Source organism: Squalius cephalus (genome assembly GCF_949319135.1).
Source record: "Squalius cephalus genome assembly, chromosome: 10".
NCBI classification, from domain to species: domain Eukaryota; kingdom Metazoa; phylum Chordata; class Actinopteri; order Cypriniformes; family Leuciscidae; genus Squalius; species Squalius cephalus.
Window position 1 is genome coordinate 11481213 of NC_137131.1, and position 72089 is coordinate 11553301.

At 37.2% G+C, this 72089-nt stretch overlaps 1 protein-coding gene across 1 annotated transcript; it reads right to left on the minus strand.

The window, feature by feature from the left end:
* Positions 1-2195: 2195 nt before the first annotated feature.
* atp10a (ATPase phospholipid transporting 10A) lies at positions 2196-58181 on the minus strand. The gene is made up of 21 exons (XM_079883859.1): positions 57530-58181; positions 45347-45551; positions 42103-42188; positions 38162-38268; positions 35341-35472; positions 33593-33723; positions 33122-33374; positions 32036-32253; positions 31744-31938; positions 29796-30357; positions 24516-24619; positions 23190-23316; positions 22869-23053; positions 20454-20805; positions 15493-15569; positions 13149-13274; positions 12079-12279; positions 11429-11509; positions 10690-10794; positions 7794-7981; positions 2196-6450 (listed from the first exon to the last, which is right to left on the minus strand). Exons 1-21 carry the CDS (start codon positions 57955-57957, stop codon positions 5715-5717), a joined length of 4599 nt encoding a protein of 1532 aa, XP_079739985.1. The 5' UTR covers positions 57958-58181; the 3' UTR covers positions 2196-5714.
* Between the last annotated feature and the right edge of the window lie 13908 nt (positions 58182-72089).

The following is a 72089-nucleotide window of genomic DNA, read 5'->3' on the forward strand; positions in this document are numbered from 1 at the left end:
GTTCTAACACGCCCTTCTTTAAAAGGGGTACTTAATGTATCAAATAATGAGACTAAGTCCGATACTTGCATGTCTCGCCCATTTGAATTAAAATGTTCTGATGCAATTTCTTGAGGCTCCAGTTGATCTGATGTGGTCTTGATGAGAGAGAACCAGTGGGAGTCAGAGGATCTTTGGTGAATGGAAAGACAAGGCCGCAGCCTGGCACAAGCTTGGGGGTCCTTAGGAAACTTCTAGTTCAGCATCATCTTCACATCAGGATTTCCGAAGAGGCGTGATCTTGTGATCAGCGTGAAGATGTCACACCCTCTGGAGGTGTGTGAGCCAATAAGAAGTTGTTCCCATTGGAGGGAATTTCTTTATGACCTTTTGCTCAAGCAGGCCTTTGAACATATAATTTGATTGGGTGTTTAACAAAAGAATATTCAAGATTCTTAATACTAATGCGTCACAAAGTTAGCAAAATGAAATGTAAATTAACAAATGGGGGACGAGAATTGGAGTTTATAGAGACTAAACATGCCACACATATGATTTTAGTTTACCATAATATTCAAGTCTGAAACATTAATACAAAAGAGTTTAAAAGAGAGAATGAATACATAGGCCAAACCACATAAAAGGACAATCATGAGATGGGAAAATTAGATACATGTTTATACATTTCTCAAGTGGTTATATATAGAATATATAGGATTAAAAGGGTTTATTTCTCCTTCTCAGCAAGAATTAAGTGAGAGTCACAACTCTCTGCAAATTCCTTTTAGGGTCGTAAAAAGTCTTAATATGTCCTATAACAGGACATCGGGTTCTGCAAGTGTGTTAGCTTCATTTGGGATGTTAGATTTGGGGGAAGTTTCACTGACCTTTGTTGGGAGAGCGAGTTTGCTGGATTACTCATTAAATATAATTAATAATGTTTGTGTGTCTGATTGGTCCAGATGCTAGATTCATACAAAAATTTTAGTTACATCTATTCAATTAAGAGTACACTGTAAAATATTATATGAGCAATACGCTGACAGCATGTTTTTACATTGCTTTTACTCGTCAAAATAAGTAAAGCAATTTTCAAAAAAAGAAAATTGTATTATACAAGAATTCAACTAATTTAAGTCAGTTTAATGTAATTAATCCAAGTTGATGGTACTTAAAGGCAGCCATTTTTTTTTTTTTTTAACAGTCCAAACACATCCAATGTTCATTATATTTAAATGAAATGCATACACAAGGCTAAATTAATTCAAAATTTGTCAATTAATTGACTATCTGTATTTTGGACAACATGAAATGTATTAAAGCCACTTATTTATAAATACAAACAAATTTGATTAACTTTATTAAATTTTTATTAATCTTAGACAATGTAAAAGTTTGGCCCAAAATTCACTGTTTAAAATTTCTTTAATAATTTATACAACAGTGGCGGCTGATATTAATTAATTATGCTGGAAAAATCACACACAAACCCAAACAAAAGCCTTGATAAGCTGGATGAACATCAAGTATCAACCCAGCTATTATGTAACACCAGTAAAAAGACATAACACAAAAAAACAAAATACAAAACACCATCATGCCTTTGGGTGACCAAGCACTTATTGAGGTGACAGATGCTTCCAGCCACTGCTAGTTGTGTATATTATTCCAGAGGGAAATGTCTCCAGCTGTGCCCTGAGGTGAGTGCATCCACTCAGCTGTCATGTGCAATAGCCGTTCAAAAGATCCTGTTGAGAGGGAGCAATTACAATGGGCTGGAATACTTCTGCCATCCTGTAGAGTTGAGAAAAAGGAAAAGTCTCTGAGGTGTATTACAGGGATAGTCATGGCTTAGAGGAATCGCTCAACTAAAACGAATAAAAACCCCATCATCATTTACCCTAATATCTTTACAAACCCATGACTTATTTTGCAGAATCGATCACCAAAAAAAGATCAATTAACATGATAATATTCTATTCAACACCAAGTTTGATGTCAATGAGCCTCACGAGAATCATAAATCTGCCTTGACACGCCATTTGAACGAATGTATGCACATACATACGCATGACCAAAACTTTTCTGGGAATAATGACTTTAAATTGAGCCTGTTCCTCAAACAAGACTTTGAATATAGTCATACAGACCTCTTTTATAACGCTTTTGGAGTGTTTAAAGAAGAGAATAAAACAGAATGAGAGCGCAAGAAACATCGGCTTACCATTTATTTTAGTTTTATGACAAAGAGTTGTTCTTGTCAAAGAAACAAACACAGAACTAGAGAACAATTTAACAAAAAAAACCCCCCAAAATGTCACAGAAACACTTGAAACAGGTGTTTTTAAAAAGGGCTGTCAATGTAGTGAGTCTAAAGTGAGAACATGCCAAACCTTTGTGTGACTTTAACAAACACCAATTACAGTACAATGAGCCAGAAACAGTCATGGCAGAAACGACAGTGACAAAAGTCATGCTGAGTATTAAAAAGTCGATGGTTAAATGTGTGATATGAAAAACTCTGAAGGACGGCATTCCTGCTGGTGTTTTGCCCTGAAGTTAGGGAAGGCTCTGGAATGCAACTGTGAATGGATTCTATTACAGCATGTGATGCTTGGCCAAGAACTTGACAGACCTGAAACCTGGGATCCAAGTACTGGCACATTCCAATCAAAAAACAAACAAACCCCAAAACAAAGAGTACACACAAAAAACAACAAAAAAAAGCATAATCTCTTAAATTCCTTAAAAACCAAGTGTTTTTCTTTTATTAAACCGCATTCATTAATAGAACTCCAAATAACTTTACATATACTGCACGTCTATACAATTCACTATGTATTGCCGTCTACATGTGTTCTCCAGTGTTAAGGCACATAACATATATTCCACATCGTATAAAACCGTTTTTCTCGCATATGCTAAAGCACTTCAGCACATACAAAAGTTGCTATTATCAGACTACGAAAATAAAGTCCAGGATGCTATAAACATTACAATTTTGACGAGACACAAAAAATATTGCTCAAAGCAGCAAATGCTGAACCTGAGCAGTGCAGAAGAAAAACTGAGGGGACAAAGTACTTGTGTGCTTCATATTAGCTTTTTAGGCTTTTACTGTCGTATGCAGACACAGTCAGTCATTTTCTCCCGATCACGGCCAGCTTAATACTGCATCGCCCACTTTATATACAACCCTAGGTTTTAGCGTTTAAGAAGCACAAGAAAGTAGAATTGGAGGAGCTTGCAAAATATAACACCCTTGCTTTTTGGTCCGAGCACATTCTGTTCGCACCATTCATTGTGTAATGAGCACAATAGATCTCATAATCCTCCTGGTAGGCTGTTCATAAATCAGCGCTTTTGATAACGACTGCCCAAATGAGATCTCGAACGAACAGATTGGTGAGGCCTTGAGGTTATGCGAGCACAGCATGACAAATCATCTCATAAAAACTATTTCAGCATCTCTCTAGGGGACTATGATACGCCACACCCCTGACATTTGCAGAATCGTGGAATATTCTATTGCGGAACAAGAGGATAACCACTCATGTGCTCGCCCGATTCGTCCATTACACATATTACAGCTTTAAAATAACGAGTCACAGCCTAGTCCATTAGTTCCCTTAGAATAGACTGATCAAAACGGAATGTTTTCATGAACGTGCGCTTGCGGTTCCTGAGGGCGAGCGTGTCACGAATGCTTACAATAGATAGAGCTTCCTGTAATGAAACAATAGGACCAGTTTGGATACAGCATCTGGGGCCGTTAGGGCACAAAGACACATATAGGAATAGTTCCACCATAAAAGACAATCCTGTTATCATTCACTCACTCTCATGCGGTTCCAAACCCATTATGACTTACTTTCTTCTGTGGAATCCATGCAGTGTGTGGTCCAATGTTGTTTTGGACACCATTGACTTTCATTGCATGGAGAAAAAAACAAAACAAAACAGACAGTCAATCAGGTTTGGAACAAAATGAGGATGAATAATTGATGACAGAATTTGTCATTTTGGCTGAAATGTAATGGAGGAGGAGCAGCAACCCTGAGCCGATTAAATCGCTAAACGATAAATCGATCAGCAAGAGCTTCCGGTTACAGTACAAAAACAGCAGTCATGTGCTTCTTGCATCTTTGGTCAAGGATCTTGTAAAGAGTAAACAGCAGAACAATACAATCATAGCAGAAGATGCATATATGAACCAATAAGGCCGAAAATGACTAAAGCAAACAGTAAAGTGGCATTATCAGCACGTCCTTCTGTTCGCGCACGCACTGAATCATATCTTCTAAGGCCGTCTGCCAAGATCCTTAGCTGTCAATAAACACTAAGTAGCTTTATGCATCGGCCTCTATTTCCTAAAGCACTCTGCACTATGACTGAATGAATATAACTATATGTAAAAAAAGGCAAAAGTGAAATCCTATTCTGCAGGAATGTGTGTACAAACAAAAAGCAGCAGCAAAAAAATTGAACAGAAAGACATAAAAACAAACCTTCCACAAGCAATTTATATGCATGTTCAACTGTGCTAGACTAGAGGACAGTTCCATTTTTACAAAGCAATGTTTGACTCCTTGAAGTCAGTGTGCGAGCTAACATTTTAACGTTGCGTAGATGTCTAAGAGCTTCAATAATGGAATGCAATAGAGTAAAAGTGTTATGCATTGTCCGTCTAACAGCAAAAACAAAACTATTGACGAATGAACCAATCGAGAACTAATTAAACGCTAGCATGAGCTACGACTGGAGTCAGAAGGAGTCATGTGAATAATGGCCACCTTAACTACACGTTTGAACAAGTTTGATAGTTAATGCATTAGATTGGCTGTATAACAAAGTACTTAAAGTGGCAAAAAAAACCTTAATCTGACTTTAATAAATGTGTTTTAATTACATTTTTAAATGGGATTATTCATGTAAATGAAAAAGTATAGCAGATATGAATGTGAAGCAAATGTTATGAAGGCATTATGATGAATTAAAATCATGCATGATTAATTTATTAAAAGTCAGAGTAAAAAAAAGTTGAGTTCTTTGTAATAGAAATCACCGGATTTCGGAAAGTGTTAAAACAATTACTAACATACTACAACACGGTTGTTAAGGCTGTCATTAATGCAAATGACTCCAGTCCAGTCACAGCTAAGCACATTACTAGTTTTTTAATTAGACCATACCTTTATCTAAAAGTAAGCATTAGTTCAGGTATTAGTAAATGACTTCTCATGTGCACTTTTGGCAAAGTTTTAGCGGAATTTCTGTAGCTACTGACAGTGAAGGGTACCGTGAATGTCTAGGACTGGGATGGGGAAATACGAGCGTAGTGCTATCAGCAGTGTCTGATGGTAGAAGAGGAAGGTTCTTTAAAGTGCGCCAGAACATCCAGGTTCAAATAAACAGATAAAGGAATGTGTCTGGTATGCTTCTGCCTCGAGAAACAAACCCCCTCCGCTTTTGAGATGGTTTACAAAGAAAAAAAAATAAAATCCAAAAAGTCAGTCATTGTAAAAAATAAGACCATCCAGTTTGCATATGCTGGCCACTCGCTCTCTTTCTCTCTCAAAAAACAAACAAACAAACTTTATTCTAAACTTTATACATCTAAACATATATATATATATGTAGTACCAACCTATATCTTCATAAAATAATCATGAATATATAATAACATTTATTAAAGCTAACGTGCAAATTTGAATCAGCGTAACGGGTAGAAAGCATCATAGAAATGTTGTTTTGAGTGAATGTTCTTGAAGGCAGCTAGATGACTGGGTGTGATCCACATCCCCGGCCCGTTTCAGAAGGGATCTTTGGTTTGAGTGCTCCTCATTGTCTAGCTTTTGTCCCAAAAAACAACTTCTGGGTGGCGACATGAGCTGCATAGTCTCGGTTTGAGAAAGCAACGGAGTGGAGGTGAGCAACCCGACCTGACAGAGGTCTATTGGGCTCAGCGGGGCCTCCAAGCCCGTGCTATCCAAAATAGTCCTGGAGCCTGGAGCGTCTTTGGAGTACGGCAAAGTGCCTGTATTGGGACTCGAAGGTTCCTTCACGCAGTGTAAGTTCTCAGATAGGGGGCCGTCTGAGCCCTGTTTGCAGGACTGAACTTTTTCCTGCATTCTGAAGTTGAGTGTGATATGGTTGTCAGAGTTCTTTGAGCTTAATGGTGTGTCCGGCATCTCCATGCTCTTTGATGGGATGGGGCTGGCTATAGCTTTCTCCTTCTGTTTGGTGCCACTCACGTGGGCTTGCTTTACCCTGGGCCCGTAATCTTTCTGGAAAGGCCTGCAGAGAGGGAAAAATGGGGCGCGGGGGGCAAACAGTGACCCGAGCGAACCCAGCTTCATCTGGCTCTGGCTCAGGAAGAGCCTGCGCATGTCCACTGGCAGTTTGTCCAGTTGTCTTCCCACGTGGACAGGGTTTGGGAATAAAGTTCCCTGACAAGCTCTATAACAGTATCTGAGAAATGAACACAGTAAAGAGTTAGCAAAGAGGAAACAACAAAACCGTGATTAGAAATTATGGCAACAAGTCTACAGTAACAAAGCTCTTATAAATCATTTGCAAACTATTAGTTTATAGCTAATTAATAGTTTATAAACAGTTATAAACGGCCTCTATACATTAATAGACAATATACAAATAGTGAGCTCTTTATTCATTGTCACTGTAATTAACAAAGTGTTATTGGTTTAGTTAGCTCATATGTAAAGAGTTATACTGTATAATGTTAACAACTTAACCATAAATAGTTCTCACTTTATATTAGATCACGGAAAATGTCATTAAGTGTTTTGAACCAACATTTATTGCATTCACATTCAGTGTTCCTTAAAATGTTTACAAACCATAAGAGCACACACACACACACACACACACACACACACACACACACACACACACACACACACACACACACACACACACACACACACACACACACACACACACACACACACACACACACACACACACACACACGTTTTCATGTTTTATAGACATAATGATTACACACTAACATTACCCCTAAACCTACCCATTACAGAAAATGTTCTACATTTTTACATAAAATAAAATAAATAAATTCACTTAGTATGACTTATAAGATGTTTATCTCATGGGGACCAAAAAGTGTCGCCACAAGGACATTTTTCCCCCATAATGTAGGGTTTACCGAGACACAAACAAACATGTCCATGTCTTATGAGGGCTTTCCATTGAAATAATGATTTTTTTATACTGTACAAACTGTATATTCTGTCCTCTAACCCCAAGTGATTTTAACAATGTGATATAATGAGTATTTGTATTTCATATTGACAGTATGAGTTGCCTCTCATATTGACATTTTTTGTCACACTTTAGATTAGGGTCCAATTCTCTCTATTAACTAGCTATTAACTTTGACTTTTTCCTCAATAAACTCCTAATTCCTGCTTGTTAATAGTTAGTAAGGTAGTTGTTAAGTTCAGGCATTGGGTAGGATTAAGGATGTTGAATATGGTCATGCAGAATAAGGCATTAATATGTGCATTTTAAGTACTAATAAACAGCCAATATCCTAGTAATATGCATGCTAATAAGCAACAAGTTAATTGTGAGAACTGGATCCTAAACTAAAAAGTGTTACCATATGCATTTTAAACTATTAAATGTAATAGAAATGTGTAATATTGTATTTGTCACTGGCATAAAATTCCCTTATCTAAACAACATGGAATTAAATTTAAATAAATGGTTAGGTCAAATAATTTGAATTAGGCCAAATAGTTACAACAGGGCATAATCATATTTAGAAATACCTGGGAAGAAGAGCGGTAACAGGTGTGACAACACACATCAGGTAGAATGTAGGATCTACCAGCAGCTTCTGCATGGTCCAGTACGTGTTGGAGGGAGAGAAACAAGTTGGGCAGGAGGCGTTGTAGCACAGCGCCACAGTAAAGAAGAGAGCCATACTGAAGCCAATCGATATCCAGTTCATCCATGTCTGTGAAATAATTAAAGACAATCAAGGCAGAGTTAACCAAGAATTGCTAAATTGCCCGAATTAGATATTGTACCATGACTCAAAATGAGAACAAATTTGAAAACGCTTCATACATTATTCACATTGTTATTAGTGAGAATTAAAAAATGCAAGAACACTGGATCAAATGAGTTTCTGGTTATATCTATGATGTGATTCAGTCTCTACACTATGTACAGCAGAAAATGGAAAACCTAATGTCAAAATTCAACCATTCTCTGGTGAGCATGTAGTTTGCACTTGGTGTAGCAAGAGTAAAGCTTGTTGTTTCAATGCTAAAATACATCAAATTGTGGAACTGAAAAGGGTTGCGCATAAAAATGTACGAGCAACGACCTTCTGATGCATACTTGGCCTCTACACTGACCTCACCTCAAATGACCTAAAAGGAGTTTCACTCGCTCTCTCTAGTACATGTGTTCATTTTCCCAGGCAGCATGTGGAACGATGAACCTGCCAGCCCAACTATCGGAAACGTTTACTCTCTACTTGAGCCATTTACTGTGAAGAACGGCCTCTTTCACACCAGAAGCCATCATCATGTCCGGAAAGACAGTGAGGCTGCAGAGGAAATTTTTCACGCACCGAAACTTGTCAGCTGAAAATTTACAGTGCCGGTGTAATGGAAAAAGCTCTAATCCAATTCGCCCTCATAAATCTAAACCAGCGGCTCATGAATAGAGGGGAAAAATAGAGGAGAAGCAGGTACGGGCTGCACACATACATAAAAGTAGTTCGCGATACACCAGAGGACATGCATCGGTAAAATCAACTATTAGCTTTGGCCACCCTGTGCGTGTGGGCCATGTATACGCCACCGTGGTGAGCGAGAGAGACGAGCACATTGGCCCGGATTCAGGCTTCCTGCATGGGCTGTCAGGCTGATGTATGGCCCCTGATGGTGCACTATCTCCCGGTTCAAACCAATCATGGAGGCTCCCTGCATAAAATGTCTCTGGCCGTGTCAGCATCATCCTTGTCTTCCTCGCTACAGTGTTCGGCCTCATTTCATACTTGGAGAAAGTAAGGAAAGGCTTGCTTTCTCTTCCCCCTCATATACATGTGTGGGATGGGTTTCTGATTTCAGCAAAGCTAAAGCACTTTATCATTTCCAAACCTCAGGTGGATCGTACAACAAGACGTATATTTATATTCATACATATTGCGGCACCATAATGGATTGTTTTAGAGGAAGTTTAAGCAACAGTGATAATGTAGCAGTACAAAGTAAGTTTCAGGGCATCAATGAAACGTCCTGTCTGAAAGCCATACGGAACGCAGTTTGTCCCGTATTTTCAGGCACACGCTCTAAATTGAGAATGAACCATTTCTTTGAGACAAATCTTTGTTTGATTTGCGAACATAGCCATTAGAAGAAGGCTTTAAGACCCAGCAGAATCCTCTACCGGCTGTCGCTCCCGCTTCACAGCCATCGGGACACGCGCTAACGACAAATCTATTCTTTCAATGGCCGCGTTTTAATTCCGGCTAATCAGTTTGGGCGACTACAAACAATGTGATTATTGTTCATGAGTCCCAACATTCAGCAAAGCAAGAAAACATGCAATCTACCTGGGGGAAGACGTTATCAAAAATCTTTCACTATTGTAAGTTAAATAGAGAGAAACATTTTACATTAAAGTAACTTACCGTAGGCTAACATTACTTGGTTGGACCTCATTATTGAAACACAAAATAACCAATAAAATCTCAAGCACCAAAAGCAGCCCATACTAATCATCTAAGTTCTCTTTATCTCAGTAATGTTCAATTGTGTTGATAGAAAAAAACAAAAACAAGATACATGTGCGAAAATGTGCGACCATTGAAAATGTGTAGTAATTTACTCATGGAGCCACATTAACATCCCTATATATTGGGACTATATATTTAATCATATTCAGCCTTAAAAATTAAGAAACCAAAAGAAAAGTTTGCTAAGAATTAGAATCTAAAAGGATTTTAAGATATTTTTGCAAACTTTGGGCAAAAAACAAAAGTAGTGCTTTTCCCCATTTTTAAAATGTCACCGTTAGCATAGCTATAATGAAACAAAAATGGCTAAAGTCAACCGATTTAGCTAATAGACCTAACAATCTCTGTGTAAAAGTAAAATAATGATGCAGTACTAAAGTCATTTTAACCCCCCTGTAATCTGACTCCAAATCTCAGGTGAAAATTGTCATTTTGACCCATTTTACAAAACTGTAAATTTCTCAGTAAATATACATCCATCACATGTAGCCTAATATTTTGGCTTTCTTCTTCATTTACGTTAGTCTTTCTTCAGAATATATTTTTTAACAAAATCAAAAATTTGAGCCAGGAAAGTTTCAGATATTTGGTTGATTTTTCACGAAATGACCCAAATGTGTTTGTCCGAGAACCTTTTATACATCTTTTGTACACATATTTAACTACAGATGCTGAATGATATGCACTGTGTGGTACAGTACATTTTGAGTGTCCCTTATTCTGTCCCTTATTTTCCTATAAAGAACCACGATTGTCCCTTATTTTCCTTTCCACAAGTTGGCAACCCTAGCCTTTACACTGCCAAAATGTATACAGAAGAACCATGAAGACTGAGTGAGTTTGGCCCTGAGTTTTAGCCACAACATCACACCATCCTATTACATTTCGCATTTGATAAAACAAGACTTACTCACCCAGGTTTTGGTTTCAATTCCCAAGTGCAGCAAAATGGTGAAGAGTGCCAAGGTGGTGATGGGAGTTCCCCACGTAAACAAATCCACATCAGAGTCAACGTAAGCCTGCAAAAATATGACATTCAGACTTGATTTTAAGTATTTTAACATCACACTCTGCAAAAATCCTATTCTTAATTAGTATTTTTGTATAAAGTTGCAGTTAAAATATCTGAAAATCCTTGAAACAAGATCAATTGTAATTATTAAAAAGATGATGGTTTAAAGAAAAAAATCTGCCAGTGCAATAACACAAAATACACAATTAGTGAAAATCTATGAAAAAAAGTTAACTCTTTCGCCGACAAACACAGAATTTTCTGTTTCCACTTGATGGAAACTTGATTTTCTCAACGTTTTTCTCAAAATGTTGCTTTAATGAAACTTACCCAAATTCAAGTGTTCATAAAAAAAGAGAATAATACTTAATTTTTTTTTAAAGCAGACGTTCTGTTGTTTCGTTTGATATTTTGTAATATAATGTATTATAACTGTGATTACAATTATTCATGCATCCATACAATGCATTACAAAGTGCATTGCAAGGAATAATTAATGCTTTAAAAATACTTTCATAACGCATTATTAATAATGGCTTTAGTGTTTATACTTGGTATAAACCAAGGTATACTTGAGCAGCCAAGTCATGGATTTGGCATGGAAATTTCAGCAAATGCACTAAAAATCAAATCAAACTTACAAAGTAGGGGATGAAGAAACAGATGAGACTTTGGTAAAAGGCATCAATCATGTTCATCCAGAACATGTAGGGTTTATATTCCTGTAAAAGAAATTGAGACAATCAGGGGCAGTTAAAACTATTCCACGATTCCAGACGAGCCCAGTTTTATTATAATGTCATTAGATGTTCCACTAATGGAGTCATAGAATGTGAAGAAATGGTTTGTGAATAAATCAAAATAAAGCAAGACCTCTGCAGAGGCATATTGTTAGCAAAGCAGAGGCAACCACAGCAGTTTAATTATCCCAGGTTGCACAATTTCAGCACTCTCAGGATGATTAGTGGTTTTTATAAAATGTTTGCTCTTGTTCGTGCTGTTTTCCCCCTCATGAAACTCAGCACAGAATAAAAGACCCATTTTGAAACGGGTCAGCAAAAAACAATCAAAGCAATATCTGCAGCAACCGTTGCATGGGTAATACTTCATCTGCTTATAGAGGATCTGCTGATGCTGCAAACTGGGGGCAACTCATGTGTGAATACATGTGGCAAAACGCTGTTCATGGGTTTTATTTACCATTTACATTACACTTTCAATAGTCTTTTCCATCGCAATTATAATTCGATTTATGCTATTCACGGACGGTGCGATTATGTTCTGGCGGTACCTCTGAGTTCTGTCCATTCATGTAGAGCTGCGGCAACTCCTGCAGGGTTTCTGCTGACACATCTTTGTCCAGGATGCCTGTGATGAGCTGAGGGAAGGCGGAGAACATCAGGTTGAAGAAGATCAGATACCACTGATCAACCATGGCTGACCCAGAGAACCCACAGTAGAACTGATACCAGAAGATGAGGGCAACAAACATCTAGAGTGAGAGAGACAATAGAGGGGAAAAAGGGTAAGACAAAGACAAAAAAAAGGTCTACAATGAGGTCTGCAGCTGTTGCCTCATTACAAGCCATGCATCTTCATTACGTCCGAGACGTTTCTAGGACCTCCCTAAGAATAGATCTTCATTAATCAAAGAGTATATGAAGAACAGACAACAACGTTTAAGAGCTTCTAGCTATAAACTAGTCATATACTATAAACTTCAACCTGTTAAACTGAATGCATTATTACATGACTCTCTGGAATACTCTATTCTAATTGGTCAATCCTAAAGTCAATTTATTTAGTATAATGGCTGAAGTACAGGTTATGGATGTTTACAGAAACTAATTTCAAAGCATAAAAACATTTTAGTGCAAATTTAATCATTTAGGTTTCATTAATAATCATTAAGGCCAATTCATTAAACCAAATATACAAAATATCGCTGTTTAATCATTAAATGTAAAATGACTAAACAGCGATATTTTAAGGCATCAAGATGTTCAGTTGAACTTCATGAAATGTGATTAGGGCTGAATGGTATAGGGGAAAAGATTTAATAATTTTACAGGATCCGTGAACACCCTGCAAACTAATTTCTTCCTTCCATATCACTTGTATCACTCATTTTCCTTCTCACAATAAAACTATTTCCAACATAAAATCAGCATTTAATTCGTATTTATGTGTTTATTTGGTAATTAGCCATGTAATAAACAGGATCATTTAGGATCATTATCGCAAAATAAACCTCTTATATATTATCCCTGCCATATAGTTCTTCAAATTTCCTTTGCAGTAGATCAACCTATATATTAAAGCAAATTATAATCATGAAATGAGGAAACTTCAGGGTCTCACAGCGTTTTTGTAGAAGAAGTAGAGGATCATGTTGGCGAGACGAGAGTAACACCAATGGCCATGAACCAAGAGCAGCTTCTGCAGGTATCGAAACCGTGGCAGGGCAAAGTCACTGGCCATTACCGCCTATGAATGAACACAATGTGAACAGAACAGTCAAAGACAGTAAATGTGGTCACAATATAAATGTCGTCACACCTTTATTAACAATGTCAAATACTCAGAAAGGTAGAATAGCTTTTAAAAAAATGAGAGTATATTTTTAGCATTATTACAAAGTGGGGATTTTTTTTTCCCCCTATGCTTCTGTTGTCCCAATGAGTTCAAGTGTTCAAACATATTCATATAAAATGGATTTTGATGACATCTGCCTTGAGGCCCAAAAGATCCATCATGTGAGACACAAAAATAGTGGCATGGCATCCATATACATTCAGAAGACAAAAGATTAACATCAGCCTGGTGACAAAACACTTGTAAGGACATTTTTGCATAAAAGAACTATGAAAAGCCTCCCTGCCTGTGGATTCTGGTGAAAACGATCCTCCGTCCATCACCCATCTATTCTTTATGATATGTTTCCGACAGCTGCACGCGTCAGGCAGTTAACATGTCATCTATCAGCGTGACAGATACTGCCTTGTCGTCTCTAATAGCATTTGGGGATTTTAATCAGTTACAATTGGCCTGACAGAACCATCAGCCATGTTCACCACCCTCACTGTCATTCTCTCAACGTCAAGCAAAAAAAAAAGGTATAAAAAACCCCAGGTGAGATTAGTTATTACCTTGCAGTGTTTGGTACATTATGTCAACGGGACAGAGCCACTAGCAGATTCTCATTATGGTTGTTTATACTGAATGCTGGCCTCAACGAGATCTGAGATAAGAGCAGCCCTTTAGCACACAGCGGAGAGTGGCGCCTCATTGCGTCCAGATCTTTCTCTGAATTAATTAATGAGACAGAGCGTCAAACAGATGAGCTCATGGCGCTTCCAGTCTCTCTTCTCACCTCAGAAGATTCTGTACGCTTGCCACTGAGAACGGGGCTGAGGGGGGTGGGTAAGTGTTTTGTGGGCAACGTAGAGATTTTCTGAGAAACCAGAATGAGATTTGCTGTTCCCAGAGACGAACAAGTGGAGGGCGCTTTATAAATGAAGCGCTGAAGCAGCCATATGCTGCAAGTCACCTAAAAGTCAGACTGCTGCCACTGCAATACAGTGCATTTAGGTTAACTGCCGTTAAGAAAAGGCATGGGTCAATATATCAGTGGAAGAGTCCATTTAACAGAAAGGTTGTATAAGGCAGTGCTTCTCTACCGGTTCTGCTTCAGGACCCAGATTTTAAATCAAGTGGCAAGTTAATACAGTACTATTAACTCGAGGAAAATATCCTAAAATAAAGCATGGAAACGGATGAACTTTATACTTCACATTCTTGCTGAACTCTTTATCAACTAGCATTTTATAGCACACACACACAAAATGTATTATATAACAAAACTACATACTGTTCAAAACTTTGAGGTCAATTCAATTCAATTTATCAAAAGATCCTAAAAGAAATGCCTCACAATTTTCACAAAAATAGTTAGCAGCACAATTTTTTTCAACACTGATCTTAAGAAATGTTTCTTAAGTGGGAATACATTACATTTTTAAATCTATTAATATAGAAAACAGTTGTTTTTATTGTATTTTAGATCAAATAAATGCAGCCTGGTCGAGCTTATGTGACCTCTTTCATTAAAAACTGTTACCGACCCCAAACTTTAGTGTATTTTACTATCCTATCCTGGATCACGATGGTTATAAACATGCAAGCATAAAAGTGTTTGTCAGATTTGTCAAACACATAAAATCCCATTACTGTGGTAATTGTTATAGTCCTTGTTTAGCAACGTACAAAAGAAAAGAAAAAAAAAGAAACGGCACATTTGAGTTATAACTCTGTGTAATTTATGCATCAGAAAATATGTAACTATACTCAATAATACGGTTAACTGCATTTTATCATTTGTATTTATGAGATCTACAACTCATAATTGGGTTGTAAACCACCGGTTGCGAACCACTGGTGTAAGGTACCATTTATCAACTGTCTCTCCATATCTTGGCCAAAACATCTTCATAAAACATGAATTATGTATATCCATGTTTTTTGGTGCATTAACTCTGCAGTCCTGCTTTGCAATGTTCATTCCTCTTGTACTCTACACTTGAGGCAGTGCATAAAGTTTGCTCACACTGTATGCACTAGATTTAGCCAGAATGTTGTCATCTCGTCCATCCCCATCCTCTTTTAAACATCATTACTTCCCCTTGTTCTTTCAGTTTCTCCTCACCTGCATGCCCTCCTGTCCAGAGATTCCGACCCCTACATCAGCCACTTGGATCATACTAACATCATTAGCTCCGTCACCTAGGATGAATGAGAAAAAGAGAGAGGTCAAGAGAGAGGGTATAGGATTTATTAATTCCTGTTCACTTTGCACAATGTCAGCCTGCATTAATGCAAACATTGCATCAGCAGCAAAGTGCTCTGCTGGCAGAAATAAACAACATAAATTAAACTCAAAAGAGCCCAGAAGCAAGCTGTGTTTTCTGAAATAAACCAGAATGACATTAACAGGGTGACATGACTTTACATCAATGTCACCTTTTACACATCTATAGTCTGAAAAATGCTTACTACAAAGTCAAATTAAACAGGAACCCAGTATTAGGGGACGGTCATGGTAAATTTTGCATGCCATTAATCAGTTTAAGCTTGGTGAAGCCTGAGCTGCAAATTCATATAGCAACGTTTGAACCGCAAAAGATCTAAATGTTACAAATTAACTTCTTAAACTAAATGAAGCACATTGTTAAACTATTATACCGAAACTTCAACAAGAAAATGGGACAAAGACACAAATGTTGGCTCAACGCTCTGTCTGAAAGCCTTGAATTTTAATGGTTATATAGCTTTAAGCTGGGTTAGACAGATAGAGTGGGTTAAAGGTTTGTGTGTTTAATTGTTAGAGTTTATGAAATTATGAACAAGCAGTTAGAAAAAAAATGAGTATACAAAGTCAGAACAGCCTGAAGGTCTTAATTTTTCAGAATATCTGATCACAGGAAAACTTCTAGTGAGATTAGAAATTATGAAGCACACAGTTGATAATGGGTTTAAAATAAAATAAAACAATAAAATGAAATAATTAAAAAATGGCTATTTTTTTTTATTTTTATTATATTATAATTAAAATCAAATGTGAACACCATTATAAACTCTAGAATAAAGGTGTGGCCTTTTTGAAAGAAAATATAAACAATGATAAGACAGTTACATAATTATGAACCAAATTGACAGCATGTGAATCTTCTGTATGGTGAGAGGCAGAGTGTACTTCAGTTAACACATAATATGTTTTCAAAGATGTTTGTCTTGGACCTTTGAATCTGCCTCGAGGTGGTTTTTTAAAACCATCTTCTGTTGCCTGAGGCATAAGGCGCAGTGCAGACTTGACCCCAAGCTATCATCAAAAGCTGACTTTCAAGCTAAAAAGCTAGTAGGCTTTGAAGTATAAAGAGAAGTAAAAGCCTGCTGAGACCGTCAGTCGCCTTTGTCTAAACTGAAACAAACAAGCATGGCCGCCAAATTCAACAAGACCACCTTTATTTGAAGTACACCAAATAAAGCAAACAAGCTTAGCGTGAGAACCGGTAACATCTGCTGTGAACGTGTCTGTACACCATAAAAGTTTGTTCATTAGAGACAAGGCTCTGATTCATTCTGTAATGAAGTCTGTCAATTTCGAAGGCAAAGGAGTTTATTTGCACCACTGCTGTCGTTTGAGCACTCCCTCGCACATTTTCATCCAAAATGACAGTTAATGTTTTAAAAAACTGCTCCTTTCTTTTAAAGGAGGCATAAATGAATTACAAAATCTTTACGGCAGGGGTATGACCTGAGGTAACCCGCTCTTCTAGCAGGCAGGTGGTTCAGCCTCGATGCACCTTGCATCTATCTCTCTCCCTAAAGCCATCTGGATAATTAGCCAGAGTGCTGCGTAGGCTTGTAAATGTGGCATTCTGCGCTGGGGAAAGGACAGACACGTGCTGTCCAGTCACCACTGAAATGTTTACTTGGCAACACTGGGTACCATTAATCTCCAAATTCCACTTGCCAAGCAAAAAGTACAAGAAACTACAAAAAAAGAACATCTATGCTACCTATTTTGTGCTTCTTACAAAGAAAGAACCATTTATTGCTCAAAGGGACAGTTGTAAGGCGGGTGCCAGTAAGTCTGGACTACCCCGCGAGAAAGCAAAAGACTCTCCTGAGAATTAACATTTGAACTCTCTCTTGCATATGTAACAGCAACATCCGAGACGCACCACAGAGTGCAGCTCACACTTCACTTTTACAGTCTCATCATCTTCCCCTGCTCCCCCTCACGTAAAACTATGCACCTATGCAATGTTAAATGTGTAAAGTAATTATACATGTTTGGTATCATTTGAAATGTCTCAGTGCGACTGGTACAAAGGTCTCATTCCCAAAGAAGTACAACAAAAGGTATTAAAGTTTTTAAGAGTTTAGAGATAACTTGCACACAGAAGAGGGTGTGTCTTCCAGGCAAATGGCATCCTGCTCTCAAAAGGTGTAAACTCTGAATGCAAATTCCCATTGTTAGCAAATGTTTCCATGTGAAAGTTTCTGTCTTGGTCTGGGTATATAATGAATTGCAACAAGAGGCTTGGGGCGATTTGTAACTCAAATTAGCCTGTGATGCTGAGCGTATGCAAAACACTTCGCATCACATATTTTATAATGTCAGATTCGCATCTTCTCTCTTTATTCCAGAGCATTTGATGTTTTGTATTTATTATCTTTGAACTGATTATGAAATTGGCATGATACATTTACCTGACATAATAAATTGTTACATTTGATTTTATTCCGACTGAAATTGTTTTCCCAAGTAGATTAAATGGATTCGTATGTTATCGCAAGTTTTGCATCAGATTAGTGACTACTAATATTTGGCACTAATTCAAGTGTACGTGTTTTGCAAAGACAAGAAGTGAATTTCCGTTTAGGGCAGCAAAAGTGTTGTTTGACCAACATAAATCTGGGTGTGTCTTACCTCTGTTTTAATTTAATGTTACTTTAGATAAGTGTATGTGGGAAACCACGGCATGGCCAATCCAAAGCTATTATAAGACAAGTAAAAATGGTTGACTTATATCTGTAGTAGTGGCCATACCTCTACTGAATTAAATGTTACTTTAATTTAAAGTGCATGCAATCACGGGGTATATACCAAAGTATATTTGACTGTGTTAGCGTGAATGCAACCGATCTCAGATATATAGCAATTTCCTCTGTTTAGTGACCGAAGCTGGCGAGCTTGTGATCGTGAGACTCACGTTAAACAAGGCGTGAGGACCTCTGAGTGACATAGCTTACTAATATGAACGGGTAAAATATAAAGTAAAGAGTTAAATGGAGCAATCAAATGTATTTCTAAACTATTATGTAATTGACCAATAACCAATTGGCAATCTAACATAAATTCGAGGTCATAATAAAATGGAGTCAGATAAAAGCTTAAATGGAATTAAATTACTTTGCCACACGGACAGACAGTAACCCGCAGAGACCTTCACCCGTTCTGGAGGAAACCCCCATTTGGACCGATAAACGGGCTTACACAGTTCTCCCAAAAATAAAACTCTGTCATCATTTACTCTGCCTCAAATCTTTTCAAACCTGTATGACTTTTTTCTTTTTTTGCAGTCGATCTCAAATGAACATATTTTGTACTGGTCGTGCTCTTCCATGGAATTAGAGCGAATGGAGGCTGAAGCTTTGAAGCTTCAAAAAGAATGCACAAGTTTCATAAAAGTGGTCCATATGACTTTATCAGTGCATAATAATGTAAATATTGTATAATTTTCCCACTGCATCAGTGAGCTGATATCAAAGAACCAGATCAGTCAGATGCGTGAACAAACCAATCTGGGCTGTGCTTCCCAAAAGCATCGTAAGCCTAACTAGATTGTAGTACCATTGCAACCAATGGTCTCTACGATCAACTTAGCTCACGAAGCTTTTGATTATATAATAATACTATTTATAACAAATACGTACTGAGTGACTAATACAATCTTTGTCATTGAATACACTTGTTTATTCACATTGAGTTCACAGTTTGAACATTCTTGTTACCTTGATCTGAGGTGAATTGTCACTTTCAATATGGCTATAAAAGGTCACGCAAAATGATATTCAAACTCACATTCGATTCTTTTAACATTAAATAAAGCACATAAACAATGATAATCATCATGAAATCATAATCATGAAATCAATGCCTACCTGGGATAATCATGGTCATACTATGCATGTTGTTGTTCCAGCCTCAATGACGAAAATTCTATTTCTAAAAAATAATCATTGCGTATCGCAGTCACGGCTGGTTAGGATAAAAACTGTGATTACCATGGAAAAGATCTCTTCCTATTTTAAGAAATTTAATTTTTTTTATCTATTCCTGTGAATATTCAGCTTCGCTATCAGTAGCTATTACTCAAGTTTTCAGTGTCACATGATCCTTTAGAAATCTTTCTAATGAATCCTTTAGAAATCTTTCTATGCTGATTTGCTGCTCAAGTAATATTCCTTCTATTAAATTCCTTCTATTATTAATGTTGAAAACAGTTGTGCTGCTTGATATTTTTGTGGAAACTGATTTTTTTCCCCAGGATTATTTGAGGAATAAAAAGTTAAAAATAAGAGCATTTATTTGAAATATAAATCTTTCGTAACATCATAAATGTTACATAAAGGGGGTTGTAATACACTGCTCCTGTGAAAAACATGTAGACTACTTTAATGGTGCTTTTGTGTCCTTTCTGGAGCTTTCAAGGCTTCAGTCTCTGTTTGTTTTATGTAACTACATGAAAAGAGCACGGAAACATTTTCTGGGCTTGGAACGACACAAGGGTGAGTAAATGATGGTATCTTCAATTCTGGGTGAGCTATTCCTTTAAATCACCAGCATTAGTTCCGTGAAAAACAATGATGTTTATTTGTGTGTATTGTCTTATTTTGCAGTTGTATGATGTTTACGAACACTAAGGGCCCATCAGCTGCAGATTGGACTTTAAAAACTTAGTTATCTTTCATTAAACAAATTCAACTAAACTAAATACTGTTAAAAACCCCGCTGAATGATATGTTGATTAAGCAGTTACAACAAACACAAGATAGGAGAGAATCGTAGAAAAATAACCAATACAATAATTTACTTACCTATTGCCAATGTCATGACCTTGAGCTTGTTGCGCACCAACTTGACCACCATGCTCTTCTGCAGGGGCGTTGAGCGACAGCATAGAACGGACCGGCAACTTCGAGCCACCGCCAGGAACTTGTCCTCCAAACTCTTGTCCAGTGCGTAGGCCAAGGTCCGGCCGTCGATCACCAGCCCTAGCCGGTGCACCAGGAACGGGCTGGAGTGGCCAGAAGAGGCCGGGGAACACACTGGAGAAGAGAAGTGGATGCCAGCATAGTCTCTAGTTGCTTGAGGATCTGGTCGAGGGTTGCAAAGGAACTTGGCCTGGATGTAGTGCAAACTGTTCTCCAGCAATACAGCACAGGTTTCCTGGTAAGAGTCCACACAAACACACAAATTCAGGAAGGTCATAAAAGGACACAATGAAGATCTCACGAGGGTTACACAAGAAATGCAATTACGGTATAAATTATATAACAAATTTATTGTACCAAATCACTTTTATTAAAGGGACACTTCACCTAAAAATGAAAATTTGTCATCATTTACTCACCCTCATGTCGTTCCAGAACTGTATGACTACATAAACACAAGACATTTCTTAAAATATCTTTTTTTTAGTTGAATAGTAATACCATCAATTTTTAAAATATCTTTTGTGTTCCACTGAAAAAAAGTCATACATGACTTTGGTCATACATGGTTTGGAACGACATGAGGGTGAGTAAATGATGACAACATTTTCATTTTTGGGTGGATTATCCTTTTAAGCAAGGAGAGAGTTATGACTAATGCAACGAGTCAGTGATTAAGACATTCCTACAGTATATGACAACTCTTTGTTTTTTAAAACAAAACTCATGTGGATGCTACACGTGTTCCCTAACGAGACAAAATGAAACATAACAAAAGCTCATTCAAGTCAGCCCAGCTGTTGACATCTACAGTCTAATAGTGGACAATGTCATGCTGGGGAATACAGATATAGTTTGGTATATGGGTGTTTTTTCAACTATAGACACTTTTGGCCCTTTAGGTCTAAAGAGGATAAATTATTAACACATTTTAAACAGGGGAATGCAGATAAAGTTTGGTGTAGGTTTGCTAAATGTATCTACTAGCAATATCCAACAGTGAATACATACCGTATGAATCACATAAGAATTCTCTTTTTTTTTTCCTGAATTAACAATCTTATTTTTTACCACTTCTCAAATAATGTATTTTGCTTAAAATATTATGTGGAAGAAATTGCATTTTAAACATTTTTGGAATAAAATAGCCAACTTTTTATCTAGTGTAGCCAACTTTTTATCTAGTGTAGGGTAATTTCAAGGCTAATATTTCAATAATTTATTTTGCAAATAAAGAAATTGTTACAAACATGACTAAAAAGGAAGTAAACACTATAACAAACAGTCAAAATAAAAGTCCTGCCGCTGCGCTATCAATATAATGGGTCCCGCTTTTGCCACTTATCAGCCAAACAGAATAACTTATTATCTGGCCATGCCAATAACTAAAAAACTGCAAATATCGGCCTACCACTAATTCGATTTTCTTTTTTGTATACTTAAAGCTTAAAAAAATTCTATACCTAGAAGACATTGACCTCCAAATAACAAAGGAAACTGAGATTAGTTAGATTTATAGCAATAAAAACAAATAAATAAATAACTAGCCCCTGGGAGATTGAATTGCCCATAATGGAAAAAACACCCATACAGTATCGATGAGTGAGGAGGGAGAAAAAAAACAAACAAACTGTACAATAGTGGTAGAAATGGAACTACGGTTTGGGTTTTCAACTGGCACAATCAGGCCTACAGGTTATGGGCAATACCTTCAGACATTTCTGTCATTCCTGGTAGCAAAAAGCAAAACAAGAACAATAATCAAATCAGAGAATGAATAATTAAATACAAGATCAAAACATAAACTCCTCCTGAGATAAAACACAATTATAAACGGGCTTTCAACCCCTTGTGAGAACTGATATTAAACATTTTCCAAACCCTGTAGTTGTAGGTGGGACTGGGCAGCATTCCTAAAATTTGTCAGCTGGAGTGGGCAGTCTAAGAGTAATTGTTATTGTTTTTAAACAATGTTTGTAGTGTTGGGAATTCTGAAACATTTAAGTAAATCAATTCTTTCAAACATTTCAAATTTCAATGAATCAGTTCACAAATTAAATTTAGTGATTTCTGAATTCAAAACAGATGTGCATGTGGCCCTCAACTTTCATATTGTTTGTAGAGGTGGAATCTGATTAAATGATTAACTAAAGAAATAATCAACAGATCAATCGTATATTAAAACAGTCATCAGATGCAGATAAAATCCTCACTCAGTCAGCAACCAGAAGGAGAAGGAAGTGATGATAAAGAGCAGAGCCCATAAGAATAGACTGCAGCAGTGCATGTTGGGTGTACCTGTGAGTCAGCATTAAGAGTGATTATCTCCTCCTCAGGGTCCAGCAGTTTGCAAGCATAGGCAATGTTGATGGCAGTCTCTTGTTTATCTCCTGTCAGCACCCAGATCTGAAGGCCCGCTTTCCTCAGCGAGGCGATAGTCTCGGGGACCCCATCCTGAAGTCTGTCCTCAACACCTGTTGCTCCTATTGAAAAAGATGTATATGGCCACTGGTGTATGGCACTAAGCACTTGTGTTTTGAATCCTTTGAAGGTGTATATTAACATTGGGCATAAATAAGTCCTGTGATGGACTAAGAGTGCTTTAGGAACTAATTTTACCTAGAAGTTGGAGGTTGGTCTCTAGTCGTAATGCAGACTCAAATAGCAGCTCCTCCCTCTTCTGTATGGCTGTCTCAGCCTCCAGGTGGCGCTGTAGCCAACTGGCATACTCCTCCTTACTGAGCACCTGGACCAAACAAAAACTATCATCACATCACTGATAGAGGTGTAACATCAGCTCAATGATGTTCAATAAATATTATTTGTGATAAACGAGTTTGGATAACGCAGGATTGCCTAACAAGAACAATAACAATGATGTAATAATACTACATCAAAAAAATGTTTCGAAGAGAAAAAAGGAAAAAGAGAGAAGAACGCAATAAACGTATTCTGGTTGCTGACTTAAACAAACAGGTGGAGAAAATAAAACTAACACAATAAGAGGCTTGTTAAACTTTAAGCAGCTCCATTTATGTATGATTTCACACTTAATCGTGTGAAAAATAATTGTACCAAGCTGTTCAAAGCTTCCCTTCTGTTAAGGTGACTTTAGCAACAGTGGCTGTGAACCATGCCAAAACCCAATACCAATTCTTTTATTAAACCAGTGTCAGATCTTAGTTGGGAATTAGTGACTAAGAAATGGATAGAAAAAAGTAACATGTTTTGTTGGTTAAAAGTCTATGACAGCAGAAATCTGTAGGTCCGTGTGAGCATGTGAAGGTTTGTTGAAATTTTTGGGGGGAGAAAACAAAGCAAAACAAGAACAACACATCTTATCACATCAGACTCCCACAAGGAGCTCAAGACACCGGGTTAACAAGTCAGAGAAGAGAGTGAGGGCATATATTACCATCCATGAGATATGGAGAGAGAAGAGAGAAGAGAGAAGGATGGACAGAGAGTGAGAGAGAGAGGGTTGTTGATCTGTCACACAGATCAGCACTCTGGGAAAAAGCTCACACACTTGTAAACCATCTGTGCAAAAACACTTTTTACAAGGCAAACACTTAGTTTGTAACCATGAAGACAACCCAAAAGTGTAAATGTGAAAATAAAAATTAGGGCTTTCAATCGATTAAAGATTTTATTTGAATGATAAATTTGTTTATTTGTTGATAAATTAAATCAAATTAAATGCACATCAATATAACCCAATTAATGCAATTCAGTTAATTCAAAAACTTTATTTGTGTAAGTGTATATATTACTGTATATTATATTCTTTGCCCACTGTCTTACTATTTACTGGAAATGCATTGTACATCAAATGCATTGCTTTTTTGTGTTTGTTTTGTATATAATTAATTGTTCTAAATTTAAACATAAAAATGACAGCCCTTACAATATAATTATCTAATTATTAATGAAAGTCATTGTTACCTTTTTGGCAATACAAAGCGTTCTGAGGCCATCTGCAGCATAAAGATTTAAGTAGTTTTGAGTTTTATACAAGATTTTCCTTTGTCGCTTTCCTTTGCAATCATCTGCAAAACAAAAACAAAGAAAAACAACAAGAGAATTAGGCAATTCATCAGAAAAACACAATGTTAGCAGACAGCCTAAACTAATCACTTCAGCCTCTTTAAGGTTGGTTCTCTTTGTTGCCATTGGCTTCCTCAACAAGTGTTTTGACAGGTTGACTGGATAACTCTGCATTCTGAGGTTTATCGCTCCTGCGATATTGCTCAGTGCATTGCTTCCTGGCAGGAAGAGCAGAACAAACTGTTTGGGATGATCACTTCCCAACATGGAGGACAGTCAGCCAAGATGAGGGGGTGAGGGTGCCAAACCTCACATTTTCACAGAATGATTCATCACCACCCCTGCAACTGTGGGACGACTGGACCTGTTTTTCCAGAGACTGGTGCATTGACTCAGGTATTACATGCTCTTAATAATTCTATAGATAAACTAAATCCCCATAGCATGCCCTTACATGACCATCCAAAGAGTGAAAATGAAAACGGTATCAATGTCATCAAATTAAGCAACAGTATTAAACTAGTAACACAAATGGAGTGGTATCATTCATGTCAACAGCACACAGAGTGTGGGAGAACCTATGACACCAAGTTTAATACTTTAGTATGAGCAAAAGTAAGTGATGCTTCCCATGCACCATTAATGACAGCATGTTTCCCCAAACACTCCAACAATCTTATTGTTGAAAAGTTGTGGCAGAAGTTGACATATTGGGACTGTCTAAATAGAGAATGTTGTAAGCTCCAAAAAAACAACATACTATTCCTTTGGTAAGTCAACCTATGATTGGCTTAGTACGCATTAAACTAGGATAGGAGAAAGCATTTTTATTCAACAAACAAACAAACAAAAAAAACATTTTCACCTAAAAAAACCCCCATAAAAACACAACAACATCAATAATAATATATTTTCCTTTAAAGCTTACCTAAAAAACAAAACGCCATCAATTAAACAAAAAACACCAAAAACAAACAAAAACACAAAACTAAAAACAAGACACCAAAAACTAAACAGAAAACAAAACCAGACGAAAAACTACAAAACTACACCTAAAACTGAAACTGACATACCAAAAAATAAACACAAACTAAACAAAACACCAAAAACTAAAAAAACTAAACGACAGAAAAAAATAAAACAAGACACCAAAAACTAAACGCAAAACAAGACAAGAACACCACCAAAAACTAAATACCACCAAAAAATACACAGCAACAACACAGAAGGCCTAGACCTGGCTGTCATAATGGATTGTATAATAACTAACAGCTTTAGTCTGGAAATGTAAGCAGAGAGAATGTTACTCACTAAAATAAAAATTATGCACCAGTGTCAAATTACTGAAAGACGGAAATGACTGCCATTCCCAGAGCAAAACATGGTGTTCTTTCCAAACATTCAGAAACATTTGTCTTGTGCTTCATATTAACATGTTACATAATGACTGGAAACACACAGGTACTGTTTGATTCTTCCAAATCTTTATGGTTGCACGGTCAAAACTGCTTTATGTCAATGAACTTATAACTTCAAAATTACAACAATTTACTGGTCAAAACACTGAAAGCTGTGTGGCTCAAGCTGGCATCTGTAGTCTGTTTTTACACATTGTGTCATTAGACAAGCATGGCAAATATCCCACTGCTTCTGAAAGAAGCTATTGTACCTTCAAGTTGGTCCACTGTGCTAATTGGAAGCCAACACCCAGAGGTGAACAGTGGTTCTGGATTCAAAAGTACAGGAAAATATACTGAGCATGTGTGTGTCTATGTGCATGAAATAATCCACAGTCTGTAGTGAGGCACAGTCTGGGTGTGTGTTTGCAGTCTCATGCTAACTAACCCCACATAGGCTAGACACTAATAAACCTAGGTCTCTAAACACATTTCTAGACTGCCAACTAAACATGTAAGAAAGAGCAAATGAGTAGAAATACTTATGGTCCATATAGTCGGAAAAAGTCAGCACAATCTCAATTTCCAATGCACTAAACCTTAAACTTATTAAAAGGTTAAAAAAAATGATTCAGACAATAGTGTTTTTCTCTTTATCTTTTGTAGATAAAGAGAAATAATCCATATATTTTGTGGATTATTAGGCTGCTGTAACTTTAGGACCTGCACAGATTCAATACAGACTACTGATACTTTACACATGCGTTTTCTTTCTCAACAATTTGCATTCACTTAAGACATAACTGATTAAGTTTACTAGGATACTTTGTGTGAATTTGTCTTTTCAAGCACAAGACGAGGTGAAGAAAGAGCTCAATTCAGTATTCACACGCTGTCTCTGAGACACGGCTTAAATATCCTTGAAACACATTTACTTGAGAAGCAGCACTGTTTTATTAAGACTATTTATAGACTGTAGCTTGAATAAATATTTTGTCTTAATTCACAAGAAGATTTTTATCACTCGTTTTATGTATAAGCAAATTAAACAAAGGGGCGAAATCTGTCAGTGCTGAAAAAGTTGAAATAGACTTAATATCTTTTAAAGTAAATTAATCTTGATTTTAGTGTATTTAAATATTTTTACTATAAAACAAGACAAAATAATATGATTTTCTGCAGTCAGCGACGAATATTCAGAAATTTGTCCGCCTAGAACCCCGAATTGTCTGTGACAATTTGAAAAATATTACCAAAATATTAAAAAAAAATAAAAAATAAAAAAAATAAAAAAAATTAAGCATGAATTATATTACATATTTTACAAAAAGATTAACATCCTATTTCTGCTTTTTAGCCTTCTGGAACTGCCATATTGACATATGTAAGGTTTTTTTTTTTTTTTTTTTTTACAAAATGAGCAATAAATTGTTTGCTTTTGTAATTGGCAACATACCAGTGAGAAATAAAAAAAAACAACAACAACAACAACAAAACAAACAAATGTTCTCTGGTTTATTCGGCTCTTTCCTCAAAAAAGTTGAGCAACTAGACTGCTTGTGAACTATTCTAAGCCATAGTTTTATCTCTTTTTTTTAGGCTCACGCATTGACATTTAGATATCAAGCACAGGGCTATGTATGTAGTACTTCTGTTCAGTCATTTTTGTCCACAGCATTAGAGAAATCTGCCACTGAGTCGGTTCTCGTGCCTGGAATACTAACAAGCCAGTCTACCTATGCCATTAGGATAGTTTATTACCACTAAAACCCTTGGCTACATCAAGAGCGAGGAACAAACTGGAAGCCATCCAGCAGATGTTTGGGTGAAGGGGACGACGGGGACGTGACCTTACTATGTTGGGAATTAAATGTCTATCAGCATTGATCAACTGTGTAAATCAAAATCCAGGGGCCACTTTAAGCACTCCAAAGACATGACAAATTCCAAACATATCCTGAAAAAACAAATCACACTGTCTCACTGTCTGCTCTTAGTAGATGGTTGCCAGCTCTCTTTTAATTTCTTGGAAAAGAAAAAAGTATCCATTTAATGTTCTGAAGAAATCAGATGACTTTCGGCCATTTGGCCGTGAGCCGTTATTCATTAATTCTGCTGGAATAGGCCTCATGCACTGTCTAACTGGGACATGGAAAAGAAAACACAGACTTCATTAAAACTTTAATACGATCAACAAGCGTTCTAAAGCATAATCAACACTGAAGATCAAAATAAACTAACCCAGAATATTTGATTCATTTCATATGGGGGGAAGGTTTGAAAGCATGCCAAACGTTTGTTAATATGAATTCCAAATATAAAGAGAAGAGCCATTAATAAATAAAATGAATAATTCTAAAGTTACAGACAGTTGAAATTATAGCTGGCGAAATTTATGGAAAGTGTCTTTTAGAGATGAATGGGAATCAATATCAGAACTGTAGCTTCCAACTTTAAATCAGATGATTTTTTTTCAGTAAGATGTTATGACTATGTTGTGATCACTGGGTTGTAAAAAAGCAATAATTGACAACGGGCCGTTGAATTAATGAAAAATAATGCACCACACTCAAGGTGGTTATACACACAAGTTTGTTTAAAAACAATAAATAAAATAAAACAATTTACTTAGCAACATTAAATTGATTAAAAGTGACAGTGAAATTTTTACATTGTTATTCTATACAAATTAGAATCCTAAAAAAATTCAAATAAATTATAATAATAAAAAATGCACGAACACGCAGTCGAGCACAGAAGACGTTTCAAAAAACAGCAACACTTGATCCATTAATACTAACACTTTATCTTCTATTCTATATCTTTTATCTTTATTAAAAAACAACAACAACAACAAAAAAACGGTACTGCGTTAGATTAAACTGGGAAGGGTCATAGCACTTGCATATTGTTGTCCTATTGTTAGTTTAACTGCTTCTATTGTTTTCATTTGTAACTTGCTTTGGATAAAAGTGTCTGCTAAATGAATAAATGTAAATGTAAATGTAAAGCAAGACCAACGACCAAGGTCAGGATTTTCATTAAATAATGCATTTAATTTCAACAACTTATCGTATACCCCCAGAAATCTTGGAATATACGACACATATCGCATGAGATCATTCTGTAATACTTTGTGTGTCATTTCATAAAAAGCTCGAAGCTGGTCGCTATTCACTGGCATTATATGGACAAGCGCAGGTGGGACATTTTTTTTTTATTCTCCTTATGTGGTCAGAAAAAGAAAGAAGGGCTTATGGCATTAGAACAACACCAGGGAGAGTAAATGATGACTTCATTTTCATTTTAGGGTGAACTAACCCTTTAAGCAGCACAACTGTTTTCTACATTGATAAAAATAAGAAATGTTTCTTGAGCACCAAATCAGCATATTAGAAAGATTTCTAAAGAATCATGTTATCTGAAGACTAGAGAATGGATGCTGAAAAGTTTTGAAATATGAAAATAGAAATAAGTTATTTTAAATTATAAATATTATGTATGAATATTGTGTAATACTACACATTTATCATTAAATAAATGCATCCTAGGTAAGTACATTAAAAAAAAAAAAAAAAAAAAACTTACCTACCCCATGGAGAGTCCAAACTTTTTGTATTATAGGAAGCGAAAGGGGCATTGGGACTGAGACATGACTCAAGCTGGACCGTGTCACTGTTTTATATTTTAAACATACACTTCAATGCACCAGAATGGAGCAGCCTAAATTTTGAACCCTAGAAAAGGTGTGGGAACAGTGTGCACATCAATGCTAGCATACCTGTAGCTGGTCTGATCAAATCCATGATGACCGAATCAGCACCCTTGGTGTAGACAGTAATTTGCTCAGTCAGCGGGTGTTTTACCACCACTGACATCCTCTTTCTTGTGGAGTCAAACCCCAGTGTGTGCAGAAGCTCGAAACTTAGCTTGCCCAAGTGTGGAAGTTCCACGGTCACTTGATCTGGTAAACGTCCAACGAGAGCACACTTATAGGCCCGGGCTGCATAAACCAGAGCTGCCTCGTCCGGTGACTCCGCCTCATATCTGAGCTCGCATTCATCTTGAGCCAAAGCTTTTGTTTTATCAAAGTTGGGTGGGACGGGGCTGAAGGCATGCTGCAGTTCATGCTCAGGACGCTTCTCCTCATTCAGCTTGGTGAGCGTGCTCTCGGCCGAAGGGGAGGACAGCATGCTGCAGCCCACTTTATGGGAGGACGAGCGGTTGGTGGTCAGACTGGAGGAGCTGCTGCTGTTGGAGCCAGAGGTCAGGCGGCTTGGAGTGAATCGCTTGATGAAATCCTCGATGGTCTTCACTGGAGACTTCAACTCGAAGCGACGCACCTTGATAAGATACAAAGAAATATTTTCAAAATAAAACTCCTTACATATTTGTGCATGATTGAATCACTTTAAAAAGACATTCAGCAGTTGTTTTTTTAATATGGCAGCCAAACTGGGAAGATTCATTCCGTAATAGAAGACAAGGCAAATGTTTTTTAATCGCACATATGGTAACCACAAGAAATATTTAAATACTTAAGCATACTTAACACATGAATTCAGTTGTTTAAAGGGGTGGTATAATGCCCTTTTCACAAGATGTAAAATAAGTCTCTGTTGTCCCCAGAGTGTGTATTTGAAGTTTTAGCTTAAAATACTCCACAGATATTTTTATATAGCATGTTAAAATTGGCACTTTTTGAAGGTGAGCAAAAACGCACCGTTTTTGTGTCTGTCCATTTAAATGCAAATGAGCTGCTGCTCCCGCACAGGGGGCAGAGCTACAACAGCTTGTGTCCTGAAAATTTCAAAAACTTTTGGCCTTATGTTCAAATCGGAGTCAGACAAAAATGGAGAGACTCAAGAAGTGACAACATGGGATGTTACTTGGTTTGTTTCTACATGGACAAAGGCTTCAAGGAGATAAATTTTTTTTAATTTAGTTTCCCCAATGTTTAAGAAACTGCATGTTAATAGAGAAGGATGAATTATAGCAGAACTTTAAGCAGTTTATCAGGCATCAATTTCATTAAACTAAATACAAATCACTCAGTTTAAGCTCAGATTTGTATCATGAAGGGAGGATAAGTCTTTGATTGCAGCATCAAACTGAACTTACAAACACACTTATAAGAAGTATGCAGATGGCAACAGACAGGATGGGTTTTGGGGGAAACTCATGCCATAAATTCACAGAGGGTAAAGATTACACAATGAAGGATAGGCCACGCATCTTCAACACAAAAACAGGTAGTTGCTCCTGCTCTACATCCTGCAGAAAACCACAGGAAGTTCACTGCGGCCAAAACACCAGTTCTGAGGTAAAATACGCTGTGAATGTCAGTTCCAGCTAATTCCTAGTGGTCTGTTTGGCCTGTCTGCTAGAGATGTGCAAAACTAGTCGATTAATTGATACTGCTGCTGCTAGTTGACTTGGATTTTTTTTGGTTGCAAATTTAGGGCCAGATTTACTAACAGCTTGCGCCAGCGCAAATCCTCTTTTGGCATAAAAAGAAAACTACTGACAGGATTTACTAAATGACCTTTGAGATTTTTGAGATTTACTAATGTGTGGGCTAGTCAATTTACTGGTATTTGCGCCATTATTTACTGCACAAAAAAAAGCACGTCTTAAACCAGGCGCTAATTTTCGCTGCTCTTGTTAGATTACATTGGTCATTATGAAAACAGAATCAGCTGCTGTGCACATCCCTACTGTTTGCTTACCTTCTGTCTGGGTTGATTGGGTGAGGACACAACAACAGTGTTGCAGATAGTGAGGGCGATGAAAAAGTCGAAGATGTCACACTGGTCAGGGGGGATCTGGTTCAGGGGCTGACTGTGAAAACGCATGAACTCCATTTGACTGCTACATTCATTGACCTTATCCATGAGCTGGGGATCTGGAGTGATGTCCTTCTCCTGTTAAACGGATCAAATAAAATGGAAAAAATTAGTAAGCATTGGGTTACTGAGCGATACGTGAACAGCTTAATGTGGAATGGAAGCATTTGCTAACCATCGGACTACTGAAGGCAGTGTGTTTGGACAGAATGCTGGCCCGTTTGGCTTCGGCTCTGCTCCCGGTGCGACGGTGAGATTTGGTGCTCTGGGATCGCAACACCACTTTTCCGCTCTGGTGACTGGTGACACTGTCCCGCCGTGGGAGAGTTCCACCATGAGATGTACAGTCCTCCTCCTCTGAATCCAACTCCTGGTACATAGCAAGCCTCCTCGCTGTGGGAAAGACACTTTGTTAGACTGTTTGAAACTTAACTTTAGGGCTTCATGAAGACCTAAGTCTTTTCTTCATACTAATCCTGTATTTGAACGGTCTATTTGGGGCACAGGCTGTAGAGGGAGTGAACCACCAATACATTCAATATTAAATGATCTATTTATTACTTATTAGGGCTGCTTAAGTTGCATGTTTAGAAACCCAAGTTAAGATATAGTATTTATGTCTTTTAAGTTTTTAATGCTTTTAAAAGGTCTCTTATGTTCATCAAGGCTGCATTTACTTGAAAAATACAGTAAAAACAGCAATATATTGAAAAATTATTACAATGTAAAATAATTGTCTCCTATTTTTATATATTTTAAAAGTAATTTATTCATGTGGTGGCAAAGCAGAATTATCAGCAGTTATTACTCCAGTCTTCAGTGTCACATGCTTACTTTGTGGAAACCATGATGCATTTTTTTCCAGGACTTTTTGACAATTCGAAAGTAAAAAAAACAACAACATTTATTTGGAAGAGAAAACTTTTGTAACTTTATAAACAGCTTAGCTGTCACTTTAGAGCAATTTAAATCATCCTTGTTGAATAAAAGTAATAATTTCTTTAAAAAAAAAATCATCTACAGTCTGTGAATCTTCATTTTGGGGGATTTTTGATATATGCCATTAATTGCAATCAATGTGATTAAATACGTAAATCAGTTCAGCGTTTCATGTAATTAATTTGATTAAAATGTTACATTCTACATTGATGACAGCATTATTATTTATACAACATATTGCTCATTAACAGAGAATTAATGTCGTGTCCACAGAACAATAATAGCCCTCGTGTTGGGCACAGAAGACACTGATAACCCTAACCATTGGCATCATGCGAGTACTCGACTCCTGCCACAGTACAACGGCGAAACACCATCTTGTTTTCTGTGAGTGTGCCGGTCTTATCAGAAAAGATGTACTGCATCTGGCCCAGGTCTTCTGTGATGTTCAGAGCCCTGCACTGGAGGTGAGTGTCTGTTTCCTCATCATACAGCTCCATGTCCTGATGGATAAAGTATACCTGGCATATCTTCACTATTTCAATGGAAACAAAGAGTGAGATTGGGATCAGGACCTGCATCAGAGAGAAAGAGAAACAGAGAGGTTTGGTGTAGATTCATAGGGTTATCATTTCAACTACCAATGAGCCTACAATAAGACAGGAATTTAAGGACCAGTTCATAAAATTGTGGCATTGTTTAATCGAATGGTTTCTTCAAATGGAATTTGGAATTGTTCTACATAAGAGAATCTGAAGCACATTGTAATATTCTCACACCACTTGCTATTCACCTGGAATACTATAATCATGGTCAGGAAGAGATAAATGGCTGAGACCACTGGAGATAAGTCTGTTCCTTCTGGGCTCAGGACGTCAAAGACGGGCCTCTTATCTCCGTACTGAAACATCCACAGGCCATGACCTAAAGAAGGTTTGAAAGACAAACACTTGACTATATAAAGCAGGTAAAATGGAATCATGGGTATTGTTATTCAAGAGACACTGAAGATGTTAAAGCAATCTAAAAATGTTTAAGGAAACCAAAAGAAGTTAAACCACTACTTCCTCTCCAACGCTTCCTCAAATCAGATACATTCATCAACTGCTGTAGGAGTATTTTTCTCATGGTAACAGGCATTGCAATATACAATTCTGTTGTTGATTACTCACCCTCATGTCGTTCCAAACCCCTAAGACTTAAAAAGATCTTCATTTGTGTTCTGAAGATGAACGTGATGAAATCTGAGACTTTTCTGTCCTTCCTTTGACAGCTACGCAACTGACACTTTGATTCTTCAAAAAGTTCATAAAGAGATTGTAAAACTAATCCACATGAATTGAGCGGTTAAGTCCAAATTTTCTGAAGTGACACAATCACATTATATGATGAACAGATTGAATTTAGGCTTTTATTCACATATAAACATTCATCAACTCACACATAAGATCTGGTAAACGGAAGCTCAAGCAGATTCGCTTGATGTGCGAGAACCAATGAGATTTGTTCTTGTGTTACGCAGCACGTCTGAGCTTCAGCAAGAACCGTTGAGGTTCATTCTTGTGTTACGCAGCACGTCTGAGCTTCAGCAAGAACCGTTGAGGTTCATTCTTGTGTTACGCAGCACGTCTGAGCTTCAGCAAGAACCGTTGAGGTTCATTCTTGTGTTACGCAGCACGTCTGAGCTTCAGCAAGAACCGTTGAGGTTCATTCTTGTGTTACGCAGCATGTCTGAGCTTCAGCAAGAACTTATGAGGTTCATTCTCGTGTTACGCAGCATGTCTGAGCTTCAGCAAGAACTGATGAGGTTCATTCTTGTGTTACGCAGCATGTCTGAGCTTCAGCAAGAACCGTTGAGGTTCATTCTCGTGTTACGCAGCACGTCTGAGCTTCCGCAAGAACCAATGTGGTTTATTCTCACACTTCAAGCTTCTGTTTATGTTCACTGATCAATGTTTAAATGTGAATAAAAGCCTAAATTAAATCCATTAATCATATAAGCGATCAAGGCTCTTCAGAAATTTTGGACTAAACTGCTCAATTCATATGGATTAGTTTAACGATCTCTTCATGAACTTTTTGAAGCGTCAAAGTGTCAGTAGCGTAGCTGTCAACGGAGGGACAGGAAAGTCTAAGATTTTATTAAGATGAATGAAAGTCTTACGGGTTTGGAGTGTCTACAAATTTTGCTTGCAGTTACAAAAAGGTTTATATATTAATTAACAAGATTGTCCCAAAATAGACATTACCACATGCTTAACTGAATACTTCATCTTGTTTAAATTTTTTTATTTTTTTATTTGGGACTTGATGGAAGCAAAAGATTATTCATGATAGATGAATCTGGCAGCTTCACATGATGTAACAGTAAGACTCAAAACAGTAACTAACAGTACAGTAATATTATACAGATAGTTGGTGATAGTTCTGATGGGATGAGCCACCTTTAAAATAGCCGAAAAAAATCTCAGACATGAAAACATTAATATCTTACAATACTATATTTTCTAGAAAAAACTATTGATGCAAAGTATTACATACCAATGGCGGAAAAGAGGCACATGACAAGGAGGATAATGACACACCAGAATACGTCTACGTTCATCTGCCGCTCAAGTTTGCTGCGTTTATAACGAGGGCCGTTGTTGTTCAGCATTGCTTTTGTCTCATGACCTGAGAATCGGTAAAAAAAAAAAAAAAAAAAAAAAAAAAACACTGTAAAGATAATATGAGCTGTAGCAGTCAGATGACCGATCATTTAACAATTCTGGCATTTGTATGTACACATGAAATTACAGGAAACAGTAAAATGCACATTTTAACAAAGTTGTTCTTTTAATGGACTTAAAGCTATGGTCTACGATTTCAAAGATTGTTCATTATTAATAACCTCGTTTAGATGCTGGTTATGGTTCTACAGTACAGTCCTAACAATATGAAGAGAAAAAAGAATGAAAAAAATCCATTCACTCTATTGAGAGTGAGGAGTTGTCGTCACGGTATAGAGCCCCTCCCCTCGATCCGCCATGTTGGCAGGATTCCAGCGGCAAAACATCATTGTTTACGTGTGTTGTTAACTTGGTAGTTGAGGAGGTTTTCGCAATTCCGCACTGTTTTACCATGCCTGGAAGTAAAAACTGCTCCAGTGTTTGTCACAAGAAGCCAAGCGCCGACATTAGGCATTTCTCAATAGCAAGCAAAGTTCGGACTTCAATGTCAAGTACAGCTCAGGAGAATGACTCCCGAGGACGCGCGTAACTCAGCTCGCTCTGCAGACTGCTAACGTTACTCCGGTTATCTCTGTATATGTACATTTTAGGCAACAATAAAACGAAATCTGTTATAAAACACTACACTGCCTCTTTTCGTTTTCATTTAAAAAAATCTTAAACATTACACAAATGTGGTTCAGGCAACGCATATTTATTATATTCACTGCATGTAACGTTAGCATATTTATAACAAAACATTTTTTTTTAAATTGTTACATTTAAATTGTTCTTTTCGTTTAAATTTTAAAAATATTAAACTTATTAATATGGTTCAGGCAATATATTATGTGCATTTGTACTCTGAAAATAAAAAAAAATACAAAACTAAACCCTGTATCTTTTTGTTAAATTTCAGTTTTATCAATAGCCATTATAAAAGTAGCCTATAAGTAAAAAGTACAAGAAGCTATACAATACGAAATAAAGCAAACAATTCAGTCAAACATACAAAGTCAGCGCTCTAGTCTAACGTTACAACAATGGTAAAGTTAAATAGCCTAAATATAAAGTTATGAAATTTCACTTAGCCCTCAGTTTGGCCAGGGAACAAGATTCACAAGACCAAAGATCGCCCGTTAGGTCAACACAAGACGAATTATATCTCATGTTATATCTTCTCCAAATACCGCTGTTTTGCGCTTGGTGTGAGCTTGTTCCTGTAAGGTCCCTTTTCTTTCGCCTTATCTTTTTGCATTGCTTTACTTTCTTCCTTTTCTTTTTCGTATTCGTAGATCAGTCTGTGTCCCGCCGAAATACTAAATAGCCTAATAATAATAGCCTAATAAATGCGCAAAAATTAAAGAGCTCTGGAATGTTTAGTCGCGCTTCTGTGAAGTTCTGAAGGCGTTGCCCCTGGCAACCGATAGCGTCTCCTTCCATCATGGCCGACAGGCTCAGACCCCGCCCAAATCAACCCAAGTCGGCACGTGACTCCTCACTCTCAATTGGGTGTACAGCTGCAGAGAAGTTGACCAATGTAAGCTGTCCGGCCGGACAGCTTACATTGGTCAACTGCTCTCATCCAATCCCCCGCTCCTCTTGACGCTCGCGTCTCCACCCCACCGCACCCCACCCCGCCCCCCTCCTGCGTCATGAAATTTCGCGGGCAAGCAGCTGACAGTCTATGGTAGCTAGCAAAGTAGCATCAGCTCAGCAATGGAGAAAAAACAAACCAAAAAAAACGACGCTGACACGGCTGACTTTTTGTTGAGCAGGTAAGCATTTATTTTTTACTTTTATGGTGTGAGGTGTTACATAAATAGCTTTTTATCAGTCTGACAACATGCTTATGCTGCCGGTCGGCATTGGAATGTTAGCCGTTTAGCATCGCCTATCACGGGTCAAAGTGATTATATTTCTTGAAGTGCTTGAATATATTTCAGTATATATTCAGTTTCTGTTCGAGCCGATCGGAATTTGAACAAGATGCGCCAATGTTTACTACCGGTGATCACAGCTTGACTGAGTGACGTTATTTAGGTCGTTTCCCGGTGGGAGGGATCAGGTAGCACAGAAGGGAGGGGGGTGTGTGTGGAGGGGCGGGATGAGTTTTTTAAAACTTCCCAACTGTCTCAGGCTTTCTCGGCCGATTTTCAACATCGTAGACTACAGCTTTAATAGCAGACATTTACCACAACTTTCATTATTTTTGCTTCATTTTAAATGCCATATGCAAAGATTTTGTTGTATTCTTGTCACACATTAAAAAATCAAAATAATGAAAAAAAATAAAATATTAAAATACCCAAATCCAAGATAAAAAAATAATACATAAAAAAACTAGAATAGATATTAATGATAATCATGAACCATTTCATTATATCTTACCATTTAACGCTATTCACACAGATTTCCTTCGCAATCTTTTGAACAAAATATTTCATTTTGAACAAAATATTTAGTTGCACATTTCCAATAAAACTGCATAATTTGTCGGTTACGCAGTGTGTGGAAATATTCATTTTTTGGGATAGCAATAAAATGAACTTAGTTGGACAAAGAAGAGCTGTTAAACACAATTCATAATTTCAGATGTGGTGGAAATTAGTAGTGGACGTTTCCAGTCCTGGTTTGGATTGAAGGCAGCGTACCTGCATAGATGACAATTCCTACAGCCTCCTCTGTGTTGCGGATGGTGCAGCCCCTAAGCAGCAGATTGTCTTTGTATAGCCCGTCTCTCCTCCCACTGCGATGGATTCTGTCATACACACCACACAGGCTCATTCGTCACACTTATAATACAACATATCAGTGAGCATTATACATAATCTAGTTCCAATCTGAATTCCTCGGTCCTTATTTGCTAGAATTTTACAATTGGAAGCTAAGAACACTGGCCTTTATAACCATATGTTGTGGATATTGCCATGGGATATCCACATAATTCTGCATCCCTTGATGTTGACCACATCGATCCATCATCCTTGACAGTCCACAGGGTTTCCCCCAGGATCCCTCTTTCTCAGCACAAAATCAATGATAAAGCCATGACCTCACTAAAATGGCTCTGCACACAGGTAAAGCCCCGAGGCCATCTGGATCCCGCGTTCAGTCAATGCAGCACTTTTTGTAAAACCCCAAAGCCGCGTCATAGAAGAACTGAGCAAAGTGAAAAGATTCTCAGGATAAATGAGAGGACGAGTGGCGAGCAGGCGAGGATTGAAATCTTAAATCCAACGAGACCTCAGATCCGAAAGCGCGTGATTCCAACATCGGGAAAAAGTTCAAGAGGTCCCAGGGCTAAGCTTGCTGATAAAAATGGCAGCAAATGCAAATGAACTCCCACTGAATGAGCGCTGAATGCTAAACACCTGTGGTGGGAGCTCAATAAACTTTAATGCAAGCACTAATCCCACTGCTAAATTCAGGATTACATCTGTGAACTCTTCATTTTGTCAATTATCTGACAAGGCCTCTGGCAAGTTTTTTTATCCCCTAGTAGTGCATTAATCTTTGAGCTTTGCCCTGGTTTAAAGGCAGACCTGATATATTAGCTGTCTACATGCCCCATTGCTGTCAACCACAGTTCTGGCTTAGTTCGGAGCCATTGGTCTCTTTGTTATCTTGCACCAAGGGGTCAAATTTTGGCTAGTCAAGGGGTAATATTTTGGTCTAGTTAGGGCCTTTCTGATAGATGTCATAACTATCATAATCATATCATATGCCAGCAAAAAGCTGAAGCATTAAAGATCATTCAAAAACGTAATTTATGTATTCTGACACAATAAAATATATTGCAAGCAACATATAAACTGCAAATATTTCATTATATTCTAGCAGATGTTTTACTAGTGCACAATTGTTTGGAGGGCTCGTAAATGCATGCATTTACCCAAAAATGAAAATTACATCATTTACTTACTCTCATGTCATTCTAAACCTGTAAGACTTTCTTTTTCTGCAAAACACACACAAACACACACACACATATTCATATAAACAAAAATACACAAAATATATCAAAATTGTCTGAAAAACTGTCCATTTAACCCATTGTTCCATAAGTCATTGCCCATTTTTGAACAAAAACAGTTTATACATTCTTCAAAATATCTTCTATGTTCTACAGAAAAAATAAAGTCATACAGATTTGTAACAACATGGGAGGTGAGTAAATGACAACAATTTTCTTTTTTTTGGGAAAACAATCTCTTTTAAAAGTATGAAATGGACTGAAATGTTCTTCACTGTCTGCTGACTTTCACATCACAGCTCAGGGTATCTGCTTATGTACCTATTTTTCTGCTGCACTAGAGTAAATACGCTGCCTTAAAGTGCACCTGGGAAACTCATACATCCGAGTCTGTCAAGTATTTGTTACTTCGATGTCACGTGTTCAAGACAACGTTTCAAATCAACACGCCCATTCCATTGTCACAACTCGTGTATCAGCTAGAATTACGAGTTTTCCACTTCATGTGCTCAGAACTCATAATTATAATACTTTTGACTCCACTTAAAGGGCACATTAGTTGCATGGAATTTACCATTAAGGTGACTGGTTCAAAACAATTTGGTTGCAGACATGCCTATGCCCTCCAGGTATTAACCTAATTAGATCGCACTGCACATATTCACCAGCTGGGACGATACAGTATCTTAATGCAATAAGATGTCATTCCAACAAGGAACAGTCCTTGGCGCCCATCGTGCACCATGTTCCCTCTTTTGCTAAGGTAAGCCACTTTGTGGTAACTGGACAAAAAATCTGGCAGCACATCAGAAGCATCTGTTCTCCATCATCCAGGGAAATAAATGTCATAATCCTTCTGGTTCCTGTCAGCTGACTCACTTGGCCCTGCTGTCATTACCATACCATGTGCAGCAGGTTTTCTTCTAAACACAGGAGATACAGTTCTTGCTTTACTACTGATACATCAGTCTGCCTATATATAATATATTATGCATGCTAATCCTAAGCCTATGACCTGTATGCTTTAGCCATCATTTAAGACTTTAAGACTGCAAGATAAACAAAGAATAATCTTAATCCACACCTTGAAAGTCTAAACACCAGATTAACAAACTGTTTTAAAAAGTGAAAACACAAGGAATGCATGGATCATTCTATGAAATGGGTGCATTTTCCAGTTTGATAAAGTGTACAATTTAATTTGGCATTACAAGCCTTCAAAGTCATGAAACTATAAGGGGCTTCTCAGAATTGAATGATATTTCTAAAAATATCTATTTTCAATTATTTATTATGGTAATTGACCAATATCATGGAAACAGGGTTGACATTTTAAACCTTACTCAAAATCATAACACAACATAAGATAAATTGATAAACTTATCCTTAAATAACTCACTTCTTGAAAACAATGATTGTATCCTTCAATTTAGTATTTTTTTATTTATAGAATAGTATCGAATAGTACATAAAAAAGGGAAAAATGTGACTAACAGTGTAAACGCACAACCTGGGGACACAACTTTAAGCCTTATTAATAACACAATATACAAGTATATATAGAGAGAAAGACTAAAAAAACTTTTGTTCTCATCAAAATGTGTATATTTACAGATGTAGCAAGGAGATGTTAGAAGCATATTGATGAGAGGGGATTGTCATAATGAAAGCCAAATAAAAAACAACTTAAAAAAAAAAAGGTTACCAGATTTAGAAAGGTTGTCTGTATTAACGCTTACTCGCTTAGTAAAATTTGGCATTAACTGTTGTTACAGTAAATAAATACGATATATGATAGTATAAATGAGGGTCACAAATGGCACCAGTTTTGTAGAAAGACTCTTAGAATATAATTTTTTGCATGCATCTGATCTAAACGCACCAAAAAACATTCTGGTGGAAACATTTCACATACTTCAACAGCAGCATTATTTATAGCCTCCATCCATCTACCACACTAACAAATAAAAGACTTTGTGACCCATTCCTACAGTTCTCCAAAAGGGAATGCGGCTGGTATGAGGAAGAATAATTGGGTAGAATAACAGGGTTGAAAAGTCATCCGAATAATGCTGGAGTAAGAGAAATACACACCATCTATCCATTACAAATATATTAAACTGGATCTATGTGGGTCACAAAATAACCATTCATCTGGTTATTTGAATCTCAAGAGCTAATGGAATTTTAATCACTGCCACAAAACAAAACAATGGAAAGATCTGAGTCATCTAAATGGCTTGTGGTCTCAAACTCAGCTCCTGGAGGGCCACTGTCTTACAGAGTTTAGAGCCAACCCTAATTAAACACACCTGAACTAGCTAATCAAGGTCTTCAGGATTCACTAGAAACTTCCAGGCAGGTGTTTTGGAACATGTTGGAGCTATACTCTGCAGGACAGTGGCCATCCAGGAGATGAGTTTGAGACCATTGGCTTATGGATAAGAAAATCATTGAATATAATGGAGTACATATTGCTAGGGCTAAACTAATTCACAATACACATATGTAACAAAGACCATGCACATGGACATGACATTTCCATGACATTAAGACTTAATGTAAGACATAAGCAATAATGTAAATGCCCTTTAAAAAGCCATAATGCATTTAACTTACATGTATCCACGAAATCTGTTGAGGTCATTGTTGGGCTTCTCACATTCAATAATGCTGTTGTACTTTGATGGGTCAAACTCACAGTCCTGCAAATGAAAAACATATTTGCAATTTGGGATCTGAACACTAAATCAACAGAATAATAAAAGTTAAGTTAAAGTTTTTATAAATGATCAAAGGATAGTTATCATCTATTCACCCTAGGGATGTGTACCAATCTGGGGTGCGTTTCCCAAAAGCATCGTTAGCCAACTATGTTCGCAAGTTCCGCCGTTCTCAGCATAGTTCAACGAGTCAGTGTTTCCTGAAACCATTGTTCTAACGAACATTCGCAGACAGCATCGCAAAGTTGTGTAGTTGGAACGACAGCTCTCGACCTGTGGTTAGAAACATAGTTTCTAGTTTGCATGACATGTGGACTTAATAAATCCTTATCTTGAGCAAAATAAGCAAGCTGACATTCAGTACAACCTGTGTATTTTATTTAGAATACATACAAATGTAATTTACGTCTTTTAGTTTGTCAAGAGATTTAAAGCACCGTTTTTGAAGAGTGCGCATGTGCGAACGTGCTCTACTATGTAAGAACAAGCCTATGATTGAATCTGGAAATAAAGCAAATTAACTGAGGAAAATGAGAAATAGTCCTCAGATGTCATGTCTGTAATTTATAGCAAAACATCTAGCATTAATTCGATCTCAAACAGATTCATTAATAGAAGTTATTACTCCACCACATGCGTGACGTCATAAACCAACGTGATTGAACGGCCACTTTATACGGTTTCGGGAAACAGTCGTGACTACTTATTTGATTTCTTCAACGATGCATTATACTATGGTAGTTAAGCAGCGAGTTACGTCGTTGTTCGGGAAACGCACCCCTGATTATCAGTATACACAGTACTCATGTGCAGCCAATACTCGGTATCTGTATTTTTTGGATCGGTCAGACAGACAGAACCGATAAAAATGTGATACTGTTAGTTACCCATGGTTGTTACTGTTAAGAAGAAAAAAAAAGAAAAAAAAAAAGGGATAAAGCACAATTTGTCCATTATATTCCAAGTCTTATGAAGCCATTACTTTGCTTTATTTGAGGAACAGACAATATAGTAATTTCTGAAATATAAGTTCATGGAAACTCTTGTGTAATGTAAATGTAATTATCCATTTAGCATTCAAACAGCATGTCGCATTCAGTTACAAAAGTCAGCATGGTAAAGCTCTCTCCAAGATGTTCCAATGTTCCCATTATTGTGCATAATCTGAACAAAGTCCTAGGCTTTTGTTTAAAAAGACTATTTTGCTGGAGTTTATTGGTGATTCTGAATGGTGTGGTACTCGCTATTGGATGAGAGGACTGGAGTAGAGGACTGAATACAACTCATTCACACAGTAAATGCAATATAAAACTCAGTAAACTGTTGGACAGATGTAATACTCTTAGTTTCACACACACACACACACACACACACACACACACACACACACACACACACACACACACACACACACACACACACACACACACACACACACACACACACACACACACACACACACACACACACACACACACACACACACACACACACACACACACACACTATTATTTTTGTTCTCCAACTGTTATGAATTTTTCATTGCGGATTGAGGGTTGCCCGTAAATCCATGTTGCTTTAAGCACATCATCACGCATTCAGGATTTGCATAGGCACTTTTGTGCCGCTCTGTATTGGAGCCTTTCATACTATGATAGATTTGTGCAATAAAAGATAATTAATATATTTATTATCCAATTCATTTGTTCAATCGTATCTATAATGTCTGTAGTCCTATTTAAAATCTATAGCATAGATTCCAAAATAAATGCTTTTTATAGTGCATATATTTATGTAGTAGTACTATCACAAATGTATTGTTTATATGATTTTAAGAAGGTTGTCTTCTAAGTTCTAACACAAATAGTAATTTGTAAATGCAGCTTTTAAAATCAAGATTTTACCAGATAGCAGTAAGAGGTCTACACTTACATTGTTTCCACCCACCTATTTTAATGTGAATTTTGGGATATCAAAAAAGAAAAAGAAAAAAAAAAGGCTGGAAGGAAACACCAAGATGTGCATAAATTCGAAAAATATGCATAAAAAAAAAAAAAAAAAAAAAGGAGGACAATTTTTTTAAGCCAAAAAGAAGACATGAACAAACTATGATGGAAACACATTTACCGAATAAAACACTCAAATGCTCAAAAAAACAAACCAAAAAAAGAAACATCCTGTGACTTTGCCTTAACAATGGATGTGATTGGATAACTGAACTAACCAGCGGACCAATTTCATTGCACAGCATCTCAAACCTTGGTTTGATCATTCTAAAATGTCTGAGCCAATGTCTGTCCTCACAGTGTTTTGGTATAATGACCTCCCAGAACTCTCTCACATGATTGCGTTCCCAAACACCAGGCATCTGAACGCAAGATAACATGACAGAGTTTATAGCATTTCCTAAATTTATGATGTGCCTCAGCGGCTTTCCCAATTGAAGCAACTTCCATTTTTATAAGATATTTTGCTGACATATGAAACACTGCTTTAAATCGCAAATGTTTTACATGTAACATGATATTCAAATTTTGCGCATAAAAGCGCAACTGGATGGAAACAGCTATTGACTAGATTTTGACAGGTTACATTAATGTGTGTGTGTGTGTGTGTGTGTGTGTGTGTGTGTGTGTGTGTGTGTGTGTGTGTGAGGTATCGGACATAAAAAAAGGTGGTATCGAGCCATACCTAATTCCTCTTAGCAAAATTTCAGTCTGCTCCTCACATAAATCTTAAGATTTTAGAAGACTTAGAATATATAGGGCACAGGCTTTATTGACTACTTTTAAGGTACTTTTTGTTCCTTTTGTTTCATGAAACAATAGCAGCATGAACATTTTTGTTAGATTAAGGTCATTTTCTGGGGTGAACTAGGTTTTGATACACGGTTTTCTTTTACCAAACTGTTTTCAGATCTCTCTTATTGACATCTTAGAACGTAACACATATAGGTTGAGCAGTGCCAAGGTAAATTAATATTTGACTTTGGTGTGAATTGACTAAAGTTATCTCAGTGGGCAAACGCAGACCAGCTGAATACACACAGCAGCACATTAACTGTTCTTGACACCAGGATGCTTCTATTCAGTTCTTTACTCAACTTTCACAGCAAACACTCCACAGTCCTTAACACTCACCAGGTCGATAAAGCTGCGCACCACCTGCCTCTGTTTGAGGTTGGTTTCGCCGTCCAGTGTGGCCGTCTCGATGTGACAGAGGCGGTCCGGGTCGCTGCTGCTGAGCAGAAGAACGTCCGCCGGCAGAATCTCGTTGCAGCGCAGACGAATGAAGTCTCCGACCCGTATCTCCTTCCAGTATTTCTCTACATACCGTTTCTCACTCCTACAAAGGGCACAAGAAAACGTATCTGTAAATGTAATTTACCCATATTGATGTAGCCAAGCAAAGAAGCTTTGTTATCTCACAGACACCAATATTTGCCATACGCATACATGCCTTTCAATATTGAATACTCAAATCATACAATTTAATCCTCAAGTTAAGTTGAGATTGACCTTACCATTTCTATGTTTGGGGTCAGAGACTCTAATGTTAATTACGATTAACATTAGAATTACTCTAAATATTATTTTTACAATGTAAATCTTACCTAACAAGTATATTGTACAGTCTGACAAGCATAGGATCTCACTATGCTAATGGTGTATCTAATGTTTGCAAACAAATAAACAGTGCACCAGACATTAGTTGCAATGAAGTCTTTGGATCTGCCGGGTGGATAATTCCAATTCTGATCTGAATCTGTCTTTGTCTCCCATCAGAGAACTGTGCTCTTACAAATAACCATCTAGAAACTCTAAAGACAAGGTGTTCAATTTTCACAATTTGCTTTACTATTTGACATTTGCCTCTGATGCTTCTGCATTAACAGAGAACACATCCATAAGCACTGAAAGTGGAAAAACAACCAGACCAAACAAACTCCACACGGAACTGAACAATAAACAAACCACATCTGTGCCGTGTTCAAAACTGGGAGAGTAGTGTTCATCATGGTGAAGGCCTAACATGATGGACAACATGACGCCTATTTCAGGAGGACAGAAATAATATTACAGGGCTTTGGCAAACATGGCTACAGGCAGGGACTCTGGCTCTCTGAGAGCTGCTGCTAAACAAAACTTCCTTCTGTTTCTTTTCCCGCCCTTCCACACATAAGAGTGGTCTTTTACTGCCACACAGAACCGTAGTGTGACCTCTTACACAAATTCAGCTTGTATAGTTGTGTACAAAGTAGAGGAAGAACTAATTCTCCATGGTTTAAGAGGGAAGGAAGAGGAGTCACCTGTTGGCAAAAAAGGAAAGGTGGCCACCGGGAAGGTTTCTTCAAGTCTCTTGACAGATAATATCTTTTGTCACATAAATGACTACATTAAAAAACCCTCACAATGCAGTTTGGAGGCACATAGATTCATGGGCAAAAAAAGAAAAAAAGGGCCAAGCCCAAAATGGCTAAACACTAAGCTTTTCATTGTCTTCACCACAATTTATTGGTCAGGAAATTAGATATTTAAGCAAATGTAGTACTTAAAATTGCTTTCTCAGAAAAACATCAGGGACAGAATGAAGTTTTTGGCAGAATATGGAAGTTGTGTGTGGAGTGATGAATCACAATGAAACACGAGTTGCATGGTGATGCTCCAGAGCGGTGTCTTCGAAAACCCGGTGGGAAATATAATAAATGCTTCTCTACCACAGTGAAGCATGGAGGAAGAGGTGTCATTGTGTGGGAAGCCTTTTTAGCTGCTGGTACTGGTGAGCTACTTCACTGTAAAAAAAACAAAACTTTGGAGTACAGGAGAATATTGCATGATGGCTTTCTTCCCACAAATGAAAAGTTGTAATCTAAAGAGGAATGATCAGATGTTATTTTTCAACTATGCTTCTGCCCAAATTGCAAAGACAACCAAGAATTGGCTTGAGAACAAGTCCATCAGGCTCATGTTTTGGCCTGGTCAGAGTCCAGATTTGAACCCTATAGTGAATATTTGGTCTCATATTAAAGTCAAACAAACTGGGAGACATTTTTCAACTACTCATGAACTGTTTGAAGCCATCAACATTGAGTGGAACAACACTAACTCTTCCTTCCTGTAAAAAGCTGTCTGCATCTGTATTTGTGTAATTCTTGATAATCTCCTGACCAGTGATTTGTTTTTAAAATGGATAAGCAATTAAAAGACCACAAAACGTTTGCCAACTTTTGGCTTGGCCCGCCATACCCAGGAGTGTAAAATACACACGTTACCTTCAAATCAACTCTGAACCTATGTTTAACTCTATTACTGATTACAGGCACATGACTTTGAGGGTCAGCAGTGCCAGACAGTGTCCAGTTGTAAGTAGATAAACGTGTCATTGAAAGGAAGCAGAGACAGATTAGGGTGGTCATGAGGATGTTACACTGAAAAAGCAATTCACAATCTAGCTTATTTTATAAATAATTCTGGTCACTGTAAACACTTAAAACTAAGAATTTGGTGGATAATCTTTTGAACATCCTGGGAGATTGATACATGAATGAACAAAATGATCAGCCAGAGAGAGTAAGAAAGAGAAAATGTTGTTTACTGAGAGGAAATGTGATAAGTGAAAGGATGACCATGAGCACACAATTCACTAATTCAGTTTCAGAGTAGATCTTAAGTTAAGTTAAAGCTACAGGTATTAAAGAATTTTTAATTATTTTATATCACTTCATGAAACCTTGAGCATTTGAAACATTTTGTCATTTATCATTGTAATTGCATCTGCACTAGTTTCTTGCCCTTTACGTGTGTCGAGACACCTGTGAAACGGCTGCTTCTCGAACAAGAAAAAGAAAATGTAGGGCGAAACGTGATTTTGTCCATCGGGAATTGATTGGATCGTAGGATTGCTGTGATTTGCTACTGATCTAATCCCATGTGACTGACAGGTTGTCCCACCCTCAAGCCAGTAAACATGTCATCAAAGTGAACTATCCACGATACCTATTTGTTGCATTTTTGTATTGTGATATGTTGTGACATGATATATTGTTAAACCCCAATTAATTACAGTTATAACTTATGTTGTCATCTTGCTTTTGTCCATTATTAGTACAAGCCTGTTGTGGCAGACCCAGAAAATCTCCAGAAAATCACTGTAAGAGCTGAATAAAACACAGTACATTAAAGTACAGCGCATTAAAATCTAATACGTAAACTCCCTCTTTCTCCCTTGCGTTATCATAAACATACACAGCGAATTACACAAAAACACTCATTATAACTAACAGTAAACAAATATATACAGACCTTATGCCTTTTCGAGAGGTGCTTAATAAAATGGTAAACTAGCCTATATATCCGTAAACCAACTCTGATGAGCTGTAATAAAGTGTGTGCTCTCCCTTTCATTACTGCCGTGACCAGTATTGGGCGTTCAGGGCGGGTCTATGCTAATTTCGCAGAGTCCGTCAGCAGTTGTGGGCGGGGCCTGTACACAGTGACGTCGCATTGCCCAGAACGGCTTGTTCTGAGAAACTGCTTATGATTTATGGAGATAAAAAAAAAAAAAAAAGAAGTGGGTGGATTTTTATCATTATAGGGTGGTTGTGTACACACACTGCCAACACACATTTATGTTCACTATGTAAAAGTACATTTTGCATAATAGGTGCCCTTTAATTAATAATAAAATGCAAGTTATGTTTTTTTTTTTCCTCCTCTAAAAAGCCTAATTTTATATGTGTAGTGTTTGGTATTTTTTTCCCCTCGCTTTTAATTCACTAATCCAGCACGTGCAATCAAAGAATTAGCGGCAACAACAACTCTTATTTTTTATGATTGAATTATAACAGTTATTTATATTTATTACAAATTAAGTTATTACAAATATTTTTGTGGAGACCTTTTTTTGATGAATAGAAAGTTCAAAAGAACAGCATTTATTTGAAAACATACTGACTCCAAACTTTTGAACAGTATTCATGTATACATAAAATTAGTATTTACACTTGTCTATGTCCCCAATGGCTCACAAAACAGTAAGGAGGGAAAAATGTGCGCTTTCAATCATATTCAACATATTGAAATATAAACACTATAAAATCCATGTAACAATTATCACCAGTAAATCATTAACAGTCACTTACACTGTAAACTGGTATTAAATTAACAGAGCAGACCTTTTTCCCTCTTCTCTTGGGTCCTTGTCAGTCTAAGTCAAATCAAAACATTGACAGGTAAAGCAAGGCAACTCAACTATCAATAATGCTAAACTAAAACTCTTTCAACAAAGGTCTATGATCCATGTCTTTAATACCATTATGTATTAATAATCAGTCAATACTAATAGTATTAGTCCATAAACAGTGATTGAGATTTAGCTCTGCTACAATGTAAGCTTTCACCAGATGGAGACACAATGTATGTGCAGACAGGGTGTGTTTCCATAGGCAATTTTCTTGGCATTCTCTCACTCAAAGATAATCACAAAGTGTTCTAAATTTAAGTGTCGGGTATGCTGAGTGGGGTGCAGTCATGTGTCACTAACAACAAACCCCCATGAAGAATCAGTGATTGTTTTTATTTCACCTCTGGAGGTCGAGGTCATACTCTAGATTCTTTAAAGTGAGGAGAAAAAAAAAAAAAAATCAGCTATTATCTGTGGTCATTTTTGCAAATATCCAATAGTTCCAATCGCTGTTATGAGCAATAACAAACATTGCATTATTTGAAGAGCAGCACATTACCACGATGAAGAATATATAAAATCATGAACCAGTTAATTTAGGACGAAATATGCAAAGAAATGCAGTTGAGAACGGGGACGTGTGGATATTCAAGCACAGACCTACATAGAAAAGACCACTGGAACTGAACTTTCTTTAAGGTCATTTCCTCCAGCGACACAAATGTGGAAATGGTCCACCAACAAGACTTCCGAGAGAAAACAAGCAGCTCAGCAGAATAAAGGCTTATGGGTGTATCTAGTCAACAGAAACAAAGGTTGTTCTCTGAAAAACAGACTGGCTCTTTCTCTACACAATTCCTACGAATCCACATACAAGCCAATAACGCATCACTGCTAAAGCTGCCGAAGATACAGTATAAAAGAAAGAAAATAACTGAAACGACCACCCAAAGCAAGCCTTCTAACCACAGACAGAAACTAGTGTGCATGGAAAAACTGAGTGGGACAGAAGTGTCATGGGAGCAGAATGTTATTTCTCAATTTTGGTGAACGATAATTACTCAAAACATAAGCATGTCAAACTGTAGCAAGACCAAACTGATCAAAGACTTTGTTTATGAAAATTGTATACAAGATTCATCAACGTAAAATACAACCTTTGAAAACCTGAGCTTTTTGAATATGCAAAATTAAATGAACAGCTACCACACACAGTTTAGAATAAATGAAAGTTTATTACATTAATACGCAATTTAATGTCCTAAACAAGTTTAAATAAGCTCTTTATTTAAAAATCACTGTACTACATTAAAAGAACCCAAACACCATCTTCAGTTGTAAAAAAACAAGAAGTAGCTAACTCTCACAAATATACTGTTTTAAACCAACTGAAGATGGTATTTGTGTGAAAACCAAAACGTCTCGTTTCATTTTTAGCTAATCCAGTGATTTTTTAATAAAGAGTTTGTTTGAACATTTCATAACCTGGATGTTTTAGAAAGTCATGAATCTACATAGACAATATCCTAAACAGTTATGCTCACCAAGGCTGAATTCATGATTTGATCAACAAATACAGTAAAAACAGTAATATTATTACAATTTCAAACAAATGTTTTTTTTTTTTTTATATTTTAAAATGTTATTTATTTCTGTGATGGCAAAGTTGAATTACCCAAGTCTTCAGACTCACAAGATCTTTTAGAAATCATTAGAATTTGGTGCCCAAGAAACATTTCTTATTATTATTATCATCAAAGTTGAAATTGCTTAATATTTTTGTGAAAACTGTGATACATTTTTGATTAGGATTCTTGATGAACAGAAAGTTAAAAGAACAACATTTATTTGAAATAGAAATATTTGTAACATGTCTGTCACTTTTGACGAATTCAATGCGTTCTTGCTGAATAAAGCAAACATAATGTGTGTAAACATTCACAAATTAAGACAATTTAGTAAATAATTAGGACAAGCAATCACTTAAGAAAGCCTGCTTTATTACAACATTAATGGATTACCATGGCAAAAAAAATAAATAAATTGACTACAGTCAGGGCCTCTGTTGAGGGCTACCATGATATAGATATCCATTTAAGAACTGTACCAGTGATTTACAATGATCTGAGGTGAACCTGAACCGTTTGAAATAGCGTGAACTATCTCACCCTGCAAAAGCTCAAAATTCCTTGAATTCCTGCCTCCTGTCCTCTCTCAACTCTCGAAGAAAAGAAGTGTTGATATGAAAATCCCCCAGGACACCTTGTCACACTGTAAACAGATTTTCATAAGAACTGTGCGATATTTTTGTTGTAAGCATTTGAAAAGAGCAGCAAGAAACACAATAGAAAAAGTCTTTTGATCTCGCCGCTGCTCACGGAACACAGGAAAGGAGGGGACACGCTCGCTTTCTAGACATTTCTATTGTTTTTCTGATCCCGCTGTCTCTCATGAAAAATTACTTGCATTATTTTACGAGTTACACTTGATACTGCTCTCAAACACAAACAATAGGCCATGTGAAACTGTCGGAGAGGCGGGCTACGAAGGCTTTAGCAATTTTCCTGAATAATAAAAAAAGAAAAACCACACTGACTCGAGATGCTCCCATCACAGTGCTCACAAACGGACTTTGCTGCTACATAATAAAATCATTTTTATCTTGCATAACCCTTTTTTCCTGTCGTCCAACATGAGCATCTGCCTTGAGTGCTGACATCTCAGAGACCCTGCAGTGTTAACAAATCATTGATATGTCTCCAAGTTGTGTTTACCCTGAAGCTAAACAGGAACTCAATTTGTGTAGGTTTTCCCAAAAATAGTCCTCTCTGTTTGAACAGGATGATCCTGCAAATAAAATGCGTACCTTCATGCGCACAGTCGATCAGCAAAAAAAGAAATGTTATGGCTTGGCAGACAAACCTTCAATTTATATTTAAGATGGTGAAAATATGAACATAAACTGAACAAAACAGAAGAGCAACTCATAACAAGAAGCCACAGACAGAGCCTGCATCCTCTGCATCTCATAAATATGTCTAAGGTCAGGGTCCCACACACACGCGCACACACGTGCACACGCACACACAAAATGTGAGATATTGATTGTACCATCATTCAATACATACCATGTACAGATGGCTTTTTGCGATCCTAGAATCTTACAAAAAATAGGGTTCGAAAAGGGTTTTTTTTTGCAGTGATGTCACATAAGAACCATTTTCGGAACCATTTTTTCTTAGTGTGAAGAACAATTTAAAAATCTGAAGAACCCTTTTCCATTATAAAGAATCTTTTGTACAATGGAAAGGCTCTATGGATGTTAAAGCTTCTTCATGGAACCATCATTTAAAATAAAGAGCCTTTATTTTTAAGAGGGTAGAGGGATTCATTCAGTCCAACTAATTAAACAGCCTTCTGTGTTTCTCAGTCTACCTTAAAATGTCAAGGCCCTCAGAGGCGAGTCTAAACCTTGAGCCTACACGTAAAAAAAAAAAAAAAAAAACGCTACCAGAGAACAAATTCAGTGACACTCTGCCTTCTTAATCAACAGACACTTTCAAGAAATGGCACCAAAATATTTTATAATAGGGAAGTCCTGATCAAGTTTTTTGTGCCTCCGATCCGATCAGAGACACTAAATATTGAGTATCTGCCCATACGTGCGACGCAAGCCATGTACATGTTATCCTGGAAGAAAACTTGCTTCCTTCCACTCTGACAATGTTCCCCAACTCGAAGGATTGTTTATCCCCACAGGACAATATTCCATGCAACACAGCCAGGCCAATAAAGGTGTGGATGGAGGACCACCAGATCAAGACCCTGTCAAGGCCAGCCCAAACTTCAGACCTGAACCCCATTGAAAACCTCTGGAACGGGATCGAGAGGAAGGACACAAGGTCACAAGCCATCAAACAAAGCAGAGCTTCTTGAATTTTTGCACCAGGAGTGGCATACATTCACCCAACAGCAATGTGACTGATTGGTAGAGAGCACGCCAAGACACATGAAAGCTGTGATTGGAAATAAGGGTTATTCCACCAAATATTGATTGCTGAACTCTTCTGAAGTTAAAATATTAGTAGCCTATTGTATTGTTAAAAAAATAATAATAATATCAACTTGTTTTCCTTGCATTATTCAAGGTCTGAAAAGAAAACACTGCATGTTGTATGACAGAGTTTTTACTTAAATTTGGAAGAAATGTTGTCAGTAGTTTATAGAATAAAACAAATGTAAATTTTACTCAAACACATACATAATAGTAAATAGAGAAACTGCTAGTTTTGCAGTGGTCTCTTAACTTTTTCATATAGGTAGACGTAACAATGGTCCACATTGTAAACACTTATGGCACAATTATGAATTTGGTACTACTGATATAAACGTCTTGTATATTATGTACAATAAGCAGAATAACTGCAAAGAAAATAAAATAAAAAAAAGAAGTGGAGATAAGGTTAAAAAGCATGAAGCTTGCGGTGTCAGAATGTCAGTCAAGTCCAAATCAAGACAACCCATACCGAAGTTTTATGCCAACGATGTCGCAGATAGTCTAAATTACTTTCAAGTGATGAGAATGATAGAATGATTTGTGATCGATCATGTGACACTGAAGACTGGAGTAATGATGCTGAAAGTTCAGTTTTAAAAATCACAGGAATAAAGTACATTTTAAAATACTGATCTAAAAGTTTTGAATAAATGACTTCTAGAACTTCTCAGCTGTTTTGAAGTTTGTGTGCAGGCAAACACGTAATCCATGGATGAGGCAAGATGCAATGGATGATGAAAGAGAAGAAATTCTACAATATCCATCCTTTATAATTGTATCCACTTTTACATCATTGTGCAACACAATACAAAATAGAAAAAAGTTGGCTAATTACACAGTGCTGCAGTCAGTGTTCAACAACAAACTGTGTTTTATGCACAGAAAGTATATAAAGCCTCTCCTTAAACATTAAGCCATTAAATCACTTTGTTATTTCAATAACATCAGGCAACATGACACTTTCAACAGATGTCTGTAGTTATACTGTACTGCTGGGGTGCCATGCACACGTGGAAAACATTTTTCAGATACAAAAACATCCTGTGAAACCCAATGGAATTGCTAGAGAGAAGAGCTAAGAAAAATGCACGGTCCCATCGAACAAATCACACTTGCATTCTTCAAAACATTGTACTCATTAACACTAAATGGAAATGGGTACTATACGGTTATCCGGACCACACGTGACCACAACCGCTCTTGGTTGGTCGTAACCCCAGTGACGGGTAGGTTTAGGGGCGGGGTTAGGGTACGGTAGGTCATCACATGTGGTCCGGATAACCGTATAGTACCTGGAAATGTGTCCTTTACAGTCCAACCAGTGGCTAGCAATTCAAATGTGAGATTCCATGACAAACTTTGCAATCATATTAAAGGTCAAATCAGGTTCATCTGGGATGACATCATACCACAGATTTGATCTGTTTCAGTGCTGTTTTGTTAGCAATGGGAACAGTTTTCAAAATAGAGTCGTTTGCTTGAGAAAATTCAATCAAACCCAGCCTTGAGAGCAACACTGGCACAGCACAAGCCCAGATTGTGGAGCTTGAGAAACACTGTGGCTTTTCACAGAGTTGATACATGGCCTTAACATGGCTGACAGAGCCGCTTTTCATCAAGAAATACAGTCTGACTCTCTGACTCTGAAAAACAAACAAGTGGAAGCCTTCAAAAGTGCAGATGAGAGACAGGAAGATCTCCAAACAAGGCAGATTTTTCACCAGCAATCCAACGTCCTTCATTTCTGTACAAAGTGAAATTTCTTGACAAGTCTTATCTGCTAAAGGACCTGTAGCTTCAATTGGATGGAGGTTTATATTTTGTTCCAGCAAGTTCACACTGTAAGTACATTGTGTTAATAACCAAGGACAAAACTGAAGTTAGACAGCACGCAAAAGAGTGCCTAACTTGATTATCTGACACACTTTCACAACTAGGGGTAATGTGTTTGCCACATAACGTCAAGAATGAGAAAGGAGCTGAATGCCATTCACTCCAGTTTTTAAAGTTTGAAGAGCTTTTCATTTCACTTAATGAAATGAATGAGCAGTGTTATTTTAGTGTCATTATACTATTATAGTTCTTATTAATATTTTGAATTTTTTTTTTTTTTAAATTTGAAAAATGTGTGCTTGTCATTTTATTAGCTTTTTTATATGTATAGCCTAGTTTTTATCCATTTTTATTTCAGTTTTAGCTATTGTAGTACATCAAGTTAAACTAAATGAAAAAGCTGCCTTGGCAACTAGATGAATAAGTATTTTTTAGCATACATTTTTGTTACAAAAAATGGGGTTTGAGTTCTAGATAATTACAATAACCCTGCACTCAACAACATCCAGAGAATAAAGACATTATCTGAGGTGATCAGCTACAACTGCATAATACTAATCACCCTATACTAGATTAGTTATTAAACTCATTGAAATTCAGTGTCAATATACAAGAGCAACGCTGAGGCCTGAAATGCACAATATTATCCACCACTGTGACAGCACTCACTTACCCACAGTGAGATCAAATCAAAGTTCCTTCTTTGCCTACATCAGTACAACAGTGTCATGTGGTATGAGGCATTTCAAATAACAAAATGTACCAGAAATATAAAATAAAGGCAGCAAACTTACACCACCACCCAAGCTTCCCAACATGAGTCTCAAAAAGCTAGTGAGTTGCCCGACATCATTTGAGACTTCTCATACTGCATTTAAAAGGATAGTTCGCCCAAAAATGAAAATTGTGTCACTATTTACTCACCCTCATGTCGTTTCAAACCTGTAAGACTTTCATTCATCTTCGGAACACAAATAAAGATTTTTGGATGAATTCTGAGAGCTTTCTGTACTCTCCATTGACAGCTACCCAACTACCACATTGATGCTTCAAAACTTTCTGAAGTGTCAACAAAGTAGTTGGGTAGCTGTCAACAGAGGGACAGGAAGGTCTCCAATTTCGTTAAAAAGACCTTCATTTGTGTTCCGAAGATGAAAGAAAATCTTACAGGTTTGAAATGACATAAGGGAGAGTAATTAATGACAGAATTTTCATTTTTGGGCGACCTATTCATTTAACCCTGGGTTAAAGTCAAGTTTAACCCTATGTAAAACGTTTCAGTTTTACTTGTACTTGAGGATGAGGATCACTTTTTAACCTTGGGTTATGAAACCCTTTTCCAAGGGTTGTGGGGCCAAAGGTATGTGTGACAGCAGGTAAAATGAAATGATAAAAAGTAGGCTAACTGTTTTTGTTTTGTTTTTTTTGGTAACAGACAACCGATTTTAAAACTGTTTCAGGCTGATATCAATAAGCAAGCATTGAATCAAAGTTGTGATAGTATTTTCGGATATCCGAGTGAAACATCTTCTGGAACCAGAAAATAAAATGTCTTGTGGGACTTTAAAGAATATAGGGCACATCTTTTTCTTTTCTGAAATGATGTGCACGGATAAATTATTTATAATGAATACAAATAATAATGGTCAATTGCGATTTCATGGTGACTTTATTAATTCCCTTTTGTAGAGAAAGGTTTCATGCGTTGCGTTTAAGGTATGTGGAAAACGTTAAAATGTCAAACGTGTTTGAGTTTTAAAGGTAACGTTATATTTCAAAAGATTACGACAACCAGAGGACATATATGGCGACAACTGGATAGCATGTAATGTAATAGACAGGTGGGTTGCGTTGCGTGCTGTATTTGTTCAATCGGTGTTACTAACCTCACATATCGCTAACACTAGCGTTTCCGAATGTACTCTGTGGGATATCTCAGCAGCACCTCAATAACAACCCAGGATAAAGTATGGACAGTGTGAAACATGGAACAAGGTAACCCAGCATAACATTGACCCAGGATTAAAACTTTCAATTGTAAAAAACAAACAAACAAAAAAACAACAGGTGCGCGTCCAAAATGCAGATATGATCCACATCCTGAGACTCCTCGGTCAACAGGTAGGCAGGCCCACAGGTCCAGAAGCAAGGCAAAATCATAACAGTTGTGTATTGTCGACTAGTAAAACTAAACAAATACACGCAGCTTTATGGCAGTTTGTATTGGGTCAGTTTTCAAGCACGTGCTTACCTGCAGTAAACGAGACAGTCCATATGATTTATTTCTTTATCTGAGCGGTGTCGCCTGTAATCCTCCCATAAATCCTTGATAGCGGTAACGGACAAAATAAAAACCACAGGGGCAAGAGCCAACTCTGGTTGAAAAGCATTGACCACAGGCACAAAATTCAGCAAGGCTATGAAAACAAAATACACGTTGGCAAACCGGTGGAATTGCTCGAAGAGGTTCTTCGGTAGGAAAGAAAGCAGAGTGTATTTTGTGGTTTTGATCTTATTGTTTGCATAGTGTCTGTTGGGGTTATCCCCTCCTTTGGTATGGTCATACAAAATGTTGGCGTGTACAATCCTTGTTTTACTCTCCTTTTTGCTTTTCCTCCTTTTATGCTTTTTCACTTTGGTACTTTTCGTGTCTCCAGACTCTCCAGTCTCTCGCGCCATACTTCGCCCAAAACTTTTGTCTGTTTTCCTTGAACAAATAAAATATGGTATCTATGTAATCATGCTGATCCTCCTTGATGATGTAGGACAGTATGACATGCTCTTCACTTTGTTTTATCGTCCTCACCCATCGCGTCAATTCTCTCCCTTTCTCTCGTTAATACTGAAAAGTTTTACAGCGGCATCTTTTTTTCCCTCAGTAGATGAAGATGCTTTAAGGCAGGGCCGAGTGATTATACGTACGCGCTGTTACACATTTTAGTAACATAAATCATTAGGATAAACCTACAGATCAGTATTGCTACTTAAAGTCCATCCATATGATTGTACATGCGGGGTTTTACGCAGACCGTGTTGAAAAAACAAGCCAATCACTGGAGGTACAAAAGTAACGTCAACGCTGACGCAAACGTAGCCCCGCCCACTTACAAATGAAACATCTTTACTGGAAGTGCCACGCGTTACCATTGAGAAAAAGCGATTCCAGTGGAAGACGTTAGCATAAATACAGTTTTTGCTTAGAATACACCGAAATACTGCGGTTGCATCTAATCTGTAGTAGTAGTTATTATGAAAAATGAATAGTTCGCAAAAAAAGAAAACATTCTGTCAGAATGACCTCAGTCACTCTTCACTTTCAAGATCTTAAAACATTCCCAACAACTTGAAACCGAGAGTACACAAAACTACTATTGACAATAGAGAGCTGTGGAACCTAACATATATATGGCATTCTGTTGGCAAAAAAAATATGTTGACTGTTGTGTTTATGTCTACAGTTATTGCCTTTGTTTAATTTGTGTCGTCCTCCTTGTCGTCTATTTTTTCAATAGTGAGTTTCTCACCATCTTCCTTGAACTCAGAATACAGCACAAAGAAGGAAACTTCAGTCATAAAGATAAATGTATCTACAATTTTTTGACAAAACATGGTTGAAAACAACATCATATTTTTACCTGGATATCTAAACGTACAAAATATAAAATTGAGCTGAACGCATGATAGGGAGGATAACACATGCAGACGACAGGGAGGACAACACAAATAAAACAACAGCAATAACAGTAGACTGACAAATGTATGTGCAAAGCAGAAATGAAGCCTTCCACAAATGACAGAACAAGGCGAAGCATTACGATATAAACAAAGAACATACACATCAACATATAATAATTTATCTGGGTAAATGTATTGTACAAAACAGTTACTTTTTGGCACAAATTGAACCTCAGGAACCAGACAAAATTATTTAAAGTGTGTTCTGTTTGTGTGACTGTATGATATACTTATTTACAGTTACTCTTGTGCTTTTGTTATTTTATAGATAACAAACATAATTGTTCAAATTAAGAAATTAAGTAATTATATTAATTATTAACAAATTGGCAATGGTTGTTTATGTGGGTTGAAAAAAAAAGTACTTCAAGAAGTAAAAATGCTCAAAATAGAGGGATTTCTATAATGTTTACTATTACACATTGTTTAGTATGTAGTAGTGTAGGTTTTATAATGGTTGCCTCCCCACAGGACTATTAAACAGACCACACCAAAAATGTGGATATTTCAGTGCAATTAAAAATAGCACATGAACGTTTCATGACATTGTGGTCACGCCAAATCTACGCCCTTGTTTGGTGGAGATTCCTTTAGCCAAGAAACTATTAACGATTCATGATGTTTATATTATCTCCACAAACAAGTTAATCAGCTTGTGACTCAGGGCCCTGTAATGAGACGAAAGCAAACGTGCCGCCTAGTGCAGTTTAATAAACTCTTTGACATCATGTCTCTTCCTTGTTATCTTCTGATTGAATAAAACCATCTGTCTTAAGAATACAGAAAAAACAACTTTGCAGTAACTCTGTATGTTAACTTGAGGACTGAAATGAAAACATGTTTGTTGTCCACTGCATAACAGACAGTAATCTGAGGATTATTATAGCTGTTTCAAGTTAGTATATACAGTTGCAGTTGTGTAAACAGATATGAAGTTGGCATAGTTTGGTTACAGAAATAGGTGGGTTAATGTCATAGATGTATAGGTAAATTTCACATTCGACCAATCAAGGCACGTTGACGCGTCCACCATCTTGGAACGGTCAACATTGTGCAGCGAGAGTACTGCTTTGTGTTTTTATATCAACTCAATATTGTCGGCACCGATAGCCTCATGGGCAGCGTGCTGACATATGGCGCCGTTGTGCTTCGGGTGACTCGAGTTCGAATCTCGGCTCGTGGACCTTTCCCGATCCCGTCCCCCGTCTCTCTCCCACCTCGCTTCCTGTCCACTCTATACTATCACAATAAAGGCAAAAAAAAATCACCCCCCAACTCAATATTAGAGGCTTTTAAACTATAGGAACATTTTAATGTCGTGTTAGCTAATGCCTTCGTCTTGTTGTATTGTGTAAGTTTATCAAACTCACATGCTGAAGTCTATTGCAGATTTAGATATTCATACAGTACATGCATATAACTAAGGTTGCAGTTGCACAGCCAACTTGCTCTTGAGCGATGATGGACCGGCTTTGGCCATTCCAATATGGCAGTTTATGCATAGCAGCCCATAGAAGCAGCCGCTAATGTGGCATCTATGTATGGGTTAATGGTACAAGATTTGCACCATGAACGGGAAGAACTGGTTTGAATTCCATTCAGGATAGGCTATACTTCTTTTTTTCTACTATACCCTTGAACAGAGAAAGAAACAAAGCAAGTTGTCTCTGTGCTCTGACATCTGTATGCGGCATATACCAGCTGTTGAATTTCTAGTTATCTATAAAATCTAAGCGATAAATCATGACAATGAGGTAAGATCTAGTTTTAAATAGATAAAACAGCTGCTATGCTATTGATCAAATGGAAAAACACATTTTGACATCAGCAGAGACAAATACATTAGTAACTGTGTGTTGCTTTGTTCTTTTATGAAAATGCTGAGCATAGGTCACTACTTTTTTCATCATTATGCTTCATTCAGAATAGTCATGTGAAATTAGCTTTGTATAGAGATTCTTTAGTCTATGTGAAATGGCTTATTTCTTCATCACTACACAGTCAATTTTGTCACAGTGTTTTGAAAAGCTTGTTCAGAAGAAAAGGAAATCAGATCAATCCCTGTAAGTCTTTCCCCAGCTTTTGGGGACTGAGACCACATGGCTTTTTTCATTTTCATTTTCATTTTTTTCATCATTGCAGTGGCTTTCTGGCAGTCAGCTCGAATGACTGGAAACTCTCCCTGTCTCGCTACTGTTTTTCAGTTCTGCGTTGGGTCTGTAGCAGCATGCTGCAGTGTCTCAGGACCGGCACTCTTTGACCATCCATCACTGGGAAATTGAATTGTTCCCCAATGCCAAGATGCCACCGAGTCAATCAGCCATTATTTTTTCCCAAACCCAACAGCTGGACACTAGTACTGCAAATCAAGGGTGACAGTGGGTTGGATAGGGCCCTGATTGATCTCCCTCTGCCCCGTGCGCTCAGGGCTAAATGACCCAGCACTTGCAAATCTGCTGAGATCTGGAGCTTTGGATAGATGCACCCTCCACTTCCAATAAACCTGGAGAGTGGCTGGCTTTAAAACCTGATTCAGCGTTTGCCACTGTTTTGCTGCTCTACATCATTGTGCTTAGCAAGTGGATTTATTATTGTCATTTAACAGATCGAATAAATCTTGAATTAGAGCATTTAGCCGTTGATGTTGTTATGGGGTTGTGTCTGAAAAAGCTGCCCTCTTGTGGTACAGCTGTTGTCATTTTTTACAGTCTATATTATACTTGTGTGCTGATAACTTGTGGTGTCATCAATGGAAAATATTTGTAACACTTATCATTGATTTCTTCGTTTTACACATCACCCATGTTAACAAATTATAACATCATTTATCAACCGTATGAGCACAGGGTAATTAAAGTGATTAATTTGAGTCATCTAATCACAGCGGAGTAATGCAATCATAACTAAATGCATCTCCATAACACTGATGATTGATGCTAAGGGTAATATGACTTATTGTTTAAGATAAAATATAATCTTTACAGATTATTAGTATTATTTAGACCCTATCTTATTCATTAGGGATGAATTTACCAGTTCGGGAATCTGTTCCCAAAAATGGAATGTAACATTATCAAAGTTGAAGAAAATCCGCTTGCTGTACTGTAGACTTGTTCATTCACACCCAATTTACTAAGAATACAGTTTTACTTGAAATTAACCACCATTATATTTAGGCAATTCTCCAACCTGTCAACACATACTGTCATTCACATCTGAAATTTTATCCATCATAATTTGCTTTTTAATACTATAAGCCATTACAATGAACCAGTGAGCCATGCAATTTGTGTAAGTGGTTCGAATATCTCCACGTTTCACACCAGAATGCATTTGAAGCTTTGCAATATTCTGCTGGAAAGATCAATGAGTTGGTTGAACTTTGATGTACTCAACAGAAGTAATGGACATTAAGGCATTTAGTATGTTTGTTATGCTGTTTCTCATGTGAGGACTGTTGAAGTCACAATAGGTCATTTCCGGTTTTATTATTGTTTTGGTGACATTTAGGTCTATGTGAAAAGGAGCAGATGGCATTGTGATGAGTTCCAAACACAAAAGTGCTGGCGAGACAAAGGTCCTGTCCTCTGGTGCATTATTGCGCATATAGCACAACTTCAAAAAATTGCTTTGCACATATTATTCAGCTCTATTTTGGTCTTTCGTACAGCTCACATTCTAAGCACAAGTAATGAATCTGCAGTATAGACAGTGGTTTTCATTTTTCTTTTTTCATCCTGCATGTCAAATTTCGCCCTTTCAGCAAATAAAACAATGCGCACAATCTCAAAACTTCAACTACTGGTAAAATTAAAGGGATAGTTCACTCAAAAATTATCATTCTCTAATCATTTACTCAGCCTACCGACTAGAGAACTACTTTTAGTGCTTTTTGTCATTTTTGGAGTTTTGTCACTATTCACTTTTTAGACCAAAAATTCTGCTAAATACAAATTTGAGCTGCACGAGGATGAGTAAATTAGAGAATTTTCATTTTTGGGTGAACTATCCAGGTGCACTCATTAAATGTAGTACTTAGAGAAGTCTTCACGTTCCCATTCATCTTTAATGTCAGCTTCTTGGCTGGCGCAGGGCCCCTCAGAAGTGTGCGAATGGATGCTCAATTCCAGGAACATTTTTCGTGTGACTAATCACTCGCCTGGAGAAAAAGTGGTTAAAAAAGAAGTCTATTTCACACTTTCCATAATTGAATTTACCAATGCCACTAAAGAAATGCTATGTTCAATATTTTACAGTTTTGGTGGGGACTTTCCACCCATTGACTTCTGATATTTGTATACTGAGCTAATCATATTTTATATCTCCTAACTCTAAACCTTAATCTCACATTTTTAAAAATGTTTTAAAGGGATAGTTCACCCAAAAATGAAAATTACCCCATGATTTACTCACCCTCAAGCCATCCTAGGTGTATATGACTTTTTTCATTCAGACGAATGCAATCTTAAATAATACATTATACAGTTATATTAAAAAATGTTTTCTCTCTTCCCAGCTTTATAATGGCAGTGAATGGGTTTTGATATTTTGAAGCCCAAAAAAGTGCATCCATCCATAAAAGTAATCCATATGGCTCCAGGGGGTTAATAAAGGGCTTCTGAAGTGAATCGATGCATTTGTGTAAGAAAAATATCCATATCTAAAACTTTATAAACTAAAATAACTAGCGTATGGCAGACAGCCTACGCAAGTCGACTTATGCCAAAAGAGTAACGTCTGAAGCGATGTATGACGGATTTAGGAGCGTAGCTTTGACGCCTCTCACGGTGCAAACAAATTGGACTGGGCAACAAACTCAAGCTCCTCCGACATTTCTCTTTAAAAATTCTCATTTTAGACTTTTAATTCGTGACTGGTGTTTTGATTTGCTCTATGCTCTGCGCTTCCGCGTTCATAAGTAGCCTATGTCATGCGTCTCTTTCGCCGTAAATCGATGCGTACGGCCATCCGTCGGAAGTTTAGTTTAGTTTAGTTTTATATAAAGCACATTTCTACTGCCTCAAGTGCAGCCCAAAGTGCTGTACAAAGCCATCGATAAAACCAAACACAGACAATACAAAACACAACAACATAAAATTAATATTTCGTTCTCTCCTGGGTCAGAGTCAAACGCCAAGCTAAAAGTGCTTCTTCAAAGCCGTTTTAAAAGAGGGCAAAGTGGGGACAGAGCGGATGGCAAGCGGCAAGTTATTCCATAACCTAGGACCGGCTATCGAAAAAGAGCAATCACCTTTTCGCTCGAGTCGGGACCGCGGTACCTGGAGCAATGATTTATCTGCCGATCTCAGATTCTTTACTGGCTGGTGCGAAATAATAAGATCTTACAGATAGGAGGCCGCGAGACCATTTAAAATGTTAAAAATTATTAATAGGGCCTTGAAGTCGATCCGAAATCTGATAGGTAGCCATTGAAGGTATGTTAGAATCGGGGTGATTCTGTCCCTCTTTCTCATACCGGTCAATAGTCTAGCAGCGGCATTTTGAACCAGCTGCTATCGATTCACCAATAGTTATTGTCATTATTATCCAATGACAAGGAAGTTAGTTATTTTAGTTTATAAAGTTTTATATATGGATATTTTTCTTACACAAACACATCGCTTTGCTTCAGAAGCCCTTTATTAACCCCCTGGAGCCATATGGATTACTTTTATGATGGATGGATACCCTTTTTTTGGGCTTCAAAATATAAACACCCATTCACTGCCATTATAAAGCTGGGAATAGCCAGGACATTTTTTAAGATAGCTCTGATCGTATTCGTCTGCATGGCTTGAAGGTGAGTGAATCATGGGGTAATTTTCATTTTTGGGTGAACTATCCCTTATGTTCACTATGTTGCTTTCCTTGTGGGAACCATTTCTGCCCCCACAGTGTAGGTGATTCCAGGTTTTACTGTTCTTAATGGAACATTTGGTCTCAAATGTGAGCAAAAGTTGAACAACACACACATAAAACAGACGTGTCCCTTGAGAAATTATGTCTTTTTTTCAGCTGACAATGTGAAAAAGACAAAAAAATCTCTATAATATCTGTGACATCAAGCACATTAGTTTTTCCACACTGACAACAAGGTCAACAGTTCAACATGGTTAATCATAGTGTTCTCTAGCTCAGTCTATCATGCGCAATGCTGCAGAAGAGCTCTTTTTATAAACAACTCTTCAAATTCAATACTTTTTTGCATCATGAGAGCATATTTTGTTTTCATCATTTGTCCGTGGCTGCTTTAATGAGTAAAAGAGGGCAGTTCGTGCTGATAGTAGCACACACTCGCATCCCAATCACTACTCTTTTACAAGCAGAGCTCTGAAACACTAGGATGTGCTTTCTGAGCCATTCTCAAGAGGATGCAGCAGTATCTGTTAAAGATGAGTTATCGGGGAGTGGTCAGGTGGTTCAAGAACAGAAACAGAGCGACACTGGGGTTTGATCTGGAGGAGTAAAGAACAGTATCTGCTATTACACTAAAAAAGAGAGCTTGAAATATAATAATACATCAAAAATCTATGAAAAATATACATAAAATAAATAACTCAAAATAATGCATTACATATGTTTTTTTTTTTTTTTACTTTTAAAGCAAATCAAAATGGTGACTTTCATGTGTGATATTTTCTTCTTTTAGTCCGTTTTGTCCCATCTATTCTACATTTGGCTCTCTAGTTTAGTGTAATGATATAGCTGACTTCAGTTGTGCTGCAGTCTAGTAGAAATGAAAAGACTATTACACACACAGATATAAGACTCATCAGCAGAGGGAGCTAGACTCCATCCAGTACACTCGCAATGCCAAGAGTGTTTGGCTGTGTTCAAAAGTGCTGAGTGCATACTGCACAGCAAACATTGAATGTTGCATACTATTTCCGAAAAATACTTTTATGCAACAAGCATTTAATGTAAACAGTTTCTTAAAAAAATTATGTAACACTTTACAATAAGGTTACATTTGTTAAAATTAGTTAACTATTTATTTTTGAACTAACAATGGAAAAAAACAATGAAAATCATGTATTAATCTCAGTTAATGTTGATTTCATCATTTAATACATTGTTAAAATCAAAAGTTGCTGTTAATCTGTTAGTTAATGGACCTGAGCAAACATGAACTAACAATGAACATTTGTATTTTTAATAACTAATGTTAGCAAAGATGAATAAATAGCAAATATATTGCTCATTGTTAGTTAATGAATTAAGTTAGTAATGGGACCTTATTGTAAGGTGTTACCCAATTTTATTTTAAATATTAAATTAATCTGAGAACAAATCTTAATAACAAGTTTTTTTAATCTAATTTTGTGTAAAAACATTTTAACTCTTAAGAATTATTAATGAAAATGAAAATGAATAATGAGAAATAGATGAAAAAAACAGATTGTGGTGGATATTTCTTCCGGTTCATTCATTACAGGAAATTGGAGCGCATTGCATTGTGGGATTACAATATTCAATGCACTTTGTACTATTGTATACTGCTCCTCCAGGTTTTAATATGCATTAATATGCACAGTAGGCTATACATATATACTGCAGAAATACTGAGATTAGTATTCTAATATGCTATTCCAAACAGCCTTTGTGTGTGTGTGCGAGAGAAAAGGAGTACTGTACATGTGTGAGCGCTTTGAGACACAGAGCTATATACAACCTCAAAGTGTTAACCTCTTTAGTGAGATTCAATTCTATGTTGTCTTACTCGTTCACTGCAGACCATTTTGGTGCAGTGAGGAAAACAAGGTTATTTTGAACCCATCGGCTCCATAAGTGTTATACTGCGAGGGGCATCGCGTTTCAAAAACCCAGACCACTCATTCCTTTTCCTGCTTCCACGATCAACAAGCTGTTGTGGGAGTATTACTGAGACAATCAATGCTAGGTAAAAGCCAATTGTAATAGCCAGCAATGAGACAAGCTCTTATTATATTACATTAATCTGGTGGGGAAGATCTAGGAGGAACATAAAGTTCACAGGCCGGAGATGGTCCTGTCAGACACCTTACAATGGCTCTGAATAGTTAGATAACATCCTCCTAAATTTGGTCCTGGTTGCCTGGAGACAGGAGTATGATTTGGATGGTGTTGATATGGGAGACAAAGTGCCACTCTCTGCCTGCACGAAGAAGCTCTAATATCATCCGAGGGTACTCGAAAATGCCCTTTAAACTAATGAAATAATAAAATTGACTAATGGCATGGGAAAACCGCACTGCTATTTCTTCCCCTTGTAAATATCAAGCATACATCTATTTTCGCTCTGATCGTAAGGAGATGTCAAACAACTCAAGCATCTCAACACAGAAGAACGGGTTAACCGACAGCAGAGCTTTCAAAGAGACTAACTACAAGGTGCAGATTTAAACGTTATTCTGGCATGTAACGTTTCTTTTCAGACAATGATAAAGAGTCAAATAAAAATATAATCATCCGTACAACACTCTCCACCGATCAGCCCACACAGCCATCTGCAGACATTTGATGCTTTCACAAGGCTCACCCAAAGCATTTCGGCACCAAATGCAATTAACATCATCCAAAGCCAGTTGGAAGTAATGTCAGGAAGAGTTTTGCACTGGGGAAAAGCAGTTCATATTTTTCATATATCACTCTACAGGGTGCTTGCTAATGACTTTCTTGTGACCATCACTCTGCATCTGATCAATTGTGCTGATTTCCATTTCTAAATAGCTGTTTTGACGAGATTGAGTACTACGCATCAATCACGATAGAGAAATGAGAAATATAATTAGATTAGACGATTGATGAGGTCCTCGCCCCCCAATACTTTAACATGCACTGCAGTAAGGCACATTAAATTCACCATGAAATGAAAACTAAAAATTCATCATTTTTTTATGCAATATTACAGTATTTGTTGTAAATTATTTACTGTATCTGTGCACATCATTTTTTTTTTTTTTTAAAAAGCATGTGCCCTTGTAATCTTTAACCAAATTAACTTCCCCTCCCTCTTGCAACAACATCTCTTCTCTGATGACGTGTTTACTGATGTGAGGGCGGGACAACCTGTCACTCACATGAGATCACAGCAATAGCAAACCACAACAAGCCAATCAAATCCCAATGGACAAAATCAAGCCCCGCCCTACGTGTTTTCTTGTTTGAGAAGCCATTTCACTCGAATGTACTTCCGTTTCATACTGACTTTAAAGGGATAGTTCACCAAAAAAAATAAAAAAATACTGTTTCAAATTGACAAAATCTTTGAGTTTATTTTGAATATTTATTTATATATTTCGAGGAATTGTACAAGTCGTTTTATTCCATGCTGTTAAATGAATAAGGACTAAAGCTTCAAGAACTGAAGATTCATTATGATACATTCATGAAGATAAATATCTTGTATAAGGGCCGCACAACTTGTTCACTTTTCAAGTCTTCTGGATTCATACAACAGCTAATTTTGATCATGACTATTCCTTTAAATACAAACAATTTTAAATTCAGTCACAAAAGCTACTGGACCATCCCTTCACCTATGACATTTTCTCTCTCTCATTAATTGAATAGTTCACCCAAAAAGGAAAATTATCCCAAGCAATGCTAGGTGTATATGACTTTCTTCTTTCAGTTAAACACAATCAGATTTATATTAAATAATAGCCTGGCTCTTCCCAGCTTTGTTATGGCATTGAATAGTTTTTGTAGCTCCAAAAAGCACTGCCATCCATCATAAAATAATCCATACAACTCTAGTGGGTTAATAAATGCCTTCTGAAGTGAAGCGATGGGGGGTTTTTTCTAAGAAAAATATCCATTTTAAACTGCCGTACGCGTGTTCATGAGACAATCGAGTTCCGGTGGAAGGGTGACCTCTGACCCGTCATATAACGTAGCACGTAAGCTAAGGTGAGAACTAACGAATGTGGAATCGCAGAGGATAGAGCAAAACAAAATACGGTCACAAATTAGAAGTCGAAAATGAGAAGTTTCAAAGAAAAATGTTGGAGGATTTCGATATAAAAAAAGAGGAGCTATATACGTCCTACTGTACGTCAGGTCAGAGGTCACCCTTCCACCGTAATTCGACTCTCTCGTGAACGCGAATACAGCCGTTGCTGGAAGCCAGTGATTATAGTTTATAAAGTTTTAAATATGGATATTTTTTTCTAACAAAAACCCATCCCTTCGCCTCAGAAGGCATTTATTTACCCACTGGAGTTATTCATAGAGTGGGTATATTCACCCACTTATTGGAGCTACAAAAACTCAGGCACTATTCAATGCCACTACAAAGCAGGAAGAGCCAGGATATTATTAAATATAACTCTGAATGTGTTCGGCTGAAAGAAGAAAGTCATATACACCTAGGATGGCTTTAGCTAGGCGAGTAAATTTATGGGATAATTTTAATTTTTGGATGAACTATTTCTTTAAAGGTCATTTATTTTCTTTTTTCTGTCTCTCCTCCACTGTTCACGATTTAACCATATGGTTATGTGTTAAAATGACGACTACAATCTCTGACGTTCAGAACAGTGCATGGTAAATTGATTTTCTTCTTTTCCTTGGAAAGGAGGGCTCATCGGAAATGAGAATGACATAAGCCCTGTATATGACATGCGACACCCACTGTAAGGTGTTGTGTGAACACATTGGGGGAATGTGGTGGCTATTTTAATCTGACAGTGGGCGATCTTCATGCTATAGTGGCTCTCCATCTGGTCATATGTTCTAAACATGGAACACATAGACGTGGTTAACATGAGCTAAGTGGCTACAGACAGATGGGAACTCAGCAATTGGCGAGTCACTTATTAACATGCTTTCTTTATTGAAGCTAAATGAGAATGGCTATTAGAACTAGTTTCTTTGGACTAAAATGTCCACATCATCCCAGAATGCATGGCAAATAGCTAATGAAAATGCATATTTTTAATCACATATATAGCTGTGTTATTTTATTTATTTAGATTATTGTAGCACTTATTAATAAATGGAATTATCTTTTATTTTTGTATTAAATTTTTTTGTTTCAATTTTCGTTTTTAGTAATTTTGTTAGTAAATCCCATCAATTCAATAGGAATAAGTGCAATCTGGAGTTTTGCTGAGTTGCTTGCTTGGCAACTTGGCTTGAAAGTGACTGTGTGAGCGGTGCTTCATGCATTACTACACTATTGACAATAGACAATTGACCTTTTTTCTCTTGTTCGTACATGATATGCTATTTGTGAGTGAACATATACCAGAACTGCTGCCAATATAGAATGTTTTTAAGCCTTTCAATCTTATAAGGCACCATTTTAGTTACTGTAGCTGACAGCTGTAGGATGCCTCAAGAAAATATGTGCCCATGTAGACGTTAGACAGGCAGCTCACTAAAAAACTTGGAACAGAGCTAATGTCATATTAGAAAGCACACTGCCACAGTACAAACTTAGGCATGACTACAGAATCTCAGGTAGAGTGTAAAGTGTGAGGAAGAGTCCACTGTCTCACCCTTACAAATGCGAAACCACCCACATTGACACATTTGAGCTTCCTGTCACAAAGATAGTCTGAGTGGCAGCAGAGGGGCAGAGAAAGAAGGAAATAAATAACAGGTTTTCACATTGCCTAAGAGATGCTGCACAGCAGAAGCCTACCAGAAGGTCCACATAGAGTTTTGGCGCTGAGCCTTTTTTTTTTTTTTTTGCCATGCATAGTGGAATGAACTCAGTAGAGAACACATTGGAAAAATCACTATAAACCTGTTTATCAACACAATCTTTTCTAACATAATCTTCTATGAAGTAACATACTGGAGTAGACTACTCAGCCATTGTTTGAAAAAAAGACCAGTCTGTAAGACTTGAGGCAAGATCCACACGCAGTGACAGCCACACAAATATTAATTAAATCTGACTGAGTCCAGATTTAAGCTGTTTGAAGTCACAGTTTGGGGTGTGTGAGGTGAGGAAAAGGCCTAAGAGAAGTCAAATGTTTTATAAATAAATATAAGAGAGAGAGAGAGAGAGAGAGAGAGAGAGTAAGAGAAACCCAATTTTAGACCCCCAGAAACTGAGGAGAGTGGGCTTCAGCAGATGATTGGCTGTGTGTGGGAGTTTGATGCACCACACTGCCACAAATATTAAAACAAACGCTCTGTAAACCACCAGAGAGAACATAGAAACGGGACAACAGCTCTGAGACCGATTAGCACAGCAGTTACACTTGTGCTCATGCTAATTACACTCCTACCAATAAGCTCCATCCAGAGAAGGGTAATCATTCAGGAGGAGGGATGTGGTGGGCCATGAGCAGTGGGTTTTAAATGAGCTGGTCTCCAGATGACAAGTACATGTAGGTCATCAGCATTGTCTGGAACTTGGCTTATTGGTCCTGAAACTTTTTGCTATTCATTTAAATTAGTAATAATTTCTTAAAATAATATAAAATCATGTTTGTGGTAAAAATGGGCTGAAGTTTAAGTCAGTAGCATTATAATTTAGGCTAAGTGTTTTTTTTTTCAACTGATGTCCCAATTAGTTACTGTAAATTACATAAAATCTTGACTTAATAACAACAGCAACTAATAAGACATTATTAATTGCACACTACATATAATTCAAACCATTAAGTGGGGTATTCAGCTGTCTTTGAGATCACAATGCCTCCACTTCAGATTAGATCGTATGGGAAAGGACAGCCTTACTGATGGAATTTCAGAGTCCATTAAAGCAGAACCGATGGGAGAAACGAACCAGACATTAAACGATCCGAATCCAGAATGGAGAGACCGTATCAGCCACATCTGTTAAGAGCATTATTAGATTAGAACAATATGGTGGAAGAGGCATACCGGCAAAGAGCAGATCAATCAATACAGGTGATTTCCCCCCCCCAAGCAAACGCTCGGACATTAGGTAATACATCTGCTCTCTCTTTTCCAGCTTTCTTTCTCTGTGTCCATCGCTCCACTCGCTCTCTGAAGCAGATCCATCCGTGAGAGTGCTCCGCTCACCTCTGCACTTTTTCCACCAGCTTTCTTTAAGGGAAGGAGTGGTTATATGGAGAGAAACATGAGAGGCTATCCGTGTTATCATTGCTATT

Bases quoted from the DNA above. Each gene is read 5' to 3' on its own strand.
- atp10a (XM_079883859.1), bottom strand. From the start codon at position 57,957: ATGGCGCGAGAGACTGGAGAGTCTGGAGACACGAAAAGTACCAAAGTG. The intron at 24,620-29,795 runs GTATGCTAGCAT...TTTGTTTTGCAG, and splicing joins TTTGATCAGACCAGCTACAG to ATGATTGCAAAGGAAAGCGA. The intron at 23,317-24,515 runs GTAACAATGACT...TGTTTGGTCCAG, and splicing joins CGCTTTGTATTGCCAAAAAG to GTGCTCAGTAAGGAGGAGTA.